General features: G+C 34.6%; 1 long non-coding RNA gene across 3 annotated transcripts; it reads right to left on the bottom strand.

The window, feature by feature from the left end:
* Nucleotides 1-8,467: 8,467 nt before the first annotated feature.
* Nucleotides 8,468-21,114, bottom strand: LOC111921699 (uncharacterized). 3 transcript variants are annotated; one of them, XR_006186815.2, is made up of 7 exons: nucleotides 20,923-21,114; nucleotides 10,674-10,964; nucleotides 10,235-10,294; nucleotides 10,078-10,121; nucleotides 9,291-9,386; nucleotides 8,935-8,980; nucleotides 8,468-8,811 (listed from the first exon to the last, which is right to left on the bottom strand). It is a non-coding gene; the product is annotated as an uncharacterized LOC111921699 (long non-coding RNA). The 3 variants fall into 3 exon arrangements; XR_006186816.2 differs by having other exon boundaries at nucleotides 9,330-9,386; XR_002860247.3 differs by having other exon boundaries at nucleotides 8,935-9,386.
* Between the last annotated feature and the right edge of the window lie 40,773 nt (nucleotides 21,115-61,887).

Below are 61,887 nucleotides of genomic sequence, written 5' to 3'. Positions count from 1 at the left end.
TTTAGGGTTTGGAATCCTTCATGCATGAGATGGTGTCCTTTTGGTGAAATTTTAATGCTTTATCTTGAAGATTGGTTCTTTTAGGGCATGCAAAAATCACAAAGTCAGTGAATTTATGGTTCTAGACACTTGTGTGGACTTAGATATGTGGTTTGGACTTCTGGACTTAAGCGTTAAGAGATTAAAAGAGTTTTTGGATTAATGGATGAGCATGCTAGGCATACAAGTCTGTACGCGCAACATACAAGCCAAATAGCGAGTACGCTTAACGTACAGCTGAGTATGCCCTGCATACTTAGTTAGGTGGGTTTTTGCATTTGGGCTTCGTGGTTGGGCTTGGGTCTTTGAGTTCTTATTGGGACATCTGAGTACAAGTGTTTTGGACTAAGAAAATTGGTTGGGCCTTAGGGTAAGACCCATGTGAGGGGTGTGGGTCCAATTTGGAAAATTGGGCCATATTTGGGCCTTGGTTGATTATTTGGCATTTAGGCCTTTTTTCAGATTATGAGTTTGGGCCTTAGTCTTGGACCTAGCTAGGTTAGGGGTAAAATGGTCTTTTTACCCCGCTTATGGATTTATGGATATGGTTTGGGACCCAAAGGTTAATTGGGTGTGGTTTTGATATTGGCAGTTTGGGGATCTGTCAGGCAGCAGCCATGGATTGTCTGTGTGTTTCGACAGTGCGAAGTGAGTTTCCTCACTATGTATAGCAGGTCAAAGGCAGCAATGTCGACCCATGATCTGATATGTTGGAATACTCATTGTCTGTGTGATATTAGTATGTGTATGTGCTTGTATGCTTTCTAGGCGAGCCTCGATGATTATCCTGTATGGTATTACTTGTTATGTGATATGAATTGTATGTGGGCAGGGCCTGTTATACGAGTTAGGGTCGGGCCCGTTATACTCATTTGGGTGAGGCCCATTATGCGAGTTAGGGCGGAGCCAATTATACTCATTTAGGCAGGGCTCGTTATGCGAGTTCGGGCGGGGCCCGTTATATGCTATGTATGTATGGTATGTGGTATCTTGGGGAACCCACTAATCTTTGTGCTTATGGTTTTTAGTTTATGTTTCAGGTACTTCGGTTTTCAAATGGAAGAGCTCGGGATAATTGTAGATCACACACAAGGTGTTCCGCACTTTGTGACTGACTCTGATTTGATGATGTTTTGCTAAATCTAAATTACCTTGGTTTTATGGGAATGATATGTATTAACGATTTATTGACAAAACTATAAATTTGGTCCTTGTGGTTTTCAAAAACCTTTGGATGGGGTCCAAAAAGTTTCCAACTTGCATGGAAGGTCCAAAATCAAGGTTTTTCTGGGTTTTTGGTCCAAAAAAACTTAAAAAGACGATTATGCCCTTTTATTTTCTTTTTTGTATTTTTTATAATTATTCTAATGCTGTTTTAATTAAAAAATAAAGAAAAAGGAAAAAAAGTTTCCCCCACCCCACCCACCCACTGTTCTCTCCCTCTCTCTCTCTCTCTCTCTCTCTCTCTCTCTCTTCGTCTTCTCAAATCTCATGGACTTCTTCTTTGATATCCCCAAATTGATGAACAAAAATGGAGGTTTGCTTAAACAAAAATGGAGATTCACTGTGAGTCTCTTGTCTCGATCGGACGAAGAAAATAAGAGGGGGAAGGCAATCACCTTCAAATTAGAGTGGTGGCTGGACAGAGAGGGTCGACGAAAGCAGTATTCGGAGGTGGCGATGGTTCACAGTAGTGGCAACAACGAGGTGGTGGTCAGTAACGGGTGGCTAGCGATAGCAGCTCTGCTGTCTCGTTCCCTTTCCATCTGGCAGCACACGACAGGGAAGACGAGGAAGGAGGAGAGAGTTTGGTGGTGGTAAAAAACTGTTGTGGTAGGAGGGTAATGACGACCACAAGCAGTGGCGATCGTGGGTTGAAAAGGTTGCTCCAGTAGCCTCCTACTGTTGTGTCCAGGTTTTCTGCTTGACGATAATGACGAGAGGCGTATATGGGAAGGTGACAAAGGGTCGGAGTAGGGTAGGAGATACAAAGGAGGGGGTGTTTGGGTTGTTGTTGTCTTAGTGGTTGGAAAAACAGCTCCACCTCCGGTGGATTTTCTTGGCGGTGAATGAAGAAGAAGGAGGAGGGGTAGTATTTGTATGGTAAGATGCAAACCAGAGGGGAAAGAGATGGTATCAGAGTGTGTATGTGTGTGTGTGTGAGAGAGAGAGATTTTAGTTTTTTTAATTATTTAAATACCAAAATAAATAAAGAAAATAGAAAAATAAAATGAAAAGGGTAAAATCGTCTTTTTAAGTGTATCAGGGACCAAAAACCCAGAAAAACCTTGATTTTGGACCTTCCATGCAAGTTGGAAACTCTTTGGACCCCATCCAAAGGTTTTTGAAAACCACAAGGACTAAATTTGCAGTTTTGTCCGATTTATTAATCTAAAAACGAAAATTTTTATGTCATTATTTTTGGGACATTACAGATGCTAGGAGTCAATGTGGCCCTTGCATGTGTTATGTGCTGCTATGTATACCGAGCGGGACTCGATTCTGGGCGAGGCCTGATGACTTCATTGTATGCTATTGATTTATGATAATTGTACCTGTTAGCATGATTGTGATATATATTGTATGTGTATAGTAGGCGGGACCCGATGTGAGACGGGGCCTAGGAATAACAGATATGAATACCGAGCGGGGCTCGATGCCTGGCGGGGCCTGGAGGAGGGAGGGGGCCCAATATGTGATTTATTATGTATGGTATGAGATAGTTTGGGGAACTCACTAAGCTTCGTACTTACGGTTTTCAGTTTATTTTCTAGGTACTTCTGGTTCCAAGGGGAAAAACTCAGGATGACTGCATTGCACACACCACATAGTTCCGCTTTTGTGATTTACTCTGATTTGAGATGATGTTTGATACACTTATTTTATTTGAATTGTATCGATGATGTTTTTGGAATATTGTTTTTATTAAATTGAAAATGAAATTTTGGGTCATATTTTTTGGACGTTACATTAGGTAACCTCTATGCAGAAGGTTCTAAATGACGTGAGGCGTGACGTGGCGGCAAAGCCAAACCTCATGCTTAACGAACAATGACGAGCCATGACGTTTTTCTAGAGGCGATGTAAGGTGACGATTTTGTATTAACTTACAATTATATTGCCACATAAATATAGATTTATATAAAATATAACTAATTTTTAGAAGTGTTATAACAACAACTAATAATAAAAAGTTAACAAAAAACACAATACTTGTATGTCTGATTAAAAAAACATAAAAAAGAGTAAAATAACATGTGTCAAACAAAAAAACATGTGCCATAACACGCCATAACGCGCCATGACACACTATATCACGCATTGCCACACACCATGCTTAACAACAATGTTATGATGCTTTTTGTAACGTCGAAGTCGCACCTCATGCCATGACACGCCTTAGTGCGAATCATGGCACACCTTTTAGAACACTGTCTATGTGTCCTCCCCGATTAGTTTGGTGAACTTTTCGATATGCTTTGAGGAGTTCTTTGGTGATGATTATGGAGAGCTGGATGCACTTTAAAGCGTTCATTCAGACTCCTTTAGATCAATCAACATAAGCATGGTAAACCCTAGAAATTGCAAACATAGGGAAACAATTAGAGAAGAGACACTACAAGAAAGTTTTAATTTAGCTACGGAAAAATTCCGTAGCAAACAACTGCAATTCCGTAGCTAAACATGAATAACTACGGAAGTGGCTACGAAAATTGTCATGAATATTCCGTAGGTATATTTCTTGTAGCAAAACGTTTAGCTACGGAATCATAGTTCCGTAGCAATTTTGTTATGACTCTTGCTACATTAATTATTCTGTAGAAAGTTAACTACAACACACTTCCATAATAATTTCGTAACAATGGGTTTCGTAGTGAATTCCGTAGCCGTTTGTTCCATAGTAAATTCCATAACTGTTTGTTCCGTAGCAAATTCCGTAGTTGTTTGTTCCGTAACAAATTATGTAGCTAAAAGTTTCGTAACAAACTCCATAGCTGTTTGTTTTGTAGCAAATTTCGTAGCTAATTATTCAATAGCAAGTTCCGTAGCTACTTGTTCCGTAGCAAATTCTGTAGCTACTTGTTCCGTAACAAATTTCGTAGTTGTTTGTCATGTAGCAAATTTTGTAGCTATATGTTGCGTAGCAAATTCCATAGTTGTTTGTTTCATAGCTAATTGTTCCGTAAAAAATTCCGTAGGTATTTGTTTCATAGAAAATTTCGTAGCTATTATTTCCATAGCCATTTATTCCACAACAATAGGTACCAGAGCAAATCAACATCGTAAAAATATTCAATAAAATCAAATTTTCCAAATATAATTTTCATAAAAATATATAATAAATATAATAAATTTAAATTTAATAGTTACATCAATTTTTATACATATATTACATCATAAAAAAAATATTATACAAGGTTACCTACCATCAAAACTGAAATTACAAATTAAGTCACACACTTCAGATTTGAACCACCACGAACACATAAACAGCCACAAATGCTCAACCAAAATGTAAAACCTACAAAAACCAAATTTACAATCAACTTGATTAAAAATTAATCGGTTGTATGTTAATAATGACCAAAACTGAAAACACTCTAATTTTGGACTAAAAACCGTAAATGTTATAAATACAATGACCATTTTTGTAATTATACTTGATAATTTTAACAAATAAATGAAAATATAAATGCACTTACAACACATACAACTTTCTTGGGGGATTTCACGTGATACATTCAAGGGAAGATCATTGAAGTGTTCTGTCGAGAACACGTGTCACAAAACTTAGGTATCATGGAAGTTAAAGAATATATAAAAAGAAAAAGAAAAAGATTAAAAGTATTTTTAAAAAAATCATTTTTGTTCCATGAAAGTACGTTGCTATTAATCTTACCAATTTTCCATCGAAGTCATATGGAATGAAGACACGTTTGACATTCTTATACTCTTGGTTTTTTGGATTGGCAATGTCTTCTTTCACCATAGGAATCACAGCTGCACACATACAAAATGGATATGAACTTAACCTCTCTCTTTAATTTGTAAAATATTATTTACATATAATATAAAAAAATTGATACTTATATACAAATGGACAACAAAAGATTGCAATATTCACCTCTTTTGTGAAGTGCGAAGACGCTAAATATTCTAAGTACTCATCAAACTTCCTTAGGGTTCCTAAGATGATAAACAATACACATATTTACAAAAATTGAATATTATTTTAACAACATAAACTTTAAATTCAAAGATTTAAAAATTACCCATATTAGTTGTGTCTCGTTAGTGACATCCCACTCCTAGTACTTCTCAACATTTTTCTTGGTTTTCTTCTTTTTCAGTTACAAACAAAAAAACTTTAAGAGAGCAGAAACCTACAAATTTGGAACCATGGGCTGCCATGTCATCGTTTTACCATAACATAAATAATATTTAATAACTATGCCATGTCATTGTTTCAGGTTAAAAGATGTTATAATCTGTTGAAAACTGTAAGTACATTGCTAGTACAGTGAAAACCAAATATGTTTTATTGTTCTTACCCAACTTTAGTAATAACCTCATTACATGAGCCGTAAAGGGATAACCATCTGCAAAACATAAAGGAAAATGAAAACATTGTTTACAGTTAGTGAACATTTATGAGAAACGAAGAAAAGCAAGTTTTATGATTAAATAACTTGAAGATCACTAACAATGAACTGAAAGAAAAATCACACAAATTTAATCTAATCACAGATGTGAAAGTAATGAATAGTTACAAGTTAATCAAATCTAGAAACACAGAGTCTAAGATATGGTTGGGTTGGGGTTGGGGTTTGGGTTAGGATTAGGATTAGGAAAATCATATTTTAGAAAGTAGAACGTGTAACGGTTACCACTAAAATCCCATATAATATTGTGGAATATTATATAAATCAAATTAATGACAAAGATGAAGGCATATCAGATGACAGGAACCAAATTTCTATCAATTTGAATAAATTTAATAACTTTGGAGCAATTAACATTCAAAACAGTAACAAGAAAAAAGCTAAGCACATGGAAAATTGTGAACTACAAGGTATTTGTGTAAACTTTTGTACTGATAGCTCACAAACACATGAATTAGAGAAAAGCTAAACACGTTAAAAACTCTATATACAAGCAACTCCAACTACATATGCAATCAATACACAATTTTAGCAAGAAAACCAAAATTGTAATGTGTACAATGTGTGAACAAACAACAATGGAAAGGATAGTATCAACACAACATGGACTCACCACAGTTTACAACATCATTCAATTGACAAACATCTCGATATTGAAAATTTGATCAGTACTGTTGTCCGATGTCTCCAAGGTAATAAGTAAACTCATTGTTATCCATCAAATGTCATTCCTTCGTTCACTCAATCATTCCGCATCTTCAAATTAGGGTTCATGAATTTGTAAATCTCGTTATAAATTAAAGTTTCACCATCAAAGCACACAATCAACAACATATCAAAATTAACCTTCCATCGGTTGTGGTGGTGATGTTTACAATGACATTACGACTTAATGTTAGGGCACAGTTACAAGTTACACACAAATAAGGGAAGCACATACCTATAAGCTATAAGCTGGCATATAGATTGAGATGTTCAGTTATCTTCGTACAGTCGCAGAGAGATGAAGAGATCATTTATCATTTTCCATTAGTTGATCTTCACCGGGAATTAGATGTTCAATGATCTTCGCAGTCGTAGAGAGATGAAGATATCAACTGAGTCGTTCGCCGTTGGTCGATCCTCGCCGCGAATCAGTCATTAACGCAGTCACAGAGATATGAAGAGAACAAATTAGTCATCGAGTGGAGTGATTGATTGAGAGTGGCGTGTGGGTGAGTCGGAGAAAAGGAAGAGCTAAAATGAACAAGATGAAGAAAAATTGTTCCAAATGACAAAATTGTCAAGCTATTATGTATTGGCCTTTTTGCCCCTTCTTATTTTGTTAATATAAATGAACAGAGCTAAAACAATAAGAATAATTGCAATATATATATATATATATATATATATATATATATATATATATATATATATATATATATATATATATATATTGTTTCACCAATTATTTTATCATAATATGCTCAAATCAATGTATGGAAATATATATGCTTTCTTAATGGAATTAAAATAAGAAATAAAGAGCTTTCCTTCGTATGGAATATATAATTTCCATACTAAATAATATGCTGCTCAATATAAATTTGTGTCTTCTTTAAAGTCAAAATTTTGACTTCTTTAGATAATTGTACAAAATCCATAATTCTATAAAGGTCAATGTTGACCTTTCCCAGTGACTAATATGTTGCATGTAATCAATTACTTTGAACAAATACCCATTGAACTCTTTATGCTCTTCTGTGTTGCAAGGTATACAATAATTCTCATAAAAAACAAATGAAATGTGATCATAACTAAATTAATTTGAGATTTAAGCAAGAATAGATTAATTTTTATAAGATCACCACTGATTTCTATTCACCCCTTTGTTTTAATCTCTCATCATGCCTTTGTCTATTAAATACAAAACAGTAGAAGGTGTTTATATATTAAGTTAATGCATGTCTTTTTTGTAGATATAAACGAAGGGTGAGAAGGTAATTTGGCAAGTAGTTTTAGAAACAGGTGATACAAAGCTAAGGGTAATTGTTTTTGATTTAAGGGTAATAATATCCATATCCTAAAAACATGGGGATAATGTTATTATTATAAAATTAGCAAATATATGTCATCAAAATCCAAAAATTGCAGTTAAAATAAATAAAATTTCAAAACAATTAAAAATAATATTTTATTTTTGTTGTTGAGTTTTCAAAGGTAATTGTTTATTTTTAATATTAATTTTATTCAACAATCTTCTATATTTTGCTACGAAAACATATCTTGTAACTACTAACTTGGCTACGGAATTTTTCGTTGCCAAATACCTACGGAGTTGGACTTTGTAGCTATTTTGAAATTCACATTATCGTAACAAGGTACATAACAAATTAGCTACAAATTTTTATTCTGTAGCAAATTTCCCTAGCAAAATAGCTACGAATCTCAATTCCATAGCTAACTAGCTATGTATTTTTATTTCGTAGCCAAGTATGTAGCCAACTAGCTACATACATGGATTTTGTAACAAGTTCTGTAGTGAACCAGCTACAACCAAAAAATTTGTAGCACTATTTGTAGTAAACTTGCTACAGATTTTAATTCCGTAGCAACCATTCAAGATTTAGCTACGGAATGCAATTCCATAGCCATTTCCGTAGCAAATTAGTTACAACCAACCGTTTTATAGCATATTTCGTAGTAAAATAACTATGAATTTTGATTCCGTAACAACTTTAGGTAGCTATTTAAGATTTAGCTACATAATGCAATTCCGTAACAAATTTGGTAGCAAAATAGCTACAACAAGTCGTTCTGTAGCATATTTCATAGTAAAGTAGCAACAAATTTTGATTTCGTAGCAACTTTCCGTAGCTATTTAGGATTTTTCTTGTAGTGAGATACCTAATTAAGTAGATTTGGCACCCCAAAGTTAACCATGTAAAGGTTACATAAATGCTATAATCATGAAAAAAGGAAAGTAGAATGATACAATCTACAAATAAATAAACAAATGAATAAGAATACACATTTGTGATTTAGTTTTTCAAATAGACATACCAATTTGTTTCAAGAATCCACATTCACTTAGCAACCCGTTGAGTACTTTGGAAATGGGAACGTCTACCTAAGATTAATATAAGAAACAACAAATCAAAATAAAAAAAAAATAGTAAAAATGATAAGATATGGTGAGGGTTTAGAGAAATAATCGAGATTAGTGCATAAAAAAAACTATGTAAAGGATTACATGTGTCGGGTTTTGATGAGTGCTTGCCACATTCTCCAACAATTTCCTACGGTGAAGGGTGGTGTACAGTCAGTTTATTACAACTTTGGTTAAAAAAAATTAAAATACTTTAAAATTTTAGTTATTAATAGCGTTATAAACATGTTGCAGTTACTAATAATATTTTTTACAACATCTTATTTTTTTGATTTCTATCTGCTGCATCATTGTATACTTGATTCTTATCTTACATTTTATTTTGAAGACTGTACCAAATTATACCTTTGCAATATGTTTTTTTATTAATAAAACTAATATGAACTAAGTTTTTAAGTGGATAAATGCATCAATCTAAAGAAGAAATAAAGATAAATCACTTTTTTTTTTTGTTTTTTTCTTTTTTTTTGTAGTTTCACCATATCCTTAGGCCATTGCAAGTTGTTCTCTGTCTTTCCCATAAGATGTCACAGGTCCTAGAAACAAATAGCACAAAACATACGTCAGTCATAATCAATTAATACAATTGTTATAATTGGTAACTTTTTATGTGATGATACGTGTCATTATTTCACCATTTAATTTAATTTGATTTGATATATTCCTAATATACTCTTAATGAGATGATTAAAAAAATATGGAATGTTGACACTTGTAATAATGTTAGTGGATAGGAATATTTGTAGACATAAAAGGTAGGAATCAATTTAATTTCTCGATGTCACAGGTCCTAGAAACACATAGCACAAAACATACGCCAATCATAGTCAATTAATACAATTGTTATAATTGGTAACTTTTTATGTTAAAATAATAAATAAGTCATAATCAATACAATTGTTATAATTGGTAACTTTTTTAGTTAAAATAATAAATAAGAGTTTGGAAGCATAACTTTGGTAAGGGAAAAAAATGTACAAAATATCAACAACTACATTACTACATTCTTTTTTCTTGCATTTAAACCTGAGAAAGTACATGATTGTATTTATAGGAAACAGTTGTATTGCATGAAGGCATTATACTTCAGAAATAAAAATGTAATGTAATAAGAAAATAGCATTCAAATTCTACCCATTTTTTCAAACTTGCTTTCTATTTAAAAAAAATACTAATGTAATTGGTTTAAAAAAATTTAACACCACGATAATTTTTAAAGAAATTAACCTTTGGAGATGTTTGTTTCTCATGAGGTGGCAATGTTCATATTCCTGTAAATTAAAAAGAGTCAATCAGGTTGTTATTTCCTGTAATTTAGCCTTTGAAGTATGGACTTTATTAAAGATACAAAGATGTATAAATAAAGAAAACTGATATTACTTACACACATGATAATATTTTGAACAAAACCATTCTTTTAGTAAAATTCACTCCTTTATTTTTCCTTGAATGTGCAATATTACAAAACAAAAAGAAAAGAAACCATTAGATCACACTTGCTATTTTTCATATTGAGTGGAATTTAAAATATTGTTAATAGTCAAAAAAAACTTTTTTTTTTCAAACTGAAGGAAGATAAGAAACCGAGTACTACCACCCATTTTTGACAGAGTAAACTAAATGAAATGAAAACTATCCATTGGGATATTTATATGAACCTCATATGGATAATCATGTTTTTTTCACTAAAATTTGAAATGTTTAGATGATTGAATTGTTGAGGACATGATAATAATGAAAACATAGGAACGGAAGCATTTATACATCTTTGGATTATTACCATATTTACTGGAAAAGTTATTAATATTATCACATTCACATACCTTTCATCTAAACCAAGCAACACATAATCCTTCATCAAATGTTTTAGATTCAGCAAGTTGGCCAACGTCAAACCTGAGATCATCAAGCTTCTACATTTTTCTGTAAGGACTTTTTGGTATAATTGTCGTCACAAAACATACAAAATATTTTTTCACTTGTAGTTATAAGTTTATAACAGAACATTAGCATTCAAAGATTCTATACCTTGGGTTTTTTTTTTTTTTTTTTTTTTTTTAGTCTCTGTGTACGTCTGAATCTCAATCTTCCCTTTGATAATATTGATGAAGTTCCTTCAAAATTTGAAAATATAACAAATAAACCTCCATATCAATTATTTTATCCACAGTGATCTTCAAAGCACATACAAATTCAAACGGAAGAATGAATTAAAAAAATTAAATATTACTCAGATGAAATTTAAGAAGAAAACGTTACATACATACCCAAGGTTCTAAATGGCGTGATGCGTGACGTGGTAACAAGGCCAAACCCGAAGCTTAACGAGCCATGGCAAGTCATGACGTTTTTCAAGGCGTGATGTAAGACGGCGATTTTTTATTAATTTATAATTATATTACCACATAAATATACATTTATATTAAATATTACTACTTTTTAAACGTGTTATATCAATAACTAATAACAAAAAGTTAACAAAAAATACAATACTTGTATCCCCGATTAGAAAATACATAACAAATAGCAAAAAAAACGTGTCTCAAATGAAAAAACATGCGCCATATCACGCATTGCTACGTGCCACGCCTAACATCAACGTTATGAGACTTTTCGTAACGGCGAAGCCATATCTTGGCGCATGCTATGGCGCGCCTTTTAAAACACTGTACATACCTTTCAAATGATGTCATGGGTAACATTAACATGGATTTTTCAAGCTTCAATTCACTTCTTCTGACCAACTCTATCAGCTATATCATGGGTTTGCAGATCAACGTAACCATATAACAATCTGTTATGAATTGTGTATTATGAATGATAATTACACGAGTATATATAAGCCTCTAAGTTAACTACCGGGCTAAATGTCTTGATGTAGTCAATACCAGGTTGTTGATTGAAACCTTTTGCTACGAGACGAGTTTGTAGCGTGTAATAGCGTATGTCTGATCACGTTTGACTTTGTACACCCATTTACAGTCGACTACATTGGACCCAGATATAGGAAGAACTAAGGTCCATGTACCATTTCTCAATAGAGCCGAGTATTCCTCAGCCATAGCTTGATGCCAATGAGGATGCATGTTAGCAACGGAAAAGGACACTACAAGAAAAACAACCTTTTTACGACGCGCAATTTACGACACGCGCTGATTAATAATACGCAAAAGTGTGCGCCCTAAAAAAGCTGTCAGATCTTTAGAAATTTGAAGAATTTTGGACGCGCATTGTTGCGTGCCCCTAAATTTGTGTCACAACAAAAAAAAGAAAAAACATGGAGGTCACTTATTAAAAAGAGTGTGTCGTATAAGCATGTCGTTTTATAATTTTTTAGGAAATGCGTGTTCTCTGTTTAACAAAGGGGGGAAACGAAATCCCAAAAGTTAAAAATCCCGCCTTGTGTTCTTTTCTCCCTTGTTTTCACCAGTCGAAAATCCCTTCTCCTTACAAGCCCTACGTTCGATTGACGCCGAAGCAGGTTCGATTCTTCTCTTATATGTTATCTTGAGCTTGATTTTCGATTTTAGAATAGAATGCAGGGGTTATTTTTTTAACTATCCTAAATTCCACAAAATCGCAGGAACTATTCTTGTTAGGGCTTTTTTCAAGAACGAAGCTCTCGGTGTTCTCTGGCCTCTACAACAATCATCGATCATGACTGTGCTTGAATAGTTGAATGTACCGCTTTCTCAACACGCTTTCTTGCTCATATCTGTCTCTGATTATCCCTCATGACTTCCACGCACAAACACTATTGATCATGAAACGTCTTCAAGGTAATTGTCATTCTCCCTCTTCTTCTCTATCCTCTTTTGTTACAGCCGAGCAACCTACCGCCTCCACTACCGCCATCACACCCTTCTACTATGCTCTGCTTCCATCACTCTATGAGGACAAACCTAAAACCTTCTACCGCTATCACATCGATGCTTCACCTACTGAATCAATAGTTACGACAACTACCTCGTCAACCAACGATCCCAAGCAAAACCTAAACCATGTCATCAATTCAATTCAGAAAACCCTAGGAACCATCCATCGGCTCTACCTCACTGTCTCTTCTTTCAATGTTTCCTCCCAACTCCCGCTTCGATAATGGAGTAGGCGGCGGCGGATATGATTCCAATGATAGCAAGGGGTTCAACTCTGGTCCTCCGGGTTTGATTCTTTGTTCTAATCTCATTTTTCATGTACCTTTACGCTGTAGGGTTTGTGATTGTGGTTATTGCTTTGGTAACCACGTGTTTATCTCTAGACGAGCATGTCATTTGAGTGAATTCGACTAAAGTTAGGTAATACTGAAAAACGAATCTTCTAATTGTTTCAGAGTTGTTTCAGAGCAACTAGAAAGGGATTATTATAAGAATAAGAAGAATTCTGTTTTATGATTAAGTGGGTTGAATAAATTGTAACAAACAGTTTAGCTTTAATTTGTGCTTTCACTCACAGATACACATACACAACATGTGTGAAGTACTTAATGTGTACATGATCTAAAAACAGATGTGTTTTGTGGTTTTAAATCAATAATGATTTATATACGTCCTCAGATCACTTGTTTATGGTTTACTTTTCTGTAAGTGCAGATTATGGACAAAAGCCTTATTCGACCACTGTTGTATCTTCTGCTTATGGTTATGGCAACCCAAGTAAAAAGATCGACATCCAAAATGGAAGGGTAGGTGTGATAATTGGTAAAGGTGGAGAGACTATAAAATATCTTCAGATGCAATCTGGAGCAAAGATCCAAGTTACGAGAGACATGGATTCAGATCCTCATTCACTCACCCGAACTGTAGAGCTAACATGTACTTCAAAATCAATAGCAAAGGCTGAGCAGTTGATTAAGGATGTGCTTGCTGAGGTATAGTTGATATCAACATGATATGATTTCCATTTAGTTGTGATATGCTTTGACTAGCATGTATACATTTATATGATCTTAATTCTTGATTTTGTTATTCAGGCGGTTCTGGCATAGTTTCTAGAAGAATGCCTGGTGAGTAAGCTGGTGCTGAACAATTTGTGATGGTTTAAGTTTACTAGCCATTTGTTGCAATTGGTCTTTAACTTTTCCATTTCTTGTTCATGCTTCTAGGTTGGTCTTATTATTGGTAAAGGGGGGGGGGGGGGGGGGGGGAGACCATAAAGAATATGCAAGCCAGTACAGGAGCTCGTATTCAGGTCTATTTAAGTTTCTCTGTTCTCTATGAGCCTCTCTTCTATATTGAGTGTTAAAGTCTCTCTTTTGAGGACTACACTTGACAAGAGAAATGATTATACCTGAAAAGATTATTGTACCTGTTATTAGGTGATACCACTACACCCACCCCCTGGTGATACTTCAACAGAGAGGACAGTACAGATAGATGGATCCAGTGAGCATATTGAGGCTGAAAAACAGTTGGTTAATGAAGTAATCAGTGAGGTATGTGCAGTTTTACAAGGAGACCAAGCATAAGCTTGGTTTCAGAAACTATATGCTAGATTGCACTTACTTTTCAGTATACATAGCATCTTTATTCTTACTTGGATAACATAGTATACTTTGATTGCTTAATATGTGAATCCAATGGCTGCATGATTCAAAATGAAACTCTTTAAAATGGGTTTTTTTTAAAAAGAACTTTATGCTAATTTAAGACAAATTGGGTATCTTTTAGTTAAAGGTTCTTACACCTCCCATTTATGCCCTTCTTAAACTATTATTGTAGAATATATCTTTTAGACAAATTGGGTTTTTTAAAGAACTTTCTGCTGGTGGCTATGATTACTACAACCAGCAACAAGCTCCCCAAAACCAACCACCTGGCGGCACCGTGGCGGCAGCAGACGGGTCTGGTTACGGAATAAACTGCTAAATTATTGGGCAGAAAATAGCATGTATTAAAAGACTTGTACATGTACTTTAAACACTTTAAAATTTGTTTATTTTTATTAAAAAATCATCACATGGTTCTTGCAAACCGTTACAAGGAAGAAGAATGACACACAACCCACAGTTGTATAATTTTGCTCGGTACCGACTACCGAGCCCCAAGCCTTCCAAAAATGACAAAAACCATTCAAACACCAACAAGGCTAGGAAGAGTCAGCTCCTGGAAACTCATCTGGCAAAGCTGTTTAAACAAAAAATGGAAATCTTCACAAAAGTCCAACACACACAGGTAGGTACTACTCTAGATAAAAATATCCAGTTCATCAAACTGATAATTAATGAACATTGCAGGAATCTGCTGTGATGAGCATCGTGAACTTTGCCTGAAATATTAATATCAATATAAATATTATCATCACCCCCAAATAATTCTTCACCCATGTCCTGCCACCCAATTTTCCAAAACTTAAACTACAAAACTCTTCAAAATATTTTTTTTTATCTTTTAAGGCAATATACCTGTTTGGATCAGATTCAATAAACCAATTCAAAATCAGATATCTATCTGTTTTTTTTAAGGAACAAACAGATCTACTCCATCAACTCGTAATTTTTTTTTTCGCAATAAGTAGTGTCTGGATATAGTGTTGGATAATGAATAAATGATTTAATCTTAACAGGTTACTCAATTGAGCCCTAAAATTTTGAAGTCTGAAGGGGTCCCAGTTTATCGAGCTTCTCAGTGTTGTGGAGAGTTTATTGTTACTTTTCCAAGGGCATATAATGCAGGATTCAGTTGTGGTTTTAACTGTGTGGAGGCTGTCAATGTGGCGCTTGTTGATTGGCTAGAACATGGACAAGGTGTCGTCGAGGTGTACAGTCAGCAAAGACGAAAAACATCAATATCTCATAAGTCGTTATTAGCTAGAGAAAGGATTAGGGCTTTATGGGAAGCTTGATTTTTGAATAAAGAAACTTGCGAGAATTTATATTGGAAACATGTTTGTGGGAAGAATGGGATACTCACCAATGTTGTCAAGGTAAAAAAAAAACTTTATTTATTTATTTATTTATTTGTTGTTTTCTAATGTTCTTTTAATATAATAATTTCAAATGAGAGTTGAAATGGAGCTAAAAAAGGATCCAACACCTTCAAACCAGTTTTCAGTTTCAAAAAATGGAAGATGATTTTGAAAAAACTAATGAAAAAGAATGTTATCTATGTTTTTATGACTTGCACATGTCAGTAACCTCCGGTACATGCTTGCTAGATCGCTTCGTGTGTCTAAGACATGGGTGCTCTATAGATTTGAATCTTGATAACATTAGTTCAACAAAAGTAGAGAATAATGAACAATTTGATAATATTGGTTGAATTTGTTGAAGGTATCTGAACGAAAATAGTAAGTAGTCCTTACATGTTGATGTCATGCATTTTTTGACTTGGGCTCTTTTTGGTTTGGTTTGGTTTTCAATGTTATTCATTGCATGCATGCTAAAATAAACACTAAATAATTTGATAATCTAGAAAACAACCAACCTTTTATTGTTTTGACAGGAAGTTGAAGTCGCTTTCAACAACGGATCTTTTTTACTTTGGATGTTTTCTTATGCTGGCTTGTGGAATTATTCTATTACAACAAACAGGTTTAGTAAGGGAATCTAGTCCTTAATCAATTGTTTCTGTTCTTAGGTCTGTTTGTGGTTCATTCCTAAGACTTGCCATTGATTAGACTTACATGGATCAAATGTAAAACTTCAACCAAGGGCAGCATGGGAATAACTCAGCAACAAGACCTGTTATTGATGAGAAATTACATATAAAGTAGATAAACTAAGGAACTTATTCATACATGTTGTACTGGTATATATTAATTAACTTTTCTAATGTTGTTCTTTTACAATATTGTTCTTATACAGGTGGTTGGAATTCGACCTAAAGTTGGTTGCTGATATAGGAATATTGGGTGCTCCAAATGTAAGAAAAATCATGTTTTTAAGTGTTATTAGTGTTAACATATAGTGTTGTTTGACATGTAATGTTAGGTAACTTGTTTGACATGTGATTTTTTTTAAATGAATTTTTGTTAACGATTATTTGTATGACATTAAATTTATGCAATGAATTCTATTTTTTGTATATTATATTTTAATTTCTATTATGAAACATTAAATACAAATTTAATTTGAAAATAAGTAAATCTATAAATAATATATTTTTTAAACATTTAAAATTACGATACGCAAAAATGTGTGTCATCTTCATTTATGACATGGCCTTTCTTGACAGGGGCTTTCTTGATACGCATTGTGTGTCATTACCACGTGCGTCGTAAGGTTATGACACACGAATGCGTGTCGTCTTCCTTTATGACAGGGCCTTCCTTGATACGCATTGCGTGTCGTAAACGCGCGTCGTAATTGCGCGTCGTAAATGAGCGTCGTAAATGTGCGTCGTCTAAGCCTTTTACGACGCGCAATGAGCGTCGTAAAAGGCTGTTTTTCTAGTAGTGGGAGGTAGGTTCAGGAATGGAGGAAGTAGTTATTGTGTGAAATGATTCATGTGAGAAAGGTTTGGTTTGTTTGGGTTGTTGTCGTAAATGAGCAGGGTGAGGTCGGTGGGTGGTGGATGTTGGTGGGTCGGATGCCGACGGTTATGGGGTCGGTGGGGTGGTAGCGGAAGTGGCTCGTTGGAACAAATCAAAGGCGGAAGAGTAGGGTTGGTCAGAAGTGTTGGAAGAGGAACGTTGACGATGATATGTGTGAATGGGGAGTTTGGGTTCGGATGGAATATCCGAGGAGGGAAATGTCGTATGTTGTGGCAGATTATTAGAGTTATTTGGAGTTGGAGAGGAATGTGGGATTTGGGAAGGGTCAGGGTAAGAGGATACATATGGGTTGGTGGAAACGGGAGTTGGAGGAGGAGGAGGAGTAAAGTGAAGCCGAATTTGTGAGAGTTGTGCGTTGTTTTATCTTTAGAAGAAAAAAGTGTGAGTCATTGTAGAGGTAGCAGAAGGTGACATTGATCAGGAGGCAGAAGAGGGCGTGAATAGTAGTCTCGTGAACAATATCTTCGTGAATAGTACCTCGATGAACAGTGAGTCTGGCAGCAGAGGGCGGCAACAGATTTTAGGGTTTTGTAAGGTATTCGGTTGGCTCTGATACCATAACAATCTGTTGTGAATTATGTATGTATTGTGTATTATGAATAATAATTACACGAGTATATATAAGCCTATAAGTTACACATTTATCCCTCTAACTATATACTTATAATTAATATCGCCTAGTATGATACCATAGGCAAATTGAAACAAAAAATTATTGATGTTGCTATAAAAAATTGAGCCAACCACATGGAACCACTACAACGACTGTTCTCCTGGCATATCTTGTTTGGCCGTTGATTCTAATTTCTATCAAGTATTTGATTCAGTAGTTACTTTATTCAGAAAAAGTATCGGACCTTTTCAACATACGCATATCGCAATCATCTGCTCTTATTTTCTGCAACAAAATGAGATTGCAATGAAATTTTATATTCTTAAGATGAAAATTGTAAAGAATTGCTATCTGATATATTAATTATCTTATTCAAAGACAGACTGAATTCAGATCTTTTTCTATAGTCATGTTTATAAACCCTAATGCGTTAAAGTCGAATTTGTGGTTGTGAATCAGTAGGTTGTAGTGAATGATGAAGAACAGAGTTTCAATAGCCTATAATGCTAGTGGCGTGAAGGTGTTTAGAATGAGACAAAAGACCTCGACTTCCTGGACTCCATCGATTGAAGAGAAAGTTTAAACCATCGATTAAGTAGTTGGACAATCGATCCAAGATAAAGCTTAAATTCGTCAATTTCTTAGATAGAAGGAAAACCTTAAATGTATTAACCATTTTCTTTTATGGAACCTTAGAATCTAATGGGAGGCGCTGGTATTAGTTGCATGTGTCGTCGATGTATGTTGTGTGTGCTGCTGGTAGTGTTGCTTTTGGGTTTGAGAGTTGATCGCATGTTGTGCGACACGTCGAACACAAATTTCTTCAGCCTTCCTCTCCTCCGCTTTACTATCTCGCCACTGTTTACGTCCGATCCTGCTATTAGCAAAGCCATAAGAAGGAGAGCAGGAACGCCGATGAAAACCCACAAACGAAGGCCATGGCGATGCGGTGGTTCCCTTCTGTCGTTGTCGGTAGCCCAACGGAGGCCACATGACTGGAAGGGATGGCGAATGGATGAACTTTGATAAATTGATTTCCAATGAGAAGTGGAGATTGATCCTGATGGAAATTGGAGTAGAAGAGAAGAAGTAGTCGGTAGGTGGAGTAGTCAGGAAAGATAGAGTGAGCAGTGGAAGGATTGGGTAGTGAAAAACTTAACCTGTGTGGTAACCAGGTGAACAAGTGGTGGAGTTAGGTATTGTAGCTAACTCCACCCTCTTTTAATATATATATATATATATATATATATATATATATATATATATATATATATATATATATATATATATATATTAGGTTAAAGCCCGTGTACCATACGGTTCATATATTTTAAAAATATTTTTTATTTCATTTTCAGTACATAAATAACAGGGAATAAACCGTATTGCTCATACATATTGTTTGTATTGAAACATAGAATAAAACATATAATTTTTTCTCATATAATTATCCAATGTAAACTGTACTCTTCAATAAAGAAATAAAAATTCAAGGAAAGCTTACCAGATTCTAATGCTTAATTTGGGAATATGTGGCATACAAAAATCCTACAAACCTATAACTAAAAAAGAAGTTTACAATACCACATGAAATCGTCTATCAAATGTCAAGCTCTTCATCGCAACTAATTGCATGCTGTAATTTTTTTTTTTGACAAAACTTTAAAAATAATCCCTGTGGTTTCCAAAAATATCAAGTTTAGTCCTTAAGTTCAAAAAACTTCATAGATGGTCCATGTGGTTTCAAAACTTTTAACATTTGGTCTTTCCGTCTAACTCTGTTACCATCTAGCCGTTAAGTCAGGGACATTTTTCACTAGACAGGGACCATTTATGAAGTTTTTGTCTTATTTAAAAAATAATATTATAATTATAATTAATTAATATTAAAGGGTCTCTCTCTCTCTCTCTCTCTCTCTCTCTCTCTCCTCTCTCTCTCTCTCTCTCTCTCTCTCTCTCTCTCTCTCTCTCTCTCTCTCTCTCTCTCTCTCCTCTCTCTCTCTCTCTCTCTCTCTCTCTCTCTCTCTCTCTCTCTCTCTCTCTCTCTCTCTCTCTCATTGAAATAGCATTCAGATATAGAGCTAACTTACAAGAGCACTGAAGCAGGTAAACTAATCAAAATTGATATATAAATATACATACAAGTAATGGATATGGGTATATAAACGGAATAAAAAATTATATATACTTTGGAGAAAGAGTTAGAGTCAATCAATACGAAGGAATTGGAAGGAGCAGCTACAGATGGCTTGGAGGAAGATGGGACCGGCCACATGTGCCGCCGGTGGAACCATAGCTCCCCTTCCCACCGCCCATACATAATAGCCTTCTTCCATCATCATAATCCAAGATATCGCTTTTCTTTATAATCAAATCTTGTTGTTCGTACCGCGCGACGAGAACCATGAATTACTGGAGCCAATTTTGTGATCCCCTTTTCTAATTTCTATTTAATCAGAAACCCTAGGTGGTTGAAACGATTGATCATGGGATATAGTAGGCACTTCGACACCTCCAGATCGGCTATAGAACAAGAGAAACACCGAAATATATAAGCTTAAACGATCGAGAAGTAATCGACGGGTGTGGATTTGAATTAGGGCTATGTGTGTTTGAAACGATTTCGTCGACCAACAATTCAGATAATAGTATAGATCTGTGTATGAGGTAGGAGTGAATTGGCGAAACGGTGAGATTTTTGAACGGATTTTGAGCCGGCGAAGATTTAACGGGAGAGATCAATGGTTGTTTGGTAAAGAGAAATTATGGAATCATTTTAAAAGATGATAGATACTACAACTAAGAAATTGCATTTTTAAAAGAAACAAAATATAAGAACTTAGAAAGAGCATAAAAATTAAATTTTCAAACAACAGTCTGATCAAAGCAAAATCATCCAACTTGTGTTTATATATCAGTTATTTAAGTTGGTAAAACATGGAGATTAAGTTTACAATTTAGAATATTACCTCCTTTGAGCATCCTCTAAATTAGATAACATGCAAATCAAATTTTTTTACATGTGATGAGATAGTTGACACTTTGTTGCCACATGAAGTTGCCACCAATATTGATGGCACTCTGACCGGAGAAAAGTTTTTCTCATACCCGCATATACATTGTACAAAAAATGGGTCGATGTAGTTTTTATACTAACTGCACCTACAATTGTCCAAAATCACTGGTGTACATTTAACTATAACTAAGGATTAAAATATTAAAATGATGTATCTAATGATTAAAACATTAAAATGCATCAAATGATTAATGCGTCATCATAAATGGTGAAAGAGTCATATCCCATAAAGAATTTAATGAATTTTCTTACAACTAAATTAAAGAGCTTCTGAATCAAGGTTAAATGGTCAAAAATTGAGTGACTTTACTTTCATTCAACAAATGTACAATTTTGATCATATGTTATCTGAATTTAGCGGCACCTCTTCAAGTCTACAATGACCTTCTTATGCAAAAGCAATATGGCGTAAATAAAATTAGCATTATTGGAGTAACAACTATCTTAGCCATTTGTTAGTTAAATTAACCAAAGAATTGCTAAGAACATGATATAAGTAAATAACAATAGCAATTTCTTATTAGAGTAGTAACTTAGTCCATATCAAAGGGTGAAAAAGTTTGAGGTTGATCTTTCTTAATCATATATGGATTTTACTTCTTATTTTTCTTCTTAAGTAAAATATTCTAATCCATAGTCAATCGGTTAAATCACCATATGAAGAAAATAAAAGCATTGTGAAAACAAATATTTCATGTATGCGACACTTCTAAAAAGCAAAAATCAAACAAAAAGCAAAACCAAACATGAAATCTGATATCAGATACGATGAGACGAGACAAAATTACAAAAATGCTCTGGCAAATACAATCGAAGATACCTCATGTAATAAAATTTGCGAGCCTAATTAACATAGAAAAAAAATAAGAACCTAAATGAAAGAAAGTTTACCAAATTTTCAAAAGCTAAGACGAAATCAACAGACCGACCGAGAGACTGAGTAGGAATACGACGAACACCGATGATAAGCTTATAAACATCAATGTTTTCAAATTTCTCGAATCAAGTTGAAATTCACAACATAAAGTATAAAAGGTACCTAAATCAACATACTCCCTCCGTCCCAAAATTATTGTCCACGTTTGACTTTTGAAGTCTTTCCATGTCAACTTTGACTATAAATAACTTTATTTGTGTTATATAATTTTTGATGAAACTTATAACAATGAAAATACATTTAAAAAATAATATATTCATATATCTTGCATAAAAAGTTATATAACAAAAAGTAAATTATTTGAGGTCAAAACTGAACAAAAAAAGACTTAAAAAGTAAAACATGGACAATAATTTTGGGACGGAGGGAGTATTATAAATGACGGTGGCGTGAGAGAACTTGAATCGATGCACATTAGGAACACATCATAACTGTTCATGGATTTTCTTGGTCTTCTTAAAAAAAATCGGAGAAATCATGTTTTGATTATTGATTTCCAAGTTTCCTAAAACTAATTGAATGAAATACCTCTTAGGATATTTCGATTGTAGTAGAGCGAAAAGTAGGTTCCAAAGTCCGTGTCGTTGAGTGACTGTTGGCGGAGTATAGAGAAGAAGAAGATGTGGGTTTTTGACTTTTCGTTATAGGTTTGTTCGTTCTCTTAGGATTAAACCCTAAGGGATTTGGGTGTTTTAATTTTGAATACTGATTTGGTTTCTAAAACGCAAACGTGAAATTGAGGGAGAAAGAGTCGGGGATGAAAAGTCTGAATTTTTTATTTTTTACGGGATAAAACTATTAGGTGTAATAATATGTTGTGTCAAATGTATGTCGTTAGATTCCGAAATCGGCTCGTCCACGTTCATAACCGCTATTTATCTTAGTCTATATATAACATGCATGTAACTTTTAGGGTTACAACTTTTGAAGCAAGTACAGACTAGTTTCGCCTCAAGAACTATTCTATTGTTATTACTAATAATCATTCAACACTTTTTTGATCATTGTCTTTTCTTGTCTTTAATTCATCTTGCAAATGTAGAATCTTTTGATCTTTATTGTTCTCACATTTGGTATCTGTGACATCCCCAATTTCACGGCCGGAAAAGACCGATTTGTTTATGCTTTATTTTTAAAATCAGAGTAATCGTTTAAAGAAAACTGTTGTAGAATTTGTTCCCAAAAACAAAAATATGATAACCATTTATCAAAACATTTCTCAAAGAGAATGTATTTTCATTAAATAATAAAACATCGGGATGTCATGTTCGATACAGACCAAAAGCATAAACAATATAAAATAAACCTTACAACAGTTATTTATAACTACTGATCTATAATCCAAAATCTATTGTCAAGTCCACCAACTTATACCCTTGTGTCATTACCTGTAATGCAAAGAAAACTGAGTGGGTCAGGCTTAGGAGCCTGGTGAGCGTATAGGGTTTTCAATCCACAATAATATAATTATTGTATTTAATCATCAAACAATCAACCCAATTACCCGTCCCCATTATCTTCGTTTAATCTTCCATAAAGATATTATCCTAAGGGTCATCTCCTATATCACGTTTACCTCTCATCTCCTTACATCTTATTTCCTTATATGTTTGTTCCTAAGGATCATCGCCTACATCGCATAGACAATACTAATTTGGGGATCACTCCCTCAATATGTGTCTAGTAAGGGTTAGGGTATCATCGCATGATTACGCAGCCACAACATCGCCTGGACTCGTAAATCATAATAAGGGTTAGACTATCATCGCATGAATACGCAGCCACAACATCGCCTGGACTCGTAATTCATAATAATGGTTAGACTATCATTGCATGAATACGCAGCCACAACATCGCCTGGACTCGTAATTTATCACCTATCTATCATTACCTAATTATCATCACCATTATATCCTCACCTATCTCTTATCACATTATTTCAACACACATCAACTATTTCATTTACCAATGTTCTACCCAACATATTTGTAGATATAAATTACATATACAGTTTAAATCATTTAACATCTGTATAAAAACATCAATTCCAAGCCCATCTCAAATAGACAAATAATATATAACACATAGCACGTATTTCATAGCTAATACTTTATATTTATGTGTTAGAAGAAAGTAACTACACACTCACTTAATCAGAAGATGACCGGACAGCGCTACGGCTTGTAAAAGTAGTATTCTTCGGTAGATCTGGAAGATCTTCACAAAAACCGGGCTCCTCGCGGGCAGAGCTTCGGCTCGGGAATTTTACTTCTCAGGATCTTCGGGGCTTCGAGACTTGCTTCAGGGCTCGGGAATGATACCGGGGCTTCGGGATATTTCTTGCATGAAAAACGATGCAAAAACGAGAGAGAAAGAAGAGAAATGAGCAAAGGAATAAGGCAGCCTCACACCCTTTATATAGGGGCTGGATTCACGATTTACGCTGGCCGTAATGGGGATAAGACCGCTGACTCCCCCCCCCCCCCCCCCTGGATAATATCGGATATTTAATAATTATATTTAATATCGAAATTATTTAATAAACTTCAAAAATTCATATCTTCCTCATACGAACTCCGTTTTCGATGTTCTTTATATCCCCGCGTAGGTGAGACTACGCTCTACAACTTTTGTTTAGACTCCGTCGGCTAATTTTGACTTTATTTTTATTATTTATTTTTAGTAGGCCGGGACAGGAAAACTCCGTTATAAATTCATAACTTCTTCATCTGACGTCCGTTTTTGCCTATTTTTATTGTTTCACTACTATTAACGAGATCTTCGATTCTCATTTAGATTGTTTCGGCTAAAAACCGCTCGATCTCAAATCGAGTATTCGGGCTGCATACCGCTAAGTCGAAACTTAAAAATCATAACTTCCTCATACGAAGTCAGATTTGGACGTTCTTTTTATGCACGCTCACAGTTTAACGTATTCTACGACTTTGGTTTAGATCGCTAAGGGTAAATATCGCTCTAACATAAATTCACTATTTACGTCGCGCTGTGTCGTGTCGGTTCTGTCGTGAAACTTCGACAGGTCATAACTTCTTCGTTATAACTCGGATTTCGGCGTTCTTTATATGTACATAATCCTTGTAACATATACTATAACTTAGTTAAGATTAATCCTTTTAAATAATCATCCATCAAAAAGTCACTTTTGATGCTTATCGTCTCTAAATTGACTAGCCCTGATCTACGAGCGTTACAGTATCAGAACACGAGATAGTGTAATTATTTGCTACTCTCCTGTCGAGTAAAGGGTTTTGCGTTAGGGTTTTACGATTTTCTCAGATCTATTCTTGTTGTCACAATCGTCTCAATCGATTGTCATTAATTTGATTCAAGTTTACACATCTTATTCTATATTTTGTTTTCTTGAATTCTCGTTATTATGTCTAACGACGACCTTCACTCTCTTTCATTCAATCTCCCAAGTAGCATTGGTTCAACAACAAGGATTCCTATCCTTTTTCCAAAAGATTATGAGGTCTGGATGCTTTAATTTGAAGATTATGTACTGGGAATCGAAGAACATGGTTCTACAATATGACATGCAATGACCGCTGAAACATATAAGTATTCAGTAACGAAGAAAGAAGTCAAAACCCAGAAGGATTATGATGAAATCATTATAGACAATCCTGAAAATAATGAGAAGATCAAGCCGATATGCAATCTAAAAGCAATGAGAATTATTCGATTTGCTCTTCTTCCTGACACATTCTGTCTTGTTAGTACATGTGATACTACAAAAGGAATCTGGGATAGACTAAAGGAATTGTATTCCGGTGATGATGACTTGCAACATTCTGTGTAGACGTCACTTCTGTCAGAATTTGGATCTTTTGTGCAAAAACCATATGAGAATTTAGAAAAGACAACCAATCACTTCAATCACCTGTTAAGCAGAATTCTTAAATACAATCTTGAACGACGAGTTATTGAACAGAAGGTCACGTTCATGAGTGACAATTCAGAATCGAGAAGATATGCAACTGATGGTGGAAAAGCATTAGAGAGTTGTTTTGCTGCAAAGACAGTTACCGAGCTGGTGTGGGAGTGCGAGAAGGTGGCTGATAAGGTACATTCAATTCTTAACTCTCTTAATATTCCTTCATCACGTTATGATTCTGAATTTGATGATTTACGTAATACGATTTCTGATTTTAGTGATAGTTTAAAAAGAACTTGTATAAGTAATTCTAATCTGAATGATAGACTTAACAGGGTAACTTTTAAAAATGAAGAGAGAAGAATAAAAATAGAAGAATTGGAAGTTGAGCTTACTAGATCATGAGATGATATTATTTTCCTTAAGAGAGAGAATAAAGCACTTTTGAAACAGAGAAACATTTTTTTTGTTTGATTGCTAAATGTTTATATTTCAATATTACTCAACTTCATTTGGATTGTGAACTTGGTAAAGTTTTGCATAAGATGATTTTACCTTTTCTTGAATTAGAATAAGATGAAATTGATACTGAATGCTATGAATGTGAATCAATTGTTTCTTCAGACGATGTTTCAGATTCTTAGAAAATAGAAGAATATATCCAGTCCAAAGAACATAAAAACGTGTTGAAAGAAGTTTTAACTGAAAAGGATAAACAAGAAATTAAATTAAGTGCTATGCTGAAATATGACTTATTATGCAAGAAATTGAATTCGAAAAATACTCTTGATTCTAAGAATATTTCTGAATTCGAAGAAAGTGAAATGAGTGGAATATATATTGAGGATGAAATTGATTGTTCTGCTTTTGTACGAAATTTTGATGAACCAAAGGAAAACTTAATTTTTGAAAACTCAATCGATTTTGTTCGAATTATTAAAAATAAAGGCTCAAAAGTTTTGAAAGTAGAAGCAACCGTTTTTTCCTGAAGTTCAAACCATTCCGAATCAAGTTTTTGTTAATAAAGGACTAAACAAAAATGATACTTCCAAATTAACGTCCTTGGTAGCTGATGATAATGCGAAAGGGTGTGATGAATTCTTTTGGTCAAAGCGTATAGACAATGAAAATGAAACAAAAGGTCTTTTAGAAATGGCCTCTTGGAAAACAAAAGGGAAATACGTTTCAAAACCATTCAATCGTGTGGGCTTTTGTTACGATAAGGCATAACCAAGTGGTACAAAAATTGTCTCTAGCGAAACATCATCAGGAAAGAATGAAACACCAATTAGAAAGGGAAAACCAAAAGCTAACATTCACAAATTTGCTGAGGAATTAATCGCAAAGAAAAGACAGTTGAATGCTAGATATAGAAAGAATTTGAGTGAAAGAAAGCATTTTTGGAAGAAAATGAATTCCAATCAAAGTTCTGCCATTACATCAATATTTTCTAATCAAAATAAAGATTCATCTCAAATTGCGAAACAAAAGTCAAGTTATTCTTCCAATCAAAGTTGTTCATAAAAGTCATGGATTTCAAAACCAATTGCTAAATCAAAAGATTTTAAGGATGAAAACAAAATTGCTTCGGAACCAGAAATTACTCTTAAAGAATACGAAGGAAAATTGAAAAAGGAGGAAAAAGAATTTTAAAAAAGAATGTCTCCAAAATTCAAACAATATATTCAACGAAAAGCCAATTTTGTTAAAATTAATCTTTGTGACAACAAAGTTAAGATTTTTAAAATGGATAAATGGATGAATCGTACTTTGAAAAGAAAGTCCTTTTGGGTTAAAAAAAACAAAAAATTTCACTGTTCAAAAGAAATCCTCACAAGGACCCAAGTTGGTTTGGGTTCCTAAAACTCTCTAAATTTTGCAGGTTATGCATGACGAACGGTAGGATTCAGAATGGTACATAGATAGTGACTGTTCTCGTCACATGACAAGAAGGAAAGATGAGTTACGAGAGTTTCAGACTTTAAAGGATGGCGGTAAAGTGAAGTATGGAAACAATGCCACTAGAGAAATAAAAGGATATGTCATGATCACAAATATAGAATTCACAATTCGGAAGGTAGCTTATGTTGAGGGCTTGAAACACAATCTAATTAGTGTTTCTCAATTGGTTGTAGGTATAGGTCTAAAAGTGTCTTTTGATGAAGAAGGTTCAAATATTATAGAAAAAAAATTCAAAGCTGTTCTTTTGAAATCTAGAAGGAAAGGAGAGATGTATCCTCTGAATCTAAATCTGATCCAAGGAAAACCTTCTATCTGCTTACTTACAAAAGCCTCTTCAGATGATAGTTGGTTATGGCATAGAAGGATTTCTTATTTGAACTTCAAGGATATCAACAAGCTCGTAATTGGTGATTTCGTACGTGGTCTACCTCTTCTGAAATTCGAAAAGGATCAGTTATGTGCTGCTTGTGAGCTCGGAAAACAAAGTAGGAAAAGTCATTCATCCATTATAAATATCAAAATCATTGAACCACTGGAACTATTGCACGTTGATCTTTGTGGTCCTTCAGTCATCGAGAATATTGGTGGTAACAAATATATTTTGGTTATTGTCGATGATTTTTCTAGATTCACATGGGTATTCTTTCTTAGATAGAAATATGATGCAACATAGAAGCTGGTAGATTTCAGCAAGCATGTTGAGCTACAATTATGAAAGCAGTTCGGAAAATTCGTAGTGATAACGGTTTGGAATTCAAAAATCATGTGTTTGAAGAATTCCTGACCGGGAAATGGATTTCTTATAATTTCTCTTTGTTGAGAATAACTCTTGAGTGATCGAAAGATTCAAATAGGTAAAAGAATTATGAACATAAAATGAATATCAAATATGTCGAATGATTGATAAATCACAAGACTTAGAAGAGCTCGATGAAGAACTACTACTATAAAGGATGTGTAGGGTTTACAAACTTAGACGATTACTAGATACGGTGCATGCATGCACCTTAAATAGCTAAACCCTAATAATAAATAATGGGTGGACATGCCCAACTTGGATACAAAACATACTAAGCTAAAATCCCACATTGATGCAACACTTAGGACCTAACAATCTCCCCCTTTGCTTCAATTGAGGCAGGAGACCTTCACTGTGGAGTTCACTTCTGAACTTCAAAGAGTTTCAGAATAATGCTCATCAATGCCTTGAAAACTTGGATATACCACATGATCATATCCGAGAAGCACTTCTTATCTCCTTTGTTGTTCCCTATACATTTACCCATAAAGTCCAAGATGTATTGCAGGCACGAAGTGGTGTAGAGATGCTTATCAGCAAGATAAAAGCAAACTTTATGAAAGTCAACATCAGTTCTCTCTTTCATTTGAAATGTCATACACCAACCATCCTTTCATATCTTCCCTGGCTTCATTTTATCAAAGTCTTCTGGAGCTTATTTGGGGAGTGCATACAACTTCTTTCATAGTATGGATGCGATTTCAACATCCATTTTTCCAACCTCTTGAGTGTATGCGATTAACATTCGTTTGAGTTGAGCAGAAACGGGTTCATACTTCTGTTCATCCTTCAGGAACATGTTGAAAAACATAATCCAATCACAAGTGTAAATTCACATACCTGACTTGTAGAACCTCTAGCAACCTTAAAGCGAGCATTCGGGAAGCTATCAGTTTCGATTCGACTTGAAACCTTTACGACAGTTATCTTCTTAGCACTCCAGGTTTCATACTGAGTCTTCATGTGCTTCAAGTAGAAAAAGAAGAGTAAATGGTCTGCACCGCTGTCTGTCTGAGGGACATTCACAACTTTAACCAAGCTACAAAACTTAAAGGATTTCAGAGTGATTGGTGTTCGATAAGGTGTCTAAGTCCATAACTATAATTGGTATGTACTTGACCTGAAAATAGCATGGTCCATTTGGGTTGCATTTCACCGAAACAATTTGAAAGGATGGACTTTTGAGTAGAGGTTATTTATGATTTGTTAATATATTATAAGTTCTAATATATTAATATGAAATCATATTATTTAATTAGTATTGATCATAAAATTAATTTGGAATTAATTGAGGGATCAAAAGAGACTAATTAAATGTACGGGGATTGATTTGGTAAATCAATGATTCTTATACTATGGGCCTATGGTTATTTAGGATGGGCTAAACCAACATGGTAGTCCATGGAGGTTTAACCCATGGATCCTAAATAACATGAAAGGTCATGGTGCATTAGGGTTTGCATGGATGTAAACCTAGTTTTTCCACACTATAAAAGAAGTCCCTTAGAATCCAAAATCGGCTCCAAGTATTCCTAAGAAGAGCCATAGATGATTTTGTGACAAGAAAGTCTCTTATGTCCTCCATTGTTGGTGGTGTTCTATGAAGCATTTGAGGTATCAAATTTGGGGTGCTAGGCTCTTAAAGGTCCAAGTTAACAAGCTACAACAAGAGGTAAGTCATCGAACTAGTTTTGTTGTTCAAGTACCTATGATTTGTATGCTAGTTAGGATAATGCTTTGCAAAATCATAATTGCATGTATAATCAAAGAAAACATAGATCCAAAGAATTTAGGGTTGCATGTGCACCATAAGGTTGTTAGAGTGCTCAAAACCCTTCAATTGGAAGATCTAGTTGTGAATCTTGAGTGTTTTGCAAATCAAAAGTTACAATCGGCTCTAACCAATACTGGCTTGGAATATCTACAGCCTTGCTCATAATACGCTCCAATTTCCACAATGGAAATAAAAGCTTTGGGCTTTCCAATGTGACTTGAGCTTCATATTCAGCTCTTTCTTTTTCTTCTGCTTCTCTCACGATTCGATTGTGTTCATCTATTTGAGCTTCACGAGCCTTCCCTCTTTTTAGCTCATGCTCATAGAGCTCTTCTTCTTCACTATCATCTATGATTATTTCATCAGAGAGCTTCTCTTTCCTTGCGAATCTGAAGCTACATTATCCTTCGGTTCGTTTTCTGACTTTGGCTTGATTGTTGGCTTCACAGTTGGTTTTGGGTTTTCTTTATTTGATTGCTTCACAGTTACTCCCCCTTGTTTTGGAAGTGAACTTGAATCCGAAACACCCTCAAGCCTGTTCAGCATTGAGAACACATGCCTAAGTTTCTCAGCCAAATGTTTCTTAACAGTAATCGTGATCAGAGAGTCACGAGTCTCGATTATGTCAAAGAGTAAGGCGTTCACATCTGCAACACAACTCTTCATTATCTCCTTTTCAAATAAGAGTTTGTTGATCTCTTTCTCGGCTTGTTCTAGCTTGACAATCAGAACCTTCACATTTTCAGTCTTGACTGCAAGCTTGTCCATGATTGCATTCTCAATTGCCAAGTCTTCATGAAGCTTGTCGATCTTTGAAGTTATGGAGGAGTTGAGCTCAGAGTTGTCTGATTGGATGCCAATGTGAACCTTTTCCAATGCATCCTTCTCAGTGCGAGGAGTCAATCCAAGGCTAGAAATTACTTCATTCGCCTTCGCAGTGTTTGAGTCGAATGAGTTCTAAAAATTGCTCTTAAAGGATCGAGCATCAGTTATTAGTTTATCGACTTTTTCAGTCGTTTCTTTGCATAGTGAAGCTGAAGCATCAACAACTTGATTCGTCTTTTCAAGATTTGCAGTGTGTTTTTTGGTGAGAGTCTCAAAAAAAGATTTGATGTGGCCTGAGAATAATCATCATTGGTTGAGGTTTTGGAGGATTGAATCAGCGAATCCAGCTTCTCATTAATGGCCTTGGCTTGCCCTTTGGTGACAAGAGCTTCATCAGCACTTTCTGTCTTGATGTTGAATGGACTGTAGGTGAAGCCTCCAAAGTGCTCTTCACCATCACCATAAATGGTATCTGGATCATTTTCTCGGAAATGTGAGATGGGTGATGTAGAATGACCTAGTATGAAACTTGAAGCACCTACCCCCGCATTAGATGCGTTGACGGTCACTGGAGGTTCACTCGTGGTATTGGTTGTAGTTGTTGTTGAATCTCTCAATAAAGGGGTTGATTGTGCAAGAGTGGTTTGGGTCTGTGAAACTCCCATAGATACATGTAGGCAAGGAGCAATAGTAATTGGAGTGGAGACAGTAAATGTGGGTGAAGGAACGAAGAAATCATGGAAAAAATCTTCTGTGATCGGAATGGAAGTAGGTATTTGAAAAGATACCTCAGGGTTTGTTGTTGCAGGCTTAGAAACTTGAGGTTGAGATTTAGCAACAGTATCATCATGTTCATTGTGAACATCTTCTTGGACTGGAATCTCTAAAACCGTATTGGATTGCGAATCTTCGTGGTCACTTGGCGTTGGAGTATGTGGCCTGCGAGCCACTCGCTTGATCCTCTTCTTTAGCTTTTCGACTTGATCAGATGGACCAACTTTTGCACCTCTTTTCTTTCCGCCCTTCTTTGGTTTATCTTCCTCTTCAAGGATCTTTCATAGTTCATCGGTTATTGGGCGAAGACCGGAGACTGGCAGACTGTGATAGGTTCACATAACTTCACTCGCTGCCGGTATGTTGCGAAGCATTGCCTTAGGGATGGATCTGATGAATGAAAATTTGGAAGTATCTGCCAAGATTTTGTTGATGGTGTGGAAGATCTAAATATAAGCCATACAAGAATCTTCGATGACGGGGATGTTAAGCTTATCAATAGCCCGTTGAACCACAATAGTCCAGAAGCGAGTACATGAAATCTCACTGTGTCGTGTAGTTGAAAGGGTAGTTTGGACCAATTAAGCCCAAAGCACTAAGCCATAATCCAAATTGATTCCGGAAAAGATCCCATACATGATTTTCATGAAGAGCTTGCTAGCACAGTCGGAGCCGGTAACCCTCTCTGAAAAACTCTTGAAGATGAGGGTGAACAATCCCTTCCACATCGACGGTAGGTTAGGCTTTTTGAACTTTGAGACATTAGTTAGAACTTCCTTGTACCTCATATGGTAAAACATCTCCAAGATTGTAGAGTTGGAGATTGTCTCAGGGTCAACCAGGTCACGACCTTGAGGAAGCCCTAGCACGGTACATAATCGAGATTTGGTGATGTTGGTCTTCTTGTTAAAGATTTCGAACGTAATGATCTCCTCACCCTTTTGGTAACTTGATGTAGAGTATGCCTTGGACAGATGAACCATGGGAACGATCTCCGATTTTTTCAGTGCTATCACAAGAGGGGAATAACAAAGACATTCGACAATAGGTTGAAGAAAACCATCATATTTTGTTGGATCAAGGTCCAAAATAAGATTCTGGTTTGCCTTGAGGTTGAGAATAGATTATTGCATCATTTGTTCTGCAACAGAGGGGGTTTCTGATGAAGCGAACATGGAAGCTTGATGAGGACGATGATGAACACTAGAGAGTCTAATCGTCGGGAAGATTTTGATTGCTTTTGAAAGTTGTAATTAATATCGAATCGTCAAAATCTTTTTATACAATATAGTAAGTGAGAGAACTCCAGCGGTTGGTTGCATCGATTACTAAAAAGTCACCTAAAAAGGAATGAAAGACAGTTGTGACGTGTGTCAGGCGGCGTCAAATAAACGTCAGTTTCAAAATCCACGCGCCCAAATCTTTACCTTTTAGAATACCATTTCAGTTACGCCCTTTCGCAATCAATTAAAATACGCCCTTACGTAATTAATCCCACCAATAGGTCTACGAAACCGAAAGTAATCATGAGTACCACGAACTAGACTTTGGAAAATTACAAGGATATTCATGTGAGAGTATGCCAAAGTTAAAGAAATAAATCAACATTATTCTAAGGGATTATAGTGATGTCTATTAAGACATGAAGCAGATGGATCCCAGGCAATGATCTCTTCCTTCGGAATCAAGAGACACTCTAAAGTGTCTGTGTGGTTTCCCTTTGAATTACGATCATCTGTTTGTTGAGAAACAATTAAAGGTTTCTTTTGATTAAGCTTAAAAGGTGGCTTTACCTTCAACCAAACTACGAAACTTGACATATGTTCGAACGTTCGGATGAAGTACTGGTCTGATCAGTGTAGTCATAAGAACAAGTATGACTTGGAATTATTTTAAGTGACTAGGATAAATATAGAAATCTCAAGAAAAATTAAAAATTGGATCTATTGGGAAGAAACGTCTTTGGATTTGAACATTTCAATAGAATAAGAGATTTCATGGTACTGACCACGAAGGTGGACATTCGTTAATTCCTTGTTGAATAAGCTAGAACAATTAAATTGTTCACCGTCAATTCATAAAGTTGTGTTGGAATTTTGGGTTTCACTCAATTCGTGGTGATAACGAATTTAAGATCATAAACATAAAATTTGTTATAACCATAAACCTCAGTGGTAATATCTGAGAGTCTCAAAGGTTACATTTATGAATGAAAAAGTAATGGAGAAATAATAGGAGGTGGTTTCAAAGAAATAGTGTACCTCTGCTATGCGAAAGTGACCAAGTAGTTAACTCTTAACTCATTGTGAGAAGAGTAAGGTAGCTCATGACTTATGTGAATGGACAACCTTATTGGGAAGAAACGATTGGTGTTACTCATTCATTAAGGCTTCAACAAAGAGTCTTTGAGGCTTCGGACTACATGCAACAACATGCTTCTAGCGACACTTAACTAGTGCATAGATTAGAAAATTTATACCTACCCCATCATTCATAATTGAGATCACCAAAATATGTTCCTTCAACGCTGCTCAATTATATAATATTTTTGGTATTTTTGAAGATTTTATGAAAAGAAATAAGTAATGAAAATAAAGAAAATATTTTTGTTTTTCTGAAAAAGAAATAAAAATAGAAAGAAATAAAATATTTTTGGATTTTCGATTTTCTGAAAAAGAAAAAAAAACAGAATAAAATATTTTTGGATTTTCGATTTTCTGAAAAAGAAATAAAAACAGAATAAAATATTTTTGGATTTTCGAATTTCTAAAAAAAGAAGTAAGAACAGAAATAAATAAAATAGTTTTGGATTTTCGATATAAACAGAACAAGTAGAAAGAAATAAAGAAAATGTGCAAATGATATATGAAGTGCCGAACCACGAATGAACAATAGACTGCGAGTCACTACGAACATTCACATCGATTTGTAGTGTGAACAGTTGACTACAAGTGATTGCGAGTGTTCGCACCAATTCGCAGTGTGAACAGTGGACTCTGAGTCACTGCGAGTGTCCGCACCAATTCGTAGGTCTATTAAAACCTTATGACTGCGAAGGTGGTTTGGGAACAAATTCAACCTCTATCACTCCTAAGCCTTGAAGAATGCGATTAAAGGTTTGTTCTGGTAAGGCTTTCGTGAAGATGTCGGCCAACTGATCAGCAGATCTAACAAAGTGTATCTCGACATTTCCATCTTCCATATGATCTTTGATGAAGTGATACCTCAGTGCGATGTGTTTGGTCTTTGAATGTTGCAGTGGGTTGTGACAAATACGAATGACGCTCTTTGAACCGCAATACAAGGGGATTCGCTTCATATTTATGCCATAGTCACGAAGCTGACCTTGAATCCAGATAACTTGTGAAGTACAAGAGGAAGTGGCTATGTACTCTCTTCAACAGTTGCTAGGGATACACAAGCTTGCTTTTTAGATTGCCAACTTACGAGTTTGCCATCAAGGAATTGGCATCTTCCCGTTGTACTCTTTTTATGTAAATCGGAACCTCCGAGTTCAGCATCCTAAAATGTTTGTACAAAGAAACCTGAACTTGAAGGGTACCAAATTCCTAGTGAGGATGTTCGCTTGAGATACCTGAAGATATTCTTAACAGTAGTCATGTAGGGTTCGTGAGGATTTGCTTGAAACCTGGCATAATAGCAAACAAAAAACATGATATCTGGATGACTAGCAGTCAAATACATCAATGAAGCTATCATTTGACGATAGAGTGTCATATCAGCAGTTGGTTTGTCTAGAGGAGTTAGTTTCGTTTCAAATGCCATTGGAACCTTCACCTTCGAATCACCCACCATTCCAAACTTAGATGGTAAGGTCTTTGTAGAATCCTCCTGGTTGATAAAGACACCTTCCTGACTTTGTCTTATATTCAAACTAAGGAAAAGTTAATCGGACCCATGGAGCTCATCTCGAATTTAGTTTCCATCAGCTTTTGAAACTCAGCGGTTAAGTTGGGGTTAGTTGATCTGAAAATGATGTCATCAACATAAATTTGGACGATCATCAAGTGGTCACCGTCTTTCTTGCGAAAGAAGGTTGGGTTAACCGATCCTTGTTTAAATTTAGAATGTTTTAAAAAGTGAGTAAGAGTTTCGTACTAGGCTCTTGGAGCTTGCTTTAGACCATAAATCGCTTTGTCCAAAATGTAACAGTGATTGGGATACTTTTCGTTTATGAACCCTGGTGGTTGTTCCATATGCACTGTTTCTTCTAGTTCCACGTTCATAAAGGCACACTTGACATGATATACTTCAAAGTTCTTGTATGCTGTGTATGCTAGAAAGATACGAACAGATTCCAACCTTGCAACTAGTACGAAGGTTTCTTCGTAGTCAACGCCTTTTTCTTGGTAATACCCCTTAACAACTAGTCGCGCCTTGTTTCTTATCACATTTCCCTCTTTGTCTAGCTTGTTACGAAGCATCCATTTTAGACCAACAATAGATGCATCCTTTGGAGTGGGAATAAGTCTCCAGACCTTGTTTCGTTTGAATTCATTGAGCTCCTCATGCATTGCTTGCACCCAATCACAATGATCAAGAGCAATTTGAATGGTTTTAGGTTTAATTTTGGAGATAAACGAATTGAACATGCAATATTCAACTTTAGAGAATAATGCAGTCTACTTCGCTTTTTATTGTGCAAGAACTATTGAAGACGAATCTCTTATTACTTGGGTTTTTTGATGATCTCTAGTCCATTTGGCCAACGGAGGGTAATTAAGATCATAGGTTGGATCCAATTCAGCATTTAATTCTTCAAACTCTGATTGCACATCCGAATCATCATTCGTATTTTCATTCTCCCCCTCGAATGATGTATGTTCTTCTTCATTCGGAGTCGAACCCTCCCTTTGGAGTGGTGGTTCTATGTTGATTTAAGGGTTTTCATTCACCCCCTGAACAGGTGTATCGTGTGAGGAGGTTGAAGTGAAACCCTCCCCCCTGTGGTGTAGCATTCACACTTGTCAATTGAGATGGAGTTTCAGGGTCTTTCGGAGTGGGGTGCTCGTGTTCCATATCTTTTGCAACATCATCAATGATTTTATTCAGTTCATCTTCCTTGTTGTCCGCTGCTTTAGATTCAGAGGAGATTGGATTTTCTGGCTCATCGAATAAATTCATGAACTGCTCGTATAGATTGGAAAGTGGAATTGTAGCTGGATTCGGCTTGGGAAAGATCTCCTTTGATTGATTGTCATCCTTCTGATACTTCTTCAATAATTGTCATCGAATGTGACATAATATGTTTCTTCTATCTTTTTGGTGTTTTTGTTGAGAACCCTATATGACTTAGAAGTCAGAGAATACCCCAAGAAAATATATTCGCCAACCTTCACATCAAATTTGTTCCTTTTCTCCTTAGAATTGAAAATAAAGCACCTGGTACCAAACACATGAAAGAACATGACATTAGGTTTTCGATTATTTATAATCTCATAGGGAGTGATAGAGAATATCTTATTGAGAATTGATCAATTTTGGGTAAAGCAGGTTGTTCCTATAGCGTTCGCCCAGAAGTAAAGCGGCAGATTTGCGAATGACAACATGGTTCTCGCAGCTTCGCACAAAGATCGGTTTCGTTTTTCAACGAGCACGTTCTGTTGAGGAGTATAAAGAGCTGAAAAGTTGTGAGTTACACCTTTCTCAGTAAGAAATTCTTTAAATGCTTGGTTTTTGAATTCCAACCCGTTGTCACTGCGAATGTTACGAACCAGCTTTCGTAGTTGTATCTCAATCTACATATGGTACACTATATAAAGAGCCCCATAGCTAGCAAAATCGGCACTAAGACAAAAGGGTGAGGGCTAACCGATTTTTGTGCTCAAGTGAACTTCTCTCCATTTATTCCAAGAGTTATGGTGTTGTGTGAAACATTTGAGGCATCACATGTGGGGTGCTAGGCTCACAAGGGCTTAAGGAATTCAAGCTACAAGAAAGGTACGGCATTCTACTAGTTTTTGTATTACAAGTTCCCCATGACATGCTAGTTAGGATGAAAACCTTGGAAAAAATTCTTATTTGCATGAATATTAGAGAAAACCTAGATCCAAGGTTTCTAGGGTTGCATGTACACCATAGGAGTGTTAGAATGCTCAAAACCCATCAGTGGTATCAGAGCCTAGGTTTGCTTTCTTGATATTTGATGCAAAATGCTTGAAAAAATCAAATTTTCTGCCCCCTGTTCAGTGGACTCACCGAGTCCATGGAGGGACTCTACGATTCCATGTGTATCTTCATCCTACTCGTTGAGTAGGTATGTGCACTCGACGAGTAGAAGCTCTTGTGTGCAGATTTTCGAGTTTTGCTGCTGAAAATGGACTAGAATCATTACCCTAAATTGTTTTGGTCTTATAACACCTGTTTTTGATGGTGTAATGGTTATGCTCATCCATTTTTAATGGCTATTATCAAAATTTTAAGTTTTATATGTGTTTATATGATTCTTGAAATTGTTGATATGAATATTCATGCTTTTGAGTTTTAGTAAGATCATAGGAATTATGTGCAAATTGTTTGATGATGTGATTCTTGATCTAAATGTTGTTGATGAAGTCCATAATTTGTCCGCAAGTTATGGATTACCAAAAGTCACTTCTTTAACAGTCATTAAAGAACCATAGGTTACATAAAATGAAGAGTCTTCATTTTAATAAACTATTAAACTCAAATGTTATGAAGATGAAAGGTTTTGAATAGTTTCAAAACTTTCCCTCAAGTTTTGGAATTTGTAAAGTCACTTTAGAAAACTTTAATTCCATACCCTAGAGTTTTAAAAGTTAAAATTCAACCCTTATACTTTATAATATTATAAGTTAATTATATATATATATATATATATATATATATATATATATATATATATATATATATATATATATATATATATATATATATATATATATATATATATATATAAGAGCAAGTCAGTTTTACCGTTAGTAGGCCTCATTCACGAAGCCGGTCTATAAGAGGGGTATAAGGTTGTTGCCTATAAAATGGTAGCTTAATAGGTGTCCACTCTCACCCACCGCTTCCTTGACTGGTGGAGGGTCGTTAGCCGAAACGGTAGGACAAGGACTATAATTCTCATTAAAAGTATATTGAAAATATAAAGTAAGTAAACTTTTTATAAATTCCCAATCCTAGTTACTTTAGGAAAATGTGAAATTGGTGGTATCCCATGAAATTACACTTTGTACCTTATCAAGTCGTTGGTGGAGCGTGTGTGGGTAATCGACACACTAACATGGACTAGTAAGGGTGACAAAGGGCGACTTAATGTTTATCATAGATCGGTGGAGCGCGTGTGGGCATCCGACACATTGATTAGGTGATAAAGATTAAGGGTACCAAGTAAATTTGCATGGTTATTCACCCCTTGTTTGTGATCCTTGGCATCCTAGTCACAAACTTGAGAGGGCACAATCGAGATTTAAACATGCCATTGAAAAGTTCAATGAATCTCAAAAGAATCTAGGAGTTTCAATCCAATTAAAACCTAATAATTTATTTTGTTTTTGATGGTGGAAATTGGTGAATCTTCATTCACCTACCTTCAAATATTTTATAGCTTGGATTACGACATCTCTCTTCCAAGTTATAAAGTATTGTGTTGGGCCCTAGCCTTGATATTACATTTGGGTTTCTTATTAAGGATTCTATATCTAATCTAAACTTGTCTTTCCTCTTTTCAAATGTCTTCCAACAATTCTGCTTCTAGCTCAAACCCTACCAGCTCCTTCTCTCTCATGAACCTTTGTGGGAGAGTCGTGTTTGATGGTACCAACTTTAATGATTGGATCAGGAACATCAAGATGGTCATGCATTACAAGGACAAGAAATATGTCCTCGAAAAGGAGCTGAAGGATATTGATGAGTCAATTGCTACTCTAGAGGAGATCGCTGACTTTAGGGAACATGAGAGAGATGCTACCAAAGTGGCATGTATCATGTTGGCCACAATGATAGCTGAACTCCAGAAGTCCTATGAGGACTTTTACCCTTTTGAGATGCACATGGACTTGATGGACCGCTACCATCAAAGTGCTCGTCAAGAGAGGATGATACCAAGGGAAAGTCTCTTCCATGATAACAAACCGAATGAAGGATGGTGAATCCGTCACGGGCCACATGCATAAAATGCAAAGATTTGTGGATCGTTTGCTGAAATTGAATGTGAACTTCCCGGAGGAGTTGCTATTGATATCATACTGCACTCCTTACCTACTTGTTATGATCAGTTCCAGATGACCTATCACATGAACAATGATGAGGTCACACTCAGCAAACTTCAAGAGCTTTTGAAGACCGTCGAAACTAGTCTCAAGGGAAAATTGGTTGTTACTATTCCTACTCCTAACACTGCACCTATTCTGGCAATCGGGCAAAGTATAGGGAAGAATAGGAAGACCCCTTCGAAGGGTACCAAGGGAAAGTCTCTTGATGGCTCCTCTTCAATTGGAACCAAAGGTGGTTCTGTCACACCTTCTTCCAACCCAAAGGAAGGTCAATGCTTCTATTGTCAGGAAAAAGGACACTGGAAACGAAACTGCCCCAAGTACCTGCAAGATGTGAAGGATGGGAAGGTCAAACCTACCCATACAGGTATTTACACTATATTGTCTAATAAATCATTACATTCTACTTCTTGGGTTCTTGATACAAGTTGTGGTATTCATATATGTTCTGATAAGAAGAAGTGAGGATGTGGAGCACAGAAAGATAAACTTGATTATGGGGAATAGGAAAGCTTCACCTGTCACCAAGATTGGAGTTTATTCTTTGTTGCTAAGTAGTGGGTTAGTATTAGATTTGAATAAGTGTTGTTACTCGTCTGAAATGGTGAGAAATATTATTTCCTTTCATGTTTTGTACAAACAAGGATTTACTTTTTCATTTGATAATGAATTTGGTGGTATTAATGCTTTTTATAATAATGTTCTTTATTTTAAAGCATTACCTTGTGATGGTGTATATGAAATTGTGTCGGTTGTAGACAACTTAGGAAATAATGTATTACATATCGATTCTTTCACTAGTTTGGATAAAGCATCCTTGTGGCATTGTCATCTTGGACATGTTAACAAGAAATGCATAGGCTAACTTCAGAAGGCTGGAGTCTTGGAGTCATTTGACTTAAGGTAAGATGATAGTTGCGAGTCTTGTTTACTTGGAAAAATGACAAAGTCACCCTTCACTGGTACTGGTGCTAGGGGTAAAGGTTTGTTGGACCTTGTACACACAGATGTGTGTGGACCCTTCAGAACTGCCACAAGGGATGCTAACCACTTCTATATGACTTTTACTGATGATTACAGTAGATATGGTTATGTCTACTTAATCAAGCATAAGTCAAAAACCTTTGAGAAGTTCAAAGAGTTTAAACAGGAAGTGGAGAATCAGCTAGGCAGGAACATTAAGATGCTCCGATCCGATCGAGGAGGAGAGTATCTTAGTACAGAGTTCCTTGACTATCTTAATGAATGTGAAATTGTTTCACAATTGACACCTCCTAGGACACCACAACTGAATGGTGTGGCTGAGAGGCGCAATCGAACCTTGTTGGACATGGTTCATTCCATGATGAGTCGAGTTTTGTTACCAATCTCATTCTGGGGGTATGCCTTAGAGACTGCCGCCCATATCCTTAATCTAGTCCCTACCAAGAAGGTTGCCAAAACACCTCACGAGATGTGGACTGGGAAAGTTCCCAATTTAGACCACATCATGATTTGGGGTTGCGAGGATTTCGTGAGGCGTGAGACTCAGGGCAAGCTCGAACCTCGAAGTGAGCGATGTATTTTCATCGGCTGCCCACATAATTCTTTTGGTTAACTCTTCTACAGACCCAGTGAAAATGTGGTCTTTATGGCAAGAAGAGGGGTCTTTCACGAGAGAGAGTTTATAAGCCAAGGAAACAGTGGGAGGCAAATTGACCTTGAAGAACTTCAAGAGTCAAGTGGTGAAGGAACCTCAAAACCTAGTAATCAACATGAGGAGGAAACTCCTGTTGATGAGTCCGTACCTCTGAGGCGTTCCACAAGAGTTAGGAATCCACCTGAGCATTACTATGGTTTTCATATTACTATGGAAGGTGATGCATTTATCAGTGATAGTACACTGGTAAATTTGGATGAACCTGACAGCTTTAAGGAAGCCATGGAAGGCCCTGAGTCCGCCAAATGGAAAGAGGCCATGGACAGCGAGATTCAGTCCATGTATGACAATAAAGTTTGGAACTTGGTTGACAATGTACCGGGTCGTAAGACGGTCCGGTGCAAATGGATCTTCAAGAAGAAGACCGACATGGATGGGAATGTACACACTTATAAAGCGCGACTAGTTGCAAAGGGCTTTACTCAAACTCTGGGAGTTGACTATGATGAGACCTTCTCACCAATAGCGAAGATTAAGTCTATTAGGGTTTTGCTAGCCATAGCTGCATTTCATGATTATGAAATATGGAAAATAGATGTCAAAACTGTTTTTCTTAATGGAAAGTTGGTTGAGGATGTTTACATGAGTCAGCCAGAAGGTTTTGTCGATGCAAAGCACCCTAATAGAGTGTGTAAGCTTGAGAAATCCATCTATGGATTGAAACAAGCATCTCGCAGATGGAATCTTTGTTTCGATGAGAAAGTCAAAGAGTTTGGTTTTTCGAGGAGCGAAGATGGGTCCTGTGTATATGTTCGGGCTAGTGAGAGTATTGTTAGCTTTTTGGTATTGTATGTGGATGACAGAATACTCATAGGAAATGACATCCCAACCTTGTAGGAGGTTAAATCCTGGCTTGGGAAGTGTTTCGCTATGAAGGACCTTGGAGAAGATGCCTATATCCTAAGGATAAGGATATTGAGAGAAAGGAGTAAGAGACTAAATGGACTTAGTCAAAGTACCTACTTGGATAAGGTGCTGAAGAGGTTCAACATGCAGGATTCCAAGAACGGTGACTTACCAATCCAGTGTAACGCCAAACTGAGTAAGACTCAGTGCCCGAGTACGGAGGCTGAGATAGCTGAGATGAGTCGAGTTCCGTATGCTTCCGCTGTAGACTCGATCATGTATGTTATGACTTGCACTCGTCCTGATGTGGATTTTGCTTTGAGCATGGTCAATAGATATCAAGGGAATCCGGGCAAGGCTCACTGGACTGCGGTAAAAAATATTCTCAAGTACCTACGGAGGACTAGGGACTGGGTCCTTACCCTTGGTGGGAGTGATAACTTGAGAGTTGTGGGGTATAGTGATGCTGGTTTCCAGACTGATAGGGATAATTTCCGCTCTCAGTCAGGTAGGGTCTTTACCCTACATGGAGGAGCAATTACTTGGAAGAGTTCTAAGAAAGAAACAGTAGCTGATTCAACTTGCGAATCAGAGTACATAGCAGCAAGCGAGGCGGAAAAGGAGGCTATATGGCTAAAGAAATTCATTAGAGACCTTGGAGTTGTACCAACTATTAAGGAGCCTATGGAGATTTTCTGTGACAATGAGGGTGGATTGCCTTAGCTAACGAACCAAGGGATCACGGCAGATCCAGGCACATCGACATAAAATACCACTTCATTAGACATCGGATAGAAGGACTCCTCGTGGTAAAGAGGGTATCATCGAATGAGAACCCAACAGATCCCCTCACGCAGGGACCATGTAGGGTTAAGCATTTGCAGTATGCGAGACGTATCGGGCTGAAGGATGATATTAGTTTTATAGATTAGATATTTATTTTTGAAACTTGTAAAATGTAAATAGACATTTGATGATTAAATAAAAGTTGTTGTTTATTTATAAATAAAGTGTTGCTATCTTGTGTTAATTATTTACTATTGTTTCAAATTTTGAATGTTTTGACTTCCAGAATAATTTCTTTATTCAAAATCTCCACAGTCAGTCATATGTTGGAAGTAGATATGAATAAAGACTATCATGAATTGGGCTTGTAGATGTCTAAAATGTTAGACATAGCAAAACTTGTTACAACATTCATGAGTGCTCATAAGTTCTGAGTATTGGATTCAACCCACGCTCACTTGTATTACTTCATGGAATTTATCATGAGTGATCGTGAGACGGTAATATCATATAAGTCTTCAAACCAAGAGACATGAGTTGGTTGTGCATTGATTGTACAAAAACGCATCGGTAACTTGATGTTATAAAACGTGATTTTGTGTATGATTCAACAAGTGGTTAGTACAAGCATATGAGTCGAAGTTTATATGTTCCTTCTAGTCCTTGGAGGATTAGAAGCGATATTTGGGGCCCTCGATGATATTGTTATGACCTATGTACCGAGCTCGGTCAGAACCAAATTGATGTGTTCAGTTTAGTTCTATGTCAAACAAATCGGAAATCAGGAAACAAACTACTGGACAATAAGTATGGCATTGTTCCATGTATTTGTTTGGCTGATATCTAGAATAGAGGATTATATGATCACTTATCTTAAATGGCTCATCATCATCTTAGTTCCGCGAGACTTTGAAAGAGCTACGATTGTTGGTCGGTTCCTAAAGTCATATCTGTAACTATAGTAATTAGACTTATCCAAGTGGGGGACTGTTTGATAAGGTGTCTAAGTCCATAACTATATTTAGTATGTACTTGACCCGATTTGGCATGGTCCGTTTGGGTTGCATGACATTACAACAATTAGATAGATAAAAATGAGAAAAGGTCACATATGGTTTGTTAATATATTATAAGTTCTAATATATTAATAGTATTATTTAATTAGTATAGATCAAGAATTAATTTGGAATTAATTTTGTGATAAAAAAAGAGACTAATTAAATATATGGGGATTGATTTGTAAATCCTTCATTCTTGTATAATGGGCTTATGGTTCATGATTCACTAGATTAGGCTAGGACCCATTGGGTGCTCCATGGAGGTTATAACCCATGGATCATGGGGGAAATGAAAAGCCATGCACATTAGGGTTTACATGGTGTAACCCTACTTGTGGCACACTATATAAAGAGCCCCATAGCTAGCAAAATCGATACTAAGAAAAAAGGGTGAGGGCTAGCCGATTTTTGTGCTCAAGTGAACTTCTCTCAAGTTATTCCAAGAGTTGTGGTGTTGTGTGAAACATTTGAGGCATCATATTGGGGTGCTAGGCTCACAAGGTCTTAAGGAGTTCAAGCTACAAGAAATGTATGTCATTCTACTAGTTTTTGAATTACAAGTTCCCCAGACCATGCTAGTTATGATGAAAACCTTGGAAAAAAAATTCTTATTTGCATGAATTTTAGAGAAAACATAGATCCAAGGTTTCTAGGGTTGCATGTACACCATAGGAGTGTTAGAATGCTCAAAACCCATCATATTGAAGGACAATGAATACTTAAATATAGCAATTATGTATTTGAGGTAAATTGTTAGTTATATTTTTATGTTTTGGTATTCTTGAATGTGTTTTGATAACATGAGTTTTGTACGATAGCATGGTATTTTTGATAAAACTAATATGTTAACTATAGAGTTTGTTTTGCTCTTTTCATTGGTTTTTCATGTATAAATATTAAATCACAATTTGTTAAATGTTACTATTTTAATTAAATGATTATATTCACGTGCAACGTGCGTGGATTCGACTAGTATCTTACAAAGCTAGCATTTTTCCTTTTACCACATTCATTTGAAACTTCCATGCATTTTTCCTTTCACCATATTCACTTGAAACTCCCATGACTTTTCAATTTCTTCATAATAATTGTTATAAGTTGGTTAATAAGATTAAATAAATATCAAACATAAAGGGTAATCATATACAAACTAAATTTCAATATTAAAAGAATATTTTTAGTTCTACTTATAAAGTTATGTTTTTTTTTAACTTTTAACATATTATACTTAATTTATTAGCTTTAATATATTGTTAGGTGTAAACCATTATAATTATAAAGCTATAACATTTGAACAATTTGTATAAAATACTTAAATTATAAACTTAAATATAATGTTACATGATCAACTTAAATATAAATTTTAGGTTAACTTAAATAACCCAAATAATATTTTGTAAATAGTTAAAAGTGATAAATTGTAGTGTCTTTTTAATAATGATTATAAGTTGGTTAATAAGGTTAAATAAATATCAAACCTAAAGTGTAATCATAAATAAACTAAATTTTAATAATAAAATAACATTTTTACTTCTACTTATAAAGTTATGTCTTTAATTTTTAACAGATTACACTTAATTTATTCGATTAAGATGTTGTTGTATGTAAACTATTATCAATTTAAAGCTACAACATTTGAATAGTTTGGACAAAATACTTAAATTGTTAATTTAAATATAATATTAAGTGTCAACTTAAATATAAATTTCAGTTCCACTTAAAAAACCCAATGAATATTTTGTGAATAGTTAAAAGTGATAAATTGTAGTGCTAAATGCAAAAATTGAATTATAATCTCAATTTAACTAAAATATTTCCTAAAGATATTTGTATAATCGTTAAAAGTTTCAAATAAGTAGCTTAAAATAGCTTACAATAACAATAGTTAAATATAACTCTATATAAACGATTATATTGTTACCTTTAAAATAAAAAAGAATGTTTGATGTTTTAAATAATTAAACGATAGAAATTAAAACGTTAAACAAATAAATTTCAAAAAAATAATTAACAATAACAACAACTATAAATAACATTAAACCATATATTATATTTAATTTTATTCATGAGTAACTCGCGAGTATAAGTCATTCAAACGGTTGAGATTATGCAGTTATAATAGATGTATATATTATCATATAATTCAAAATAATCAATATATTATATCAGTTTATTATACGAATTATTATATCAAATTTAACAATAACGTTATTGTTATATTTAAAAAAACATATATTTGTAAAGATTTCAACTATATAAGTGTTTATGCGCAACGCGCGGGCAATTGTATAGTATACTTATAAAAAAGACATTTTTATTTGCACCACATAAATTTGAAACATTTATGACTTGTCAACTCTTTTCTAATAATTATTATAATTGGTTAATAATGTTAGTTAATGTGAAAAGTAAATTCTTATCATAAATAAACTAAACTACAATATTAAAATATCATATTTTAGTTATACTTAAAATTACGACTTTAGCTTTTTAACATATTATAGTTAACTAATTAGTTTAGATATATTGTCGTATGTGAACAATTGTCATTTTAAAGTAACAAATTTCGTAGAATTTATGATTTTATGCAAAATAGTTCAATTATTAATTTCAATATAATGTTAAACGATCAACTAAAATAAAAATTTCAGTTAACTTAAAAAAAATGAGTGATTGTTTTATAAATAGTTAAATGTTATAAATTATAGTGTTAAACCTAAATTGTAATTCTAAATTAACAAAAAAAAAACCATGAAACAATGTTTTATAATCATTAAGATTTTTCAAATAAATAGCTTAAAAATAATTTACAATAAAAATAGTTAAAACTAATATTATATAAAATATTATAATGTTATCTTTAAAAACAAAAACAATGTTGGTTGTTTTAGATAGTTACAATCAAAGAAATAACAATATTCATCAAATAAATTTTAAAAAAGTTCAAATTCTGAAACAAAATTAAAATAATTAAGAGTTTTCGAATACATTTTTTTAAATTAATTTACAATAAGAATAGTTGAAAGTAATATTATATACAAAAATTATAATGTTACCTTTAAAAAAACACAATTTTTGATATTTTAAATAATTACAATAATAGAAATTAAAACCTTAAGCAAATAAATTGTAATGTTAATTAATCATAACATCTTTAATTTCATTAAACAATATATTATATTTAATTATATTCATGAATAACTCGCAAGTAGAGATCATTGATACAATTGAAATTTTAGAATTTTAAAAGATGTCTACATTATCATATAAATCAAAACAAAAATGTTTATACAATTTTATTATAAGATTTATTAATATAAGAGCTAAGAACGTCATTGATATATTTCAAAAATATATATTTGTAAATATTTCAAATATATTGTTATATTCTGTGCAACGAACAGATATTCACCTAGTCCATAAAGATAATATTGGGCCATTAAATCATGCCACATTGCCCCTCCGTATTCTCAAACACCTAATGTTTTCAGAGTTCCGAACATTGCAAAAATAAACAATCATGTGATCATTTTTATGTCCAGGTAGTTACATACATACAATAACTACAATTTGGTCATATTTTTAAAAATAATTACAACTTTCAAAATAAATTTCTAATGTAAAAGTCCATTGAAGCCATGGAGGTTTTATGTCACACACCCGAACCAGACGGCGGAAACGTCCGGGGGCTTAGGTGACTTCATTCTTATAGTATCATCACAATGTATATAATTGAAACATAACATCATCATCAACACACATGTAATATTACAACAGTTATTGTTTACATCAAATATTTCATTTCATTACATGCCAAAATATCCAACGTATGATGAAAACAAAACATAAAAAAATATCCAGGTATTCTTGCTGACCAACCTGCTCAACGATTTCCTGAGAATACAAATTAATTTAAAAAGGTCAACATATATAATGTTGGTGAGTTCATAAGCATGTTTTAAGAAAATGTATTGTATTACTTTGTAAACACCAGAAAATCTGATATTTTCTGAAAAACGGTTTGAAATGTTTGTGTCCGATCTTGTATTAATGCATGTATGTTAATGTTTGTAAGAATATAAAGAGAATGACCCTATATAACCCGATGTTGTATGTTTATGAAAATGTTGGAATCTCAACACCCGAGGTTGAGTACCAGTGCGTGTAGGTTACCGGGTTTTCCACAAAGATCGTGTCCCGTAAATTTTATAATGGTGTTAATTCCTCTAAGTGAGCCGTTATAACCATATTTGATAATGACAATTTCGCCTGTCATGACGTCTGTCAGACGCCAACTTGTTTAACTGGCCTATTCTAACTGTAACGAACAGCTCAGGTGTGGGGTGTCACCCCAGTATAGATCTATACACAAACTCTCGCTCTCTATCTGGGAGACTCTGGTTATAACTATAGGCTACGTTTGTACACTCATTTGGTGCCAAACGAAACGCCTCACTAGATCCTTAATCGAATTTATGCGAATAAACATATAAGGTATATTCCAGGCCCAATAAACATGTACGTGGACAACCAAGGCCCACTAAGCACGTAAATTATATTCCAGGCCCAATAAACATATAAAGTATATTCCAGACCCGATAAACATGTAAGTTGACAACTAAGGCCCACTAAGCATGTAAATTATATTCTGGGCCCAATAAAAGTATAAATAACGTAATCAATTCGTGGGTTGTTATGTCGGTTGTTTAAGCTTCGTTGTTTACTAAAATGACATAAAAAGGCTCGCTTTTTGTAAAAATGCATTTTTGGTCCTAAACCCGAAAGCTTACAATTAAGGCACATTTTTGGTAAAAATGACACTTTAGGTCCTTTAAGACCAAAGATTTGCATTTAAGGCTAGTTTTAAGTAAAAATAACATTTTTAACTCACTTTTATCAAAAATATCATTTTTGGCTTAGTTTTATGAAAAAGTGCATTCTGGGCCCATTTATAAATAAATTTATCTTTTTGGCCCAAATTTTATTAAATTTACATTTTCAGTCCTTCTTATCAGTAATTTACATTTTTGGCACAACTTTGTTTAAAGTGACACTTAAGCCCACAAAAGCCCAAAATTTACAATTTTGGCCCAAAAGCCATGAAAGCCCAAAATGGGGCCCATTTGTAAAAATTTACACTTTTAGCCCTTTTAAAATCACAAATACCATAAAGATTCATATTTATCAAAAATAAATCCTTTTTGGTCCCTTAAAACCGTGAGTTACATATAATAACCTCATTTTTTATTATTTTGTCATTTTTGGCCCTCTTATGCAATTTTCTTAGTTTTAAGTAACTTTGAAGTGTGTAAAACCTTTTCTTTGCATAATAAGTTGCAATAAATGTTATGTTCTACAATATCATCATATTTTAGCATATTTTTCAAGTTTATGACACATAATCACACTTATAACATGAAAAACACACAAAATCATGCATATACACATAGATCTACACAAAACAACTTGTATTCTCCCCCAAAACATAGTAAAAACTGAAAATAGGGGGTATAAACTCACTTTGCTTTGGAGATTTCGGTTTTTGATGAAGAATGATGAGGATCTCGACCCTAGAAGCTTCTTGAGTGGAGTTTTTCGAACTTAAGATGGATCTAAGGGCATGTATTATGAAATGATGTGTTAAGGAGTGAATATTATCATAAAATGAAGTTAATCATCATGCTTAAAGAGTAGCTTACCAAATGAGTGATGATCTTTGAAGAAAACCTTGGTGAACACACCCTAGTTCACAAATTTTTGAGGGATGAAAATGAGAGAACCTTAGATGGCTTTGAGAGGAGTTGTATGGTGTTGGAAGTTTAAATGGAGAGTGGTGAGTGAAGAGGAATTTGGCCGAGAATAAGAAGGGAGAAGAAGAGAAGAGAGAAGTTGTGACAAGATGGTGGGATGGGTACATGAGATAATCCTAGATATATGTTGTATAATTTGCATGGAAATCCATCTTGTCATGCTAATTTGTCAAGCCATTAAGTTACCCCTTTGTTTATTTTTTTATTTTATATAACCGAGAATGAGGGTGAAGGAAAAGTGAAGGGAAGGGTTTGGGCCTTTTCTTGATTATGCTTGAAATTATGAGGCCCATATTGAAAATTTTCGGTCCATTGGGCCCATATGAGGGTTTATGGCCCAATAGTGATGTAGAAAAGGAGTTTACGGCCCATTAAGGTTCAAGTAATCATTTACGGCCCATTAAGTCCCATGATGACAAAGTGAGACATTTTAGGCCCATGAGAAGCCTTATGGCCCAAAATGCTACTATTTAATGAATATGGGTCTATTTAAGGCCCAAATAGGGTTCCTTAACCCAAAATAACCAAACTGAGAGTTTTACTGGCCCATTAGGCCCAACAAGAAGATCTTGGTCCATTCTGAGTTTGAACTCGGATACTAGGGTTTCAAGCCCATAGTAAAGTATATGCGATGCATTGAATTAGGTTTTGAACTTCACTCAAGAGTTTTGATTCCAATGGTTGATTTTGAATGAGTATAGTACATGACGTCAACTTAGATAACAAGTTATACAAGAGTTGATTTTTACATGAAGACAAAATTTCCTAGCCAAAGATGCTAGTTGTGACATTTTAAAGATATGATTAATAGAATAAAATTACCCTAATAACATTTGATGTTATTTCCTAAAAGTCGCTAAATAACTAATTATTTGTAATTTGCAAGTCAAATTACTACTTTAACCTAGCAAAGTAATAAGAGGTTATGTGTTTAAGATGTCGTGGTAGAGATATATGTTTTTAACTAGGTTAAAACATGTGGAATCCATTGGTGATAAAATTAAAATGAATTAAAAAATTGATTGTTTAATAAAAAGAAAAAAAACATAATTATAAATAAATTAATTAATATGATAAATGAAGTGTTATTTACTCAAAGTGTGTAAACGATGCTAAAAAAAGTTGGTTATAAATTGCGAAAAACCACTTGCTAAACAACATTGGAAGTTTAATTTTTTAGTCTACCGTCTTTATCTAACATTAATATTTTAAATCCCTTTATGCTTTGAACTCTAGATAAGGAAACATACAATTGGTCATGTGAAAAAAACTGGATCTTTGAGAAACACTCCTACATTCGATAACAGTTGTCCTTGACTCTTATTAATAGTCATTGCAAAACATACTACTAAAGGAAATTATCTTGTGAATTTGAAGGGAATTTTTTTCTAATGGAGTTAGAGACATTCTTGGAATAAAAGTCTGGTTTCCAATATTACTTTCAGATATTATACGTGCCTCAATAACAAGTTTGCCTAATGATATCACCTGCAGTCTTGTGCCATTACGTAAGTCGTTTTTCTGATCAATATTTCTCAGTAACATTATTGGAACACTAATTTTTAAAACTAACTTATGATTTGGTAGAGCGGGTACTTTGAAACCATTTAATACATCAGGAGAGTAAAAATTTTCATCAAACTGATCATGTATGTGAATTTACTTACTACATTTAGTGTTTCATTTTTTTTATTGACTCATAAACTTACCATCACACACACATGAGACACAACACACATAGCATATCATAAACACATTAATATATTGTTGATCATTTTGTTTTATCTTAAAATACAATGTTAATATCCGCACATTACAAATGAATATACTTTTTTTTCCTCAATTAATTGACATAATAATGGGTTTATTTGTCAATAACAACACTCATTCTCGTATAAGAAGCCGGAAATTTCGATTAGGGGGGCTAAGAGAATGCTACGTGGCAAAGTGATAGATATACACACACAAACATATACATATACACACACAAACAGAAACATATACACACAAACAAAAATAACCATTATGCCCCTGCTAGTGGTTTTGTAAAATTAAAAAAATTAAAAAAAGCTAATATTTTATATCATTTTAGTGTAAAAAATATTGATATATGGTCCCTGATAAATAAAACATCCTTATATGGTTCCTATATAAATAAATAAGATTTTTTTTATTGAAGTACAATGCTATAGATGAATATAAGATCAATAAAACTATGTTACGAAGAGGGGCATTTATGGAATTACATATATACCATTAAGTTACAGTAGGTTGCATTAAACTAATACAGTAAATAACAATGTACTTTGATTCATGCATAGTAAAGAACAATGTAGTTTGATTAATGTATATTACAACTGTTTGTAACTTTCACATTACTATTATGCCCTCGTGTATTTAACACTATTATATTGTGTTAGAATTTAAAAAGAAAAGAGAAAAATAAAAATAGATATACATGCAAACAGATACATATACACACACAAACATATACATATAAACACAAAAAGAAATGACCATTATGCCCATGTTATTGATTTTGTAAAAAAAATTAAAAAAAACTTATATTTTATTTCATTTGAGAGTTAAAATAAATATTGATATATGGTCGCTGATAAATAAAACATATTGTGTTAGAATTAAAAAAAAAAGAAAAATAAAAACAATTTATGTTGATTTAAAGTAGGAAATTTGTAACTGAAATTAAAAAATAAAGAAACCGAAAAAGCTAGTTTTTTAAAAGTATGATTCTAATAATGAACTATATTTGTACCTCATGTCACAAATTTAATGCACCTCTTACAAAGGTTCAATGTGACAATCTTATTATTACAAGGGACATTGCTATTAAGAATAAAACTATATATATATATATATATATATATATATATATATATATATATATATATATATATATATATATATATATATATATATATATATATATATATATATATATATATATAGGGTTAGGTTATTTTGTTTTCACTATCTACTGTGTGCATGTATGACTGATTCTGGACCAATCATTTTAGTTATTTTAAGAAACTAATTAATGCATATTACATGTTGAAGATATAATAGCTATTAATTACATCTTCAGCATTTAATATGCATTAATTACTTTCTTAAAATAACTAAAATGATTGGTCCAGAATCAATTATACAGTCACACAATAGATAATGAAAACATTTGAACCTAACTCTTTCTCTCTCTCTCTCTCTCTCTCTCTCTCTCTATATATATATATATATATATATATATATATATATATATATATATATATATATATATATATATATATATATATTAACAATTCTTATCCCTATTTGTATATTCATTCTCATTGAGGAAAAGAAAATTTGTTATGTAATGAATAATGACCAGACTGCCCTTGTATTCAAATGCAGTTTGATAAACATGTTGTTGACTCTTGTAAAAGAAAAGAGAATATATCTATCATTCTTTGTCGTTGGTTAGATATGACTTAATGGATCTGAAATCGAACTGAATATACTAAACAATGTCATCAATAGAATTATAGTATATTTACTTAAGTTGTGTCCTTGTCATAATGCCCAAAATTAAAGTATAGTTACTTCAATTGTGTTGATTTTTCTGTCACATTTTTTAGTTATTATTTATTAATATGCAGTTAATAGTTAATATCTGTAATAACATCGATTAAAAGGCCAATAATAGAAAGAGGAAGATGAATACATCAATTACTTCAACTCATCAGAAAAAACTGTTAAATCGTATCTAAGAGAAGAATGGATGGCGACTTCCATATTTTTTACTTTATTATGTTCATGCTCTGGAATTGAATGAAACAAACTGTGAGTTTTTTGATTACGAGATACGTGAGAATGTATTTAAAAAACAGAAGGATTAGGTAAGGTACGATAACTAAGGAATTAATAAGCATTTGACAATTTTCGTTTTATAAATAAATGATCATTATTGACTTTCCGTTTTCTTAAATCTTGCAGTCAGTGGCGTATCAAACTTGCAAAAATCAAGGATTCTATCGAAAATGAATAACTTAACAGAATGCAAGGGCAAATCCGGTAATTCACTTTCATAAAATGCGGGAAAATTCGATTGAGGGGGGGGGGGGGGGGGGGGGGCTAATAGACTGCCATGTAGCAAAAATGTACTAACAAAATTTATTCGAAATACGCACACCTACCACATAATTATTTATAGGCATGTAAATTTAATTATTATGTGTAGCTGTATACATATCTATTTTATGTTTTATAATATGTATATCGAACCTTATGTACAATATACATATATAAAACAAATCGACACTACTATTAACTAAATGTTAGATGTATACTTACTGCTTATTTAGTTATCTGTCTCTTTTCTTGATAATACAATAATACAAATTATCAATAGATAGATAAAAATTGTCCTGTTTTTTATCTGCACAACAAATTATATCAATATAAAACGCGTCTAGTTACATCTGTACACAGTCATAGATATACAATTACTATATTTTATCATTATAATAACAAAAACGATATCTAAGATAATGATAATTATAGTGAATAATGAAGTAAAGAAAAGGGGAATCTTAAAAGCAGGAAGGAGGGTTTGAGCTTATGAATTCCTGTCACTAATAACTCTAACATCAACAACTAAGATTCCCACGCCATGCAATGTACCTGCACTCTCTTCCACAATGTTTTTTTTCCTAAATTTAGATAATACACTACGTATTTTAGGTTAACTTTTATTCATTTTAAAAAGTGGAAATATATATATACAAAAATATATATACTAAAGTTTCGTCCATATATTAACACGGAGACATTATTAATTTGATCATAATCTTGGTAAATTATACAAATGTTCATTAATAAACCAAAAACTAAACATATATTTCTATTGTGTATAAGAAAATATATTATTTAAAATGATAATTGAGTAAACATATGCTATTATTGGATGAAATTAACTTTTTTATGACTCGAAAAACGTCTCTCTTTAAATTATTTATTGGCAATAGGTATTGATAAAAGTCCCAAAAAATTATGCTAATATATTATAGAAATCTTTAACCCAAAAAAAATAATGATAATAACTCATAAACTTCAAGAAATACAAGACCATGCTAATAAGTTATATTATTTTCTCAAAAAACAGAAAATTAATAACCTTGAAGTGAAAAAAAAACACATAAATGCTACCAATATTAACGAAACTAAGATAAACATGGGATTGAATGCATATACCAGAAGAACTAATACGAAATAGGAGGATTCTCTTCTTCCACATTGTTCATTTTGAAAAGATCTTGAAAAAAAAACATTAGTGGATAGAGCCCGTGAGGCACAATAACAGGTGAAGATGCCACATGATCTGATCTTTTCTTTGATTTTGTAATTAGATATCTAATTTCGATTTCAAGAAAAGTTTAGATCATGCTGGCAGCTTCATCTAATATTGCTTCACGATTATATTTTCCAATATTACCCCATGTGTTTGTGTTAGAGAGAGAAAGAGGGGGGGGGGGGGGGGGGATAGAGAGAGACCATGCAAGAGAGTGTAAAAGACTCCATGGATATATATAGACATACAAATTTTAAATAATGTATAATTAAAAAGAATAAAGAGGGTGTAATTATTAAATAGAAATTTATAAGGTGCATTTAGTAAATGAAAAATAGATATAAAAAAGAAAGATACTCCAAATGTGATGTTTCCATGTTAGTGGGATAGTTGTACTGTTTTTGAGTTCGTTTTGGTGTTTTTGTTGGTATTTGGGGAACTTTCGTTTAGGTTCATTTTCTTTTAATAATAGATATTTTGTAGTTTCTAAGTTTTAAATTTATAGTAATTGGTTTTAAATTTATAGTATTTGGGGAACTTTCTTTTAGGTTCATTTCTTTTTAATAATAGATGTTTTGTAGTTTCTAAGTTTTAAATTTGTAGTAATTGGTTTAAAAAGTCAATTAATCAGTGGAGACTACAAACTAATTTTTCTAAGGTTCATAAAAATACTTTATGGAATATTTAGTTGGTGTTTGAAATTTTATTTACAAATCTTATTGATTTTTAGTAAAATTAATAAGTTAAACAGAATATTTGACAAATTTAAAATGATTTTTAAAATAATTTATCATAATCCCTTCAAAAATAAGTTTTCAATAAGATAAGATTTCTAATTTTTCTAACTTTTTATGACTTTTTAGGTTGTAAAAGACAATATTATCCTAAAATATCTTTTAACGCATGTATAAATTTTGACAAATTTTATTGATAAAAGTGACAGTTTGACTGATTCACATAATTTAAAAGGTGTTCTTGTATGTATCCCATATTTCATAGAATTATTCCATGGACCTCCCTTTTTTTGTCATTTTATGTCTTTAAAACCCATGTTTTATGAACGGCACAAAATATCATAAAAGAAAAACTAGCAAGAAGCTAGAAAAAACCAATTACCACATAATAGAAGCTAAAATGGGATTATGAAGCCAGGGGGTCCAACCTATCTTAGTTTTACTACTTCTATTAGAAATCCAGAAAAACGATATATCGATAATATCATCAAAAAGAATGGATTTTCTAGGATTAGCCGTTCCAAAAACTATGGAATTACGAAAATTCTACAAACACCAAAAAGTCGTCAAAATAACCGCATCCAAAGCCTTACGTTGACCTCTCCTCATTTTAGCCGAATCAGCCCAAGAACAAAGTGAAGAAATGGTCAATTGATCAGGTAATTGCACATTCCACGAAATAGAAATCCGTCTCCAAATAACATTTAGCTTCATCCACCCAACAAAAATGCGATCAATCGTCTCCACTGCAGCATGACAAACAGGACAAAGGATCGACTACACCTCAATACCCTTATGCGATAATCTCTCCCTAATAGGAATACCAAGATGGTTGATTCTCCATATAAGAATATTAATCTCAATGGGGACCCAATTATTTCATCTTGTCTCCAAACCAGTCACATAATAAACATAAAATCTTCCCATTGAGTCCATCCCTGTCTATCAGGTTTAGGCTGAAGCTTAAGATCATGCATAATAAACATAAAATCTTCCCATTGAGTCTGCTCAATTCCACCCCTAGGCAACCGGCGAAAGTTATCAGGACCCCAACCAAGGGAAAAACGATCTCTGTCAGTCTCCAATTTATAGTTATCCAAATAAAAAATCCTCTGAAAATTTTCTGCAAGTGGTAAATCACTCACCCATCGATCCTTCCAGAAGGACGTATATGCCCCATCCCCCACTATAATAGGACACATAGACATGATGTCAATATCACAGTCACGCAAACTAGACAACATACAATGGCCCATTACAAGAACTATAAGGCTTTAAGGAAGAACAACCACCATTCGAACCATAAATAGCTTTTACTACTCTCACCCATAATAAATCTGGATGATGAAAGAATCTCCACCTCCATTTAAAAGTCATAGCCCTGTTAAAAGCAAACATGCAACCAACTCCAAGGCATCCAACATGTTTAGAGGCCAAGATTCTATCCCATCTAATCCAATGCAACCGCCTCTCATCCAAATCAGCACCCCAACAAAAGTTGGCTCTCATACACTCCAAGGATCTAAGAACCGTGATCGAAGTAGGGAAACCGACATCAAATAGCTGCCTACAGAACCAAGAACCAACTTAATCAAGGTTAGGCGACCACCCAATGAAAGACATTTCGCCTTCCACCCTGCTAATCTGTAACTAAATTTATCTATAATGGAAGACCACCCGTTAACATGTGACATGTTAATAAAAGGAATAGACTCAGAAGCATAACCCATACAACTAGTTATACTTGAAATCTAGGAGGAAGAGACACCAACTCCAATCAATTTGATTTTTCCAAATTAATTTTTAAACCGAAAGCCATATAGAAACATCTCAAAATACGGAACAAATGAGTCGCATTATCCAAACCCCAGGGAGAAAGCAGAACTACATCATCTGCGTACAAGAGATCAGAAAACTCAATTCCACCAATAGATATCCCTTTGAAGGCATTAGACATCCTAGCCCTTTCGAAAGCCGCATGTAGGCCCTCCATAGCTAAAATAAAAAGAAAAGGAGACAAAGGGTCTCCCTGCCTCAAGCCTCTCTGAATCTGGAACTCTTTAGTAGGGAAACCATTTACCATAACCGAGGCTCTCATAGATCTTAATAACTCTAAAATCCACCCACACAATTTAGGACCAAAGCCCAAAATTTGCATGATCTAAATAAGATAGTCCCATGAAAGAGAATCATACTCCTTTTCAAAATCAACTTTAAAAGCCATAAGAGGATTTTTCGAACCCTTGCACCAAGAGACCTGTAACATTCATTAAATTCTTGAAAATTTTAAACTTTTTAAACAACCCTAAAACCATCATTGTTTACAAATTGTTTCAAAATAAGTTTCACATCAGAGAAATACCAAAATCGTAAAACCAAAAACATGAGGAGGTGGACGATCATGCCTTCGCCCTGTCACGATCCTCTGAGGTGCCTGAAACACAATCCAAAACTGTAAGCGCAAAGCTTAGTGAGTTCCCCTAAAATACCGATACATAACAAATAGAATAAATATAATAGCAACATGTAATGGGTCCAAAGCTTAACAAACTGCATTACCCTGGAGCCCATAACATAAGTCTGGCTTGCCCTCGGCCCACAACTTATGTATGGCTTGCTCCCCGACCTGATTAATCCTTGAACTGAACACCGCTAAGCCCTCAATACAAGTCTGACATGCCCTTTCCGACCCTCAACTCATATCTGGAATGCTCATGAGTCCTAAGTATGAGTTTGGCATGCCTTCCCTGGCCCTCAACTCATATCTGGCATACTCTGGGGTTTGTTGGCTACAACACGGAGCAGTACAATCTCAACCCAACCCATACAATATGTCGACATATAACATATAATATCATATACAGATAAACAGACAGTATCACAGGTAGTCCTACAGATCTACCAGACTAACATATCAAATTTAGCATGCATATCTATTCCATACTCATCATATCAACAAATATATGGTTATCAAACCAATGGGCTGGCCTTGGTGCCTTCGACCCGAAAGTACAGTGAGGAAAAATCACCTCACAGGTAGCTGAACTGATAAGATCTAACTCCAAATCTCAGCTTCCGACTCAAATGCCTACAACCACCATGTGACCAATTCCATCAAAACCCCGAAAAACCCAAAATGCCATCAAAAGTCAACTTGGTTAACCATGGTTAAAGTCAAAGACAAAGGTAAAGGTCAACAGTCCATGATGACCCAACTCGTCGAGTTTCCATGGTACTCAGAAGGTCGGGAAAAACCTAGCAAACTCACCGAGTTTTCCCCAAATTAACATATTCAGTCCTTTTTATCGAATCGAATGCTTCAAGATATAGATCTGATACTCTAGGGATGGAAAACTATGTAAATTTGCCAACTTTAAGTTCGTACATGCCAAAAGAAGCTCTAGAACTCATGAAAGGCTTAATAAATAACTTAATGCATGAATAAGACCTAGAACCTAATAAAGCTTGCAGCTTTAAGCCAAATGAGGCCACAAAATGGCCAGATCTTAGGTGACAGCCCATGAAATGCTCAACGCCGTGGGCAATCGGACAATGAGCCAAATATCACAATAAAACTTTCAAGGAAGAGATCTAAGAAAGAAGGAAGCAAGGTTTCGACTTTATACCTCAAAAAGACTGTAACAAGTGGGGAGGTTCTTGATCTACAACCTCCCTTTCAATCTAGACACCTAAAACTTCAAGCTCCTTCAAAAGAACACCAATAATCAACTCTTCAAGCTCACACACTCAACTTTGGAAGATGATGCATGAAATTAGAGTTTCTGGACAGTGGAGGCTGGCAAGGAGGTCAGCCAAGGGACTTAAGGCCTTTAAACAGGGTACAACACCCTAAAAATTAATGTTTCATATTCAGCTACCAACTCGCCGAGTTGAGGCTTATCGACTTGCTGAGTTGGTCCATTAATATCTACGGCCACCGTCACCTCAACATGCTGAGTTGAGGCCTTCTAACTCGTCGAGTTGGTCCAAGAAAATATGCTAAAAGAAATAAATTTCATACCTGAGGATTACGATGTTACAACTCTCCCTCACTTGGACTAGGCTTCGTCCTCGAAGCCTGCTGCGGTAAATAATTTCGAGTAATGCTCGCGTATCTTGGCCTCTGGCTCCCAGATCCACTCAGAGCCCCTTCGATGTTTCGACCGTACCTTGACCAAGGGTACTTCCTTGCTACTTAAAACCTTTAATTTCCTTTCCAGGATAGCTATCGGCCTCTCGAAATAGTTATGGCGCTCATCAACCTGAATATCATCCAATGATACCACTGCATCCTCGTCCATAACACACTTTCGCAGTTGCGAAACGTGGAAAGTGCTATGAATCTGACTGAGCTCCTCCGGAAGATCCAATCTATATTTAACCTTGCCAACCTTGGAAAAAATCCGGAATGGTCCGATATATCGAGGACCCAATTTCCTTCTCTTCCTAAAATGAATCACACCTTTCCAAGGTGAGACCTTCAGTAACACCATGTCACCGACATGAAACTCCAACTCAGATCGACACCGGTCGGCATAGCTTTTTTGATGACTTTGAGCAGTTTGTAATCTCTGCCTGATTTGCTGGATCATCTCCGTAGTCTGAAGGACCATCTTGGTTCGCCCCAAAACCTTGTGACCAACCTTGCCCCAACTGACTGGGGTACGACATCTCTGTCCATACAAAAGCTTAAAAGTCAGAGCACCAATGTTGGAGTGAAAACTGTTGTTATAAGAGAACTCTACAAGAGGTAGGTAGGAGTTCCAGCTCCCACCAAAATCAATAACACAAACTCACAACATATCATCGAGAGTCTGAATGGTCCGCTCACTCTGGTCATCGGTCTGCGGATGATAAGTTGTGCAAAAGTGTAGCCTTGTGCCCAGTTCCTCATGGGACGTCTGCCAAAATCAGGAGGTGAACCGAACATTATGGTCTGAAACTATAAAGAACGGAACCCCATGGCGAACAACGATCTCGCGAATATACACATCGGCCAACTTCTCGGTCGACGAGCTCTCCCGAATTGCTAGAAAGTGGGCACTCTTGGTCAATCGGTCCACGATGACCCAAATAACATCAAAACCCTTTGCCGTCTTTGGCAACTTGGTGATGAAGTCCATCGAAATCTGCTCCCATTTCCACATGGTAACCTTCAGAGGATGCAGCTTTCCATGCGGACTTTGATGCTCGGCCTTTACCATCCTACAGGTCAAGCACCTCTTGACATACCAGACGATCTCCTTCTTCATGCACAACCACCAATAACTCAACCTTAGATCCCGATACATCTTGATGGCCCTCGGATAGACAGAAAAAAGAGACTTATGAGCCTCTTCCAAAAAAAT

Source organism: Lactuca sativa, chromosome 9 (assembly GCF_002870075.4).
Source record: "Lactuca sativa cultivar Salinas chromosome 9, Lsat_Salinas_v11, whole genome shotgun sequence".
Classification (NCBI taxonomy): Eukaryota; Viridiplantae; Streptophyta; class Magnoliopsida; order Asterales; family Asteraceae; genus Lactuca; species Lactuca sativa.
The sequence above is the reverse complement of the archived record's forward strand: the minus strand, read 5'-3'. Positions and strand labels throughout refer to the sequence as shown.